General features: G+C 41.0%; 5 protein-coding genes across 12 annotated transcripts; 4 read left to right on the top strand and 1 right to left on the bottom strand.

Annotated features, from left to right (window-relative positions):
* Window positions 1-1,529: 1,529 nt before the first annotated feature.
* LOC102720661 lies at window positions 1,530-7,473 on the bottom strand. Its single transcript, XM_006645600.3, has 15 exons — window positions 7,182-7,473; window positions 6,309-6,430; window positions 6,125-6,213; window positions 6,002-6,040; window positions 5,622-5,715; window positions 4,975-5,017; window positions 4,789-4,889; window positions 3,956-4,514; window positions 3,793-3,880; window positions 3,351-3,518; window positions 2,585-3,153; window positions 2,338-2,476; window positions 2,194-2,262; window positions 1,989-2,108; window positions 1,530-1,872 (listed from the first exon to the last, which is right to left on the bottom strand). The coding sequence occupies exons 1-15, from the start codon at window positions 7,400-7,402 to the stop codon at window positions 1,759-1,761; spliced, it is 2,535 nt and encodes an 844-aa protein (XP_006645663.3). The 5' UTR covers window positions 7,403-7,473; the 3' UTR covers window positions 1,530-1,758.
* Window positions 7,474-9,847: 2,374 nt separating this feature from the next.
* On the top strand, window positions 9,848-21,290 carry LOC102722708 (U11/U12 small nuclear ribonucleoprotein 59 kDa protein). 6 transcript variants are annotated; one of them, XR_422977.3, is made up of 11 exons: window positions 9,848-10,262; window positions 10,346-10,555; window positions 10,662-11,037; window positions 11,130-11,213; window positions 11,319-11,384; window positions 11,855-11,927; window positions 12,377-12,762; window positions 13,137-13,177; window positions 13,702-13,858; window positions 16,945-17,084; window positions 21,222-21,290. XR_422977.3 is itself a non-coding variant. In XM_006643871.3 (9 exons), exons 2-9 carry the CDS (start codon window positions 10,383-10,385, stop codon window positions 13,778-13,780), a joined length of 1,278 nt encoding a protein of 425 aa, XP_006643934.2. In that variant the 5' UTR covers window positions 9,849-10,262; window positions 10,346-10,382; the 3' UTR covers window positions 13,781-13,985. The 6 variants fall into 6 exon arrangements, 1 of the variants encoding a protein (XP_006643934.2); XR_001551788.2 differs by lacking the exon at window positions 21,222-21,290 and adding an exon at window positions 17,501-17,633; XR_422975.3 differs by lacking the exon at window positions 21,222-21,290 and having other exon boundaries at window positions 16,945-17,390.
* A 1,394-nt stretch (window positions 21,291-22,684) lies between these two features.
* Window positions 22,685-25,927, top strand: LOC102720935 (S-type anion channel SLAH3-like). Of its 3 annotated transcripts, none has more exons than XM_015838981.2 (5): window positions 22,685-22,971; window positions 23,321-23,430; window positions 23,503-24,161; window positions 24,291-25,061; window positions 25,170-25,927. In XM_015838981.2, exons 3-5 carry the CDS (start codon window positions 23,538-23,540, stop codon window positions 25,530-25,532), a joined length of 1,758 nt encoding a protein of 585 aa, XP_015694467.2. In that variant the 5' UTR covers window positions 22,685-22,971; window positions 23,321-23,430; window positions 23,503-23,537; the 3' UTR covers window positions 25,533-25,927. The 3 variants fall into 3 exon arrangements, with proteins under 3 accessions (XP_015694467.2, XP_015694473.2, XP_040384532.1); XM_015838987.2 differs by having other exon boundaries at window positions 23,508-24,161; XM_040528598.1 differs by lacking the exon at window positions 22,685-22,971 and adding an exon at window positions 23,067-23,223 and having other exon boundaries at window positions 23,508-24,161.
* A 14,432-nt stretch (window positions 25,928-40,359) lies between these two features.
* LOC102721222 lies at window positions 40,360-41,685 on the top strand. Its single transcript, XM_040528635.1, has one exon. It carries the CDS (start codon window positions 40,372-40,374, stop codon window positions 41,500-41,502), a length of 1,131 nt encoding a protein of 376 aa, XP_040384569.1. The 5' UTR covers window positions 40,360-40,371; the 3' UTR covers window positions 41,503-41,685.
* Window positions 41,686-53,155: 11,470 nt separating this feature from the next.
* Window positions 53,156-59,743, top strand: LOC102721502 (probable chlorophyll(ide) b reductase NYC1, chloroplastic). Its single transcript, XM_006645603.3, has 10 exons — window positions 53,156-53,599; window positions 54,671-54,749; window positions 54,857-54,992; window positions 55,216-55,290; window positions 55,405-55,600; window positions 55,788-55,856; window positions 56,011-56,150; window positions 56,293-56,415; window positions 57,293-57,485; window positions 59,078-59,743. The coding sequence occupies exons 1-10, from the start codon at window positions 53,276-53,278 to the stop codon at window positions 59,261-59,263; spliced, it is 1,521 nt and encodes a 506-aa protein (XP_006645666.2). The 5' UTR covers window positions 53,156-53,275; the 3' UTR covers window positions 59,264-59,743.
* Window positions 59,744-66,420: the final 6,677 nt, after the last annotated feature.

Genomic DNA, 66,420 nt, shown 5'->3' on the forward strand with positions numbered 1-66,420 from the left:
TTTTAGAGTAACCATGCCCTCATCATGGGCAGCACTAGACCTTTGCTTCTATGCTTCCTCATAAGCCATCTAATCTATCTGTTTAGTCTGCAAAAGCCATTAGTTTAGGGTGCAATCAAGCTCACAGCCTGTCTTACGCTACACTTTGGCTCCCAAAGATGATTCTCCCGCGTCATGGTCATTCGTGGGGGTGCACGTTTCGGTTCTTTCTGCAGCTGCCACATCGCTGGAAGTACTGGCATAAAGATATTTCGAACAGGATATCACAAGTATACCTTCCTAAATTGCAGTGATAAATTTTACTTCTGGAGGAACAAGCATTCCTTTGCCTTTGACAGGAGGTGCAGCAAACAATTACTGAAATTTTGGTAATCTGTACTCATTTCGAACACAAAAGTAGTATGCTATTTATTACTTAGTTGAAAATGAGATTATTTGTAGATTAAGCTCATCCACCTGATGGTTAATTAGGTGGATAGCGCTAGCCTAGTACAATCTTTTCGCCGGAGAGAGATCATCAACCAATGCTAGACACACCACCGGTAACTTAAGGCCACTTAAAAATCGAGTACCAAATCGATCGTCTTGTTGCATTGAGATCGTCCATTGTTGCCACCACTTCGACAAAAGTCTCGGACCCCTAAAATTTAAATTTTTAATCTTAAATTTAGAGTTGATTTTAGTGTTTTTTTATCAAAGTTTATTTTCTAACGTAGACTTTTAGATCGCTTAGAATAATTATATAAATGTTTTATTTATTGATTATTTTTAAATATATCGTTTGACTTTTTCATGAAAAACCCAAACAAACACCCTCAGACTTTCATTGTTTTGTTTATTTAACAAACAAAAATAATTTACCGCAAAACCTTTATGTGACCAAAGCGATTTAAAAAATTGCAAAACAAACTACAATAAATGTTTCTATATTAGCTAGAAAGCCCACCTCTGCCTGTGTTCTTGTTCTTGCGGTCTTGCCCTGCCTTAATTAGCTTATCACTTTAACAACTACTCAGGCCGTGTGTTCGGTGGTAGGTTAGTTATCCGGCGTAGCAAACATACTGATCTATATGATTAATTAATTATTGGTTATAGATTAGTATAATTTTTAATTAATTTTCTATTACTGTTTAGCAGGAAGCATGCACGGAAAAAAAGAGCAAATCTAGATTAGTAAGAAAGGAATAAGAACTCGACCTGTCCCCAAAACTTTTCTACATTAGCTATAAAGTCCTGTTATAGATGCTTCAGGAAATATCAAATTAGGGGAAAAAAAGGTTACGGGGATAATTACAGAGAAGTTATGTTTTTTCCCCAAATGGATATAAATAGGGTCTAAGATTTTTTGAGCAGAAAAGACTACTATAAAAATAAAAATCTAGATAATAAACTTCTACATCGTTTAGCTATTCCAGAAACGTGCATACGAAAGCTGAAAATAAAGCTAAAAATAAACTGTCTTAAAAAATGTCATAGAATCATTTTGGGAACGGGGAGTAGTTATACGAGGATAATTCACAGAAAAGAGATGAGAAAACAAACGTCCGCCCTGGATTCATTATTCTGAAGCACAACAACCAAAGGCAGGCAATGCACAGTTCTGGAGTTGTTCTCTATCATGTTTTACACGAGAAAATCGATTTCCTCCCAAACATTGTCAACTGATGAAACTTAAAACACCAGACTATTTTCACATGGTTGTTTTTCGTCTATGCTAGTTTTCAAATTATGTTCACATACTCTGGACATTCAGAAAGTTCAGAGGAAGTATGTCAACTGTTGTTTCTTTCTGGAGCCTCCTTCACCGTACAATTCATTCCATTGCTTCAGTTCACCCATTATTGTTCCTTCAGCAGCAAAGCTTGCCGCCACCTGCATTTCGAAGTTCCACAGGATATTGACAAATTCAGTGGCAAGATACTGTTAACATTTTTAACAGTTTTTCAGTCTTGTATGAATTCCAAATTGAACTGCTAAAAAGACTTCACCTGGTTCTTTGCTTCTTTCAAATCTTTCATGTTTAGTGGCCTTAGTATGATCGTCTCGTCCTTCTCTTTCATCTTTGAAGCATCTGAAGCATTGCCTCCTGATTCTCGCTTCTTCTTTTCCTGAAGATATTACGCATAGATATTCTGCTTTTAATATAAAAAATGTTTTCAATCGAATGCTCAAGTGTGGCAGTGACAAGATTACCAGTTCCTTCTTTCTTTCCTTTTGGATAAGTTCCCTCACTGGGCGATATGCTGCTGTTGTGCACAAGTTCTGTCGCAAAGCGGACTACTGAGTCAACGAAAGAGTTCTTTGGGATGAAACAGATTTATATATCATGATACTGACCTTGAGATCACTGCCACTATATCCTTCAGTCATGGTGGCTAGTTCCTTATAGTCTAATACCGCATCAACTTTCTCCTTCGACAGAAGACTCCTCAGAATCAATTCACGACTTTCCAATGATGGCAGGCCGACCATGATCCTACAGAAGCAAGGGAACACAACTCAGGCATGGAATAATGGAAAGGTGCTAAAACAAGTTTAGAGGCTGATGCAGATAACTAACGTCTACCAAGGAAGATATACAAACCTGCGCTCAAACCTTCTAATGATAGCCTCGTCAAGATCAAAAGGTCGGTTGGTCGCAGCAAGGACCAGAATTTTTTGATCTGGTCTTGACAAAAGGCCATCCCAGTGTGTCATGAACTCATTTTTTATCTTCCTCATTGCCTCATGCTCTCCAGCTCTGTTCCGCTGGCCAAGCATGCTATCAACCTCATCGACAAAAATGATAGTGGGTGATACTTTTGCAGCTAGTGTGAACAATGCTCTGACGTTCTTTTCATCTTCACCAAACCATTTCGACGTGATAGTTGACATTGAGACATTTATGAAACTAGCTTGAGCTTCATTTGCAATAGCCTTGGCTAGCATTGTCTTGCCAGTTCCAGGAGGACCAAAAAGTAATATACCTCTGCAAGGCTTAAGAAGACCCCCTTTGAAGAGATCAGGTCGTTTGAGAGGGAGCATGACAAGTTCTTGAAGAGATTCTTTGATATCACTTAATGCACCAATATCGTCAAATGTAACACCGATTTCATTAGCGGGTATCACTTCAGGTCTGATGCGCTTTTCGAACTCATTGTCTGGTGGCACTTCCTGTACACGCAAAGGATGAAAGTACACATTATAAAAAATAGTTCCTTGGGGCTTGCACATAGAAACATAAAACAACACAGGATATTTTTTGTAGAACCACACGTGATCTATCAAAACCATAAAAAAACAAGAATTTATTTCAAGGAAGTACAATTTTTTCTGAGGAGCATTTCAAAACTTTTAGATAATGCTCTTACTGGTGCTTTTGCAGCTGGAGGTGGATTATCCTTCTTCTCAAATTTCTCTGCTGTTTTGCTCTCAACAGGAGGAGCGGCAGCAGCAGCTGGAGGAGCTACTGGTGGCAGCAAAGTTGCAGGTTTTGTCTCTGATTTAGCAGCAACTGGAGCAATTCCCTTTCCACTCACCTATATATGAGGCATAATACATGAATACCACAACTTTAAATCAACAGAGTATTCTGAATTGCCTGAAATGTATATCAATGCAACGAGATGTTTTGGCAAGCTTCGCAATAGCAGTAGATAGCCACGGTACATGCCTAGTTACCATGTTGGACTAACAAAAAATAAGCATAAGAGAGCAAAGGATATAATCTAAGAATTCATATTGTAACATCAAGAGAAATTGTCCATCGGCTAACTATAAATTTAGTACAAAAGCAATAGAAATGAAACAAACCTTTGAAGCATCGCACTTTGCTTCCAACTTCATGCTGTCCTTGTCACACATCTTGTTCTCTTGAAAAATTTCCAATGCATGGGACAAGCTGTGTCATGAGAGAGTCATAAAGCGAAGAAGGGATGAGGAAACCAACAGACAACTATATGAAAATGCTAAGTACCTCTTTGCAGAAAGAATTAATTTTCCATTTCGGTACTCCGGATCTTTGTTATTCATCAGGTGATAAGAAACCGCAGATACCACAATCTCCTCAATGTACCTACCTAGGAACATTGTGTCAGATAGGCATATTGAGCCCAAATCATCACATTCGAGGTCGTTTTCTGCAAGGACTTCCGTAATATGGTTCCGGTTATCCTGGAACTGGATCATCTTCATATCTTCTTCTAATTGGGAGTTCCAGCTCACAAGGTGGCTCTCATTTTCTGGTGGCTTGATTTCGATGTTGTAGGGAAATAAATCAGTTAGTCTTTCATCCAACTCTTCATCAAAGTCCATTTCCACGATTCTTGAGCCAAGGACAAGCACTGGCCCTTCAAGCTTATTCAGTAGCTTTTCAAACATGACATACATTTTTGTGGACTTGTGAAGGAACTTCTCAACATCTCTTATATAGAGGACGATTGGGTTCTTCTTAGATACTGAATGCAGAACCTTGTATAAAGCTTGCACCAAAATCTTCTCATCAAAAGTCCAGCTGCTAGCACGTCTGAGAGAACCTGCAGGGTTAGCCAAATGAATTTTTTTGCCATCCTTAAAAGAAGGTTCCTGAAGATACTACATTTTCTACTACCAAGTACTAGGTATCCGGAGGTAACAAAATTTTATATTAAAAATTTGGTAACTCTAGATACTTTCTCAAGTATTATAAAATTTCTTTAGCCAAATATGACATGACAAACAGAAAAAAATGCACTGTTGAATGCTGCAAGAAATTTATAAAGGCAACAAATGCAAAATATTCAGATGCCGTGGGAGAAATTTTGTTATGACCTGGATTATTTGGAGGACCTTGTGATGCCAAGCTACTCATATCAGATGAAGAAGAAGCATTCCTTTTAAGCTTCGGTAAGCTGCCCATGCTTTCAGAGCTCCTGCAAATTGCATAAGAATGCATATCAACAGCAGCCAATGATTTGCCCTTTTTTAACAGGCTCACAGAAGCTTTATTTCTCATACCTTAATTTCATGTCTGTCATGCTGCTTTGTCTACGAATAGTTCCTGAAATAAAAAATCAAATTAATGCAACAAATACAGCTGAAAATTTTCTGAGGTAGAGTAGAAAACATAGTTCTGTTATGTTTACAGTCTGCACATACAAGTGGATTCAGTTAGTATCATTAAAGGCGAAGCATTATTACATTCCTTTACAGCATTCATAATTCAGACTAAATAAAAGTTAAATTATGTGAAGTCAAGAATATATAGTTTTGTGCTTTGTTGGCAGTAAGTGTACTTCCTAGAAACGAAGTCATTCTCTCAGTTCATTAGAAATTGTCTACTAGTTTTCTGTAACTCTGTTTGAAACTTCAGATACACTATCATTCATCCAAAAAAATTACTGAATCAGTAGAAGACAGTAGACACTTATTTTTTTTCAGATAATTGAGAATATTATCAACATTAAAGATCTCAGTGATGTTCATATGTAATTTTACAAAAATAATGGAACCAGGAAGTTCACATGAGCTGCCATCTCTGAGCAGAGTTCCGAGGATTCAGTGCAAGAACTGAAGCAACTGCTAAGAAGCAAATAAAACAACTGTGCACTACTTCAGAACAAGGAATAGTTGAACAATTCTTATTGATAAGTTCCCCATATCACCTTTGGGTTTCTCCTTTTGTGGTAGAATTGAAAGAGATCCAAGTAATCCAGACACCCTTTCAAGGGTTGTCTCAGAGATGGATCTTTTGAAAGACTGAATAGAAGAAATAGCTCATCAGTTAACAATTGGTTAAAATTTGCCTCTAAATGGACAGTTGAAAGACTCGAAACTTGCAGCAATGTAAGGAGAAAATGCAGTACAATGTCAATAATAAGCAAGCAATACAATGTCAATAATAAGCAAAACAGGACAGACGAATTTATATTTTCCAAGGTTCGGAAATCAGAAGAATAGTGACAGTACGGCAAATACAACCGATTTAAGGATATGTCAATTGTCTAGATGGGTAGTATGATCATGAGTGTGTTAAGGTTCTTACCGTCTCTGTGCTGCTACCAGTACCATATTTGTTATGGATCTGCAAGGAAGAAAGAACTGCATTACAACATACTTAGAAATGTACATGAAAGGAAATCTGTGCCAGCCTGACAGCAAAACTCACCTTTATGAGGAAATCTGTAGGATCTAGCAAGAGCAGTCTTGCTTCAAAATAGTGGGCAAGGGCCTTGGCGAGCATTTGCTGATAAAGTTCTTCAAGACAGGAACTTAATTAGTCTTAACTTAGTCCGGATCAGGAGAAGAGTGATTCAGCATCTCCTGGATCTGTACGATGAAATATGATTTACCTGCAGGGCCTGACAACAGAATTGCACGGCTAGCTGGTGCAAGATTCCTGGTATATTTTGATATGTCTGCTTGCTTCAAGTGAACATATGCTGCGCTGGTCAACACAACTCGTGTTTGCTCGCTGCAAATCATAGTTAGGAAAAAAAAAGAAGATACACACAGCATAAGGTTATGATGAGATGGAGAGAAAAAGGAAATGAATATAAACAGTAAGATCTCCGCGTGAAATCTATCGTTCATCTAACATCCTCATCGTCCTGCTGTGTGATCAATAAAGTGGAATTCCAGCAAACATATTGACCTCGAAAGTGATCAATCAGACCTTCCGACATCTTATATATGATTTTTCGTACATGTTCTATGATCTATCACCCCCTTGCTACAATTTTTTGTTAAATTCTATCACCACTACCTTTCATGGCCCATTCTTCAATCACACAGATGAACATTTCAGAAAGCAGAGAGAGTCGTCTCTCTGTCCCACATGCCCAAAAAAAACTTCATACAAAATTCAGTATCCATAGAAATGGAACAGTATAACTGTTTTCAGTGACAGCATCATTCAATTTGTTATCCATGGGCCGAAGATCGTAGAAGCCTTTCGAATCATCGTTCCTTTTCCACTACGCAGTTCATCTGCAAATCTGCCGCTTACACATCACAGAAGGAGCTAGGCAATAAAAGAACAGAGGACACAACATCCCTCCAGCAACAAGAGTCGAGAGGAAAAAGGAAAAAAAAAACTAAAATCAAACGACCATCCCAAAATCCGGTGATACAAGCTGAAATAGCTAGATGAACGAGAGAAAAAAATGCCATGATTCTTAACGTCGCAACAGATCGAGCAAACATATATACTCAGAGCTAACCACCTGAGGTAGTAGGGGAACTCGTCGAAGGTGACCTTGCTCTCCGCGCCGTCGGCGACGAGGCGGCGGAGCTCCTGCTCCACCCTCTCCACCGTGATCCCGGCCCTCGCCTGGCCCCCCTGCCCGCCGCCACCGCCCGCCCACGGCGCCGACGCCAGCCCCAGCCCCACCCCGACGCCTATCCCGATCCCCACCGCCGACATCACCACGTGCTTCCCCTCCATCCTTCCCTCCCTCCCTCCCTCCTCCTCCGTTCACCGCCTTCCCTTCCCTTCCCTTCCTCCCCCTGCAACGAACGAACGATCGATCCCACGGACGGACGGACGGCAAGAGTGATCGGGAGGCCGGCGAGCGGAGGAGGAGGAGCAGGGTTAATGCGGGGGAGCGGGGAGGTGGCGGGAATGGGTGGCTCGGCGAGATGGATGGATGGGTGGGGAGGGAGGAGGAGGGAGACGGTGGCTCGATCGCCGCGGGTTTCTCGGAGCTTCTGCTGCGTGCGCGCGTCGGGGCAATCCGGGGCGGGCACGCGGGCGCGGACGTGTGCTTTCATGGGGAGAGGTGGCGCTGTCCAAAGATGGGGGCACTTTTCTGCTTGGGCCCCCCAGGTTATTTGGAATTGTGTGTTTGGTTTGGAATTGACATTAGTTAAATTAAGGTCCTATTTGACTTAGTTTATAATTACTGTAAACGTGATATGAAACGAACGATTAGATTATTACGATAACATATTATAATTAAGAGCATATATTACAATATATTGATAAGCTTCTGTGAAGCTCTGTTTTTTTATATTATTGGGTAGCTGAAGACTAACTATCCTCGAGAATTTAAACTAATTACACACCTTGTCATCTATTAGCCACTCTAGCTAATAATCTAGATTATAATAAGTTGGCTGTCTTTATTGAGAGGTGGGAAAGGATATTTTCCTTGATTCATTGTATTTATTGCGTGATTAATAGCTTCAATGGATCGAAAAATGAATAAAATGGATCAATTCACCTTGTCGTCCTTCCTTCCCCCCCTCGTGTTGACGGTTGACCCGATCTGGTGCAATGACCACGGAGCAAAAATGACGTGAAACCAAGGGTTTGATTGGGAGTTTGGGACAAGTTTACCGCGGGCATACACAGCGGCAGCAGAAGTGCACGGAAGCCGCGGCATGTATACGTTGCAGCCGGCCCATGGATTTGATTGGCTGCGGCTTGCACATGAACCTGACCAGTGACGACGGGAGCATGCATGCACCAGCACCATGCTGCAGGCGCACCGATCCACTGCACCTCTCCTCCTCTCGATCGTTCTGCTGCCTCATGATGATAACGATATCATCATCCAAGCCGCGTATATAAAATAAATCAATTGTTTGCACGCACGCTGCCACTGTTACGTGATCCATCAGCCATGGGCCCCAATTGATTTGTGTTGTTCTCATCTTCATTTTTGGCATTCCTTTAGCTTATACTTCAAAATTTAAACTTTTAAAAATTACCCTGATTTAATTTTCAGCCCATGGCTTTACACAGTAAAAATTTTATTTATAAATTAGGTTTTTTAATATACTCTCTCCGTTTCATAATGTAAAACTTTATAGTATTGATTAGATTTATATAAATGCTAATAAATCTATACATATATATAAATTATATATATTTATCAATAAATAAATTTAGTTAAACTAGAAAGTCCTGTATTATAAGACTGTCCAATAGTTTCATCTATCTATTTTTTAATAAAGCCAAAGCTCTACTTGCTGTTCCAGCCTCCCAGGGTAACGCTCGTCAGCACACCGCTCGCGGCGATCGAAACAAAGGCCTTGTTTCTTTCAGCTTGGGATTATTATAATCCAGATTATTAGGAGTAAGCTGAAAGAAACATACAACTTATTGAAGTAGCTTATTATAATCTGGAGCCATGTTTATTATAATTTGATAAGCTCATTTATGTGAGCTTTTTCTAGCTTATTGGATGAAAAATTATCCATCATGTCACCTCAATTCATCTTTATACTTGCAAACCCAATAATCTAGACTCTAATAATCTAAGAAAGAAACAACTCACAACTTATTCTATTACAGATTATAACAATCTAGCTTATAATAATCTGACTTAACAATCTATATTATAATAATTTTAAACAGAAAAAAACAGGGCCAAACACCGAGGTCGTAGCGTGCGTCGGCCGGTCGTCGCATCGGGATCGTATGTCCGTCCAACCCTCGCCGGAGCGCGAGGCGATCGGGATCGGTCGTCGCTGCGACTGCGAGTGATGAGAGAGCAAGAGAACGTTCTAGTAAAATGCAGCGCTGTGCTTGTAAAAAAATCTCGTAACGGTTGACGACGACGACGACAGTTTGTTGGTGCGACGTGGCAGCGCGCCACCACTTGCCACTACGTACTGAGGCCACGTGGCGCGCATGCACGATGCATAGAGAGGCGAGAGAGAAGGCCGAAAGAAAAAAAACTGTTAATCTCACGTTGCAGCGGGCCCCACCCCCACGCGACGGAACCGAGATATTTATGTCCACGAGTCCCGTAAGCACGGGCTTTCTAACGGCCCATGAAACCGCGGCCCACAAAGGGAGGAGGAGGAGAGACCTAGGCCCGGCCCGATTGGATCTACCGAAACGTGGGCCGCGTTTTCCGTTTGCGAGCCCGTTCAACCTCCACCTCCTCCTCCGGCGAGCGCCCCCACCCGCCGCCGCGCTCCACCGCAAGCACGAGCTCGGCCGCCGCGGCACAGCCGGGGAGGGCGCCGCACCTCACGAGACAGGCGCACGGGGCTGGGAGAGGCGGCGGTCGGCAAGTGTCCCATCGACCTCGAGGCGCAGCTCCACCGGATGCTCCGCGAGTGGCGCTGACCCGACCTCAGTGTTCCCTCCCCCGGCTGTTCTGAAGGCGGCGCGGCGGAAGTAGTCTCCGTCTGGAGAGGAAGGAGGGGGACGGGCAGAGCGGCGGCGGCGGCGTCCCCTCACGGGCTGATCTAACGGGAGAGACGAGGGTGAGCTGCGGCGGAAGGGAGAGGCGCCGCCTCCCGTCGTAGGACTCGCCGTCTTCGTCCTCATCCCCTGTTTCTGCGTCTCGGTAAGAGCCGTTTACCCCCTCTGGTAAAACCCTACCGAGTATCGACGAGAAGGCAGGGTTTCTGATTCGGCTTGTTCAATTAGGGCTCGTTTGTGGGAATTTCGAGGCAATCTGCACGGTATGTTTCGACCACCTGGTGCTTTCGGAGCTGCGCCGCCGCCGCTGCAGCAGCCTCAGCCGTGGCAGTGGCAGCAGCCTTTCCAACCGCCGGCCGCTACATCCTTTTGGCAGCAGGACAATGTACAGGAGCATATGGGGAGGCTACAGGAAACTATCGATTTAGCCAGTGCAGTGTGAGTTCCTGAACTGCCAAAGGCCAACTGTGTGTTAAAGTCGAAGCCGTTTCCTTTAAATTTATCAGACCTATCTTATGGGATAAAAAATGTATTGAACTGGCAGGATAAATGAGCTCGAGGAAATTGCGCTGGCTAGAAACTCAAGCGATGCTACCGCACAAGAACATGACTTGTCTTCAGCAAAATCATCGTCAGAACATGATGGTTTTTCTGCAGAGAAGCCCCGGTGTTTTGTTGAGCTTGCTAGAGCTATGGAGATTAGTCAAGACACTCATGAGTCTCTGGCCACAGATGCTGCTAATTATCTTTGTTCTCAACTTCAAAACCTTCTTGCACCTATTTATCCTGCTGTTAACCAAGGGGGTCCTTGGGAAGAAATGTCTGCAATGATCAGGTTATCTCAGAAGCTGCAGAAATCCAAGAGAAATAAGCGATGGAGAAGGAAAAAAAGAAAGCATGTAGCGGAGCTTTACCAGAAGGTGTGATCGTTCATATGTTTTTCTGCTTATACTATGATCACATCAAAGTGGACATAGATCATAATGCCACCAGTTGCCTTGATGTTTCACAGGAGCATGCAGATTATGACAGAATTGATCAGGAAGCTGATGAATGGAGGGCTAGGCAAATAGCCAAGGATATTGCGCAACGCAAGGTTCTTTTCTCATTTTTGAATTAGTCATTCGTTAGCGGGGTTCTTTTGGGTAAGACCACACTATTTCTCCACAGACAATCAAATTCATAGATACTGTGAAATCAGGTGGAAAACATGAAGCAAATTGCCAAGAAAAAAGCAAATGAGGAAAGAAAGCGACTAGAATCTGAGGTAAAATTAATGCTTACATTTTGATGTGTACATTCTGCTTGTTTGTAAACTATGTTTCATTCATTCATCTGTGTACACTGCTGAATAATACAGTGTGATACTTTGACCTATGAATTTTGTTAAGTTCTAGGTATTAAGTTACACCATTTTTATCTTTGACCTTGTCTCTATTTTCTATTAATTTAGGAAACTCTATAAGCTTGCTTCTAAATTTTGTGAAATGTATTGTATATTTGTCTTTGATATACTGCAATCCAACATCTACAATTACACCACCTAACTACCTGTTATCTTTCATTCAGAATTATTTTGCAATCAGTTCATGAATTCTTCAGTGGTTATTTCAGTATGTTATTTTTAGATTCCAAGCTATTAACATTTTCTGTAGAAGTTGTAAATTTAACAGTGGCGATAAAATCGTCTTATTTTCTAGAAAACTAATTTTGTCAATACAAATATGCTATTTTCAGCTTGAGCTTGCCCTAATGGTCGAGAAACTACAGGAGCTTCGTTCTATAAGAGTTCAAAAACTGAAGAAACAAGGCAGGATATATTCATCTACCCATTATTTATAAGAATTCCCTTGTTTTCAGTTGTTGCAATATATCTCCATCAAACTTTTGGTCATAATCTAAAGAGGTGCAGAATACATGAAATGATTAATCATGGGGGTCAATCTTACTGTGATGGGTGGGTCAATCATTTTGTAATGCTTCAAGAATATACCCTTTGTTTGGATTACTTTTGGCATTCCCATTCCTCTCTGTCATATCTAATGCAGTTCTTGCCAATCTGTTGGCCAAACGGGTGGTGTATAAAAACTTCACCAAAATATTAGCTATAAAACTTTGATTGGCTTGGTGGGGAACAAACTAAAATCACCTGCAAACCTTGCCTTTTACTTGTTAGCTGTTCTTTTGTTCTGTTTTGGTACAGTTGATAAATCTAAACAGCTGGACCCTGATGCATGAGTTGTGTGCAATTTATTTCAGGTCATTTTCTGCCAGATGAAGATGATAAATATCTTGAGCGTGTTAAGGCTGCAGTTGAGGAAGAGGAGCGCCAAGCTGCAAGTGCTGCTCGGACTGATGCTGCCAAGGATGCTATTCTGACCGCTGAAGAGTCGAGGAAGGCTGTGCAATGTACAGATTCAAGAGAAGATGGTTCTGAACAAGCCAAAAGTGCATCAACACTGGAGCAGAACCAGATAGAGGCAGGAATTAGCGATAGAAGTCATCATGCAAGTCAAAAAACAGAGCATGAGAATCATAAAGATGAGGGAAAAGGGCATGGGCATTATGACTCTGTTTCTAGCCTGCCTTTTGAGTTCTACCATTATTATCATGGAAGCAGCTATGACATGGGAACACTCATTGAGGTAACTTATGCCAGCTTCTCAAAACTTCATGCTATAATTAAGGTTTTGTGAGATGTAATGTAAGACGGTGTAAATCTTAACTAGGCATTGCCCTATTAGTCTATCACCGCCAAAAATCTGTACTAGACTTTACATATCAGTCTAGTGTGGTCATAGATATGGCATGGCAGGTTTCACAATTTCACTGCATACCATCACTGGCTCATCTGGAAGCTTTACTAATTCTTTATTGTTAATGTTATCTCTACCAAAGTGGGTGTCTTAGGTTGATCCTATCAATGATCACATATTCAATTACTCAATATATTTTTTGATTGGGAATCACTGAATACATTCACTCAGAAATCACATCTATGTTGCTTGTTTGATTGCAGGTCCGCAGGATGTGGGATTCCTTTATCAGAACTGGGGGAAGGTATGACTTTTACTCAGCTAAATATAATATTGAGACTATGTTCACTCATCAAGCATCTTTGCCATACAATAATAAACCATGGAAATATATTTTGCTGGTTCTCTGAAGAACTAATACCAAGACGAGCGAAAAAACTCATGAGAAAATATAATGTTCTATTGCACTATATTTGGCTTATATAAGAGGTTTCCACCATAGGAAAGTGCAATCTCTTTTACTGAACCAAATGATGGTTCTTGGATATATTCACAGTTTGTTTAGTATTTGGCTAATACATTAATATGTAGTGCTTTCTTTTAATTGCAGTACTGGTTTAGTTTGGTACTGCTGAATGTCCTGTGGTTTTTTCAAGCTACCTTATACTCTTATCATCTTATGGCAGCATTCATCTTATTGAACTGCTATGATGAACTGATGATAGGATTTAAGTGTGTTGTGCTCTTGATTGCAGCGCTTTACCATGTGAAATGAATTCTATGTAGCATTTTCTTATCTCACAGTGCATTTGTCTCACCTGCCTGCAGCCGCATACCTGGGCACTGGGTTCAGCCACCCCCTCCATCTGATGAAGTATGGGCATCATATTTGGTGCAGCCCAAGTAAATCCAGTTATCTGTAAGGAATTTAATCTTCTTCTGCCTAACCACTGGAATCTTTCAAGGCTACCACAAGTCAAGCTAGGTACTCGAGTTATTTTTTTCCCCTTCATGTCAACCATTAATACAGAAAATTCATTTGTTATGTAACCAATTGCATTGATCAGAGTTAAATTAACTAAGCAGTAAGCAAAGTTCAATTGCTTGCACTACCAAGTAGCAACCCTCAGTTAACACTTAATTATCTTATGGTTTCACATGAGTTGCATCCAATATAAGATGTCGTGAATTTCTTCAACGCCATAAACTTTGTTACAAGGAAACTGTATTCCGGTCTATGTTTTTTTCCATGGTGCCCTTTTGCACATAGATGATATGCTCCATCTATTGTCTGAAAAATTGTGCCAATTTTGTTGGCCGAGGCAAGATTGACAGTCAGTTTTGAACTTCTGATAAGTGATAACCACTTCTGCAGAGTCACCATTGCACTTCTGATGTGTTGCTTTGCTGGTTCTATGTGATAAATCATTTGGAAACACCATTAAATTTCTTTGCCTTCTCTGAAGAAAACTTATTTTGGTTCTTGTCATAGACGAAATCCAATGCATACAGTTCAGAATCGGAAGTTGTTTCTATATTTGGAGTTAACAAAAAAAGAAGAAAAATGTTAGAATGGGCACCCACCCGGGTGGCGGCGGCGGCCCCCCGGGGACGGGGCTGGGGTGGCCGTGGGCCAACCGGCTGGGTTCGGGGAAGTAAGCCTAGTTCGGCTCCCTCGGGGCTTCTATGTTTTTATGTTTTTATTAGTGCATGATTTTGCACCCTTTTATTGAAGTCCCCGTCACTCTTACCTTACCTCACTGGATCCTCATCTATATCTGATAGTGCAAGTGCTATCTCAATCTTCTCTCGCCATGAGCCATAATTATTCCCGTTCAGGGACTCAAGTGCTGAGATGAATACTAGTGAGTTAGAAGTTCCTGAAAGCAAATTAGGGAAATTGAGAAACATTTAAAACTTTTGTATGTCTTAATTTAACGTTGGTCAAAATTAAAACATACAATGTACTAGCACATTAATTCTACATCACCGTTGGGCAGAAATAGAACCAATTCATTGAAAAACTATCAAACATAATTTCAATACTACTATTAACAATGTTGGTCTTAATAACAACATTACTGTCATTTTATTTAACACATTATTGCAGCGGAACTAAATTTACATGCATATTCAGAAGCATTTCTTACGTTTATCTACTGTAAACAATTTTCACATTGGTTAAAATTGCTTGGAAATAGATACATTCAATAACTATAATTGTAAATGCTTGTGAAAAATTGAGGACTAAAAACAGACTTGTATAATTTTCCTTCCGCCCCGTGGGACTTCAAATGGACTTTTTTTGAGCCCACGGCCTTCCTGGTTCGGCCTCAAGGGAGCTGAACCAGGCTTACTTCCCTGGACCCAGTTGGTCAGCCGACGGCCGAGCGCCCCACCCCCCAGGGCGGAGAAGGCTTGGGCGGTGATACTCAGTCCCGGGCGGCGACCCCGTCCTCGGGTGGAGGCCCTGACCCCGGATGGCGGCCCTGGCCCTAGGCGGCAGCCCTTACCCCGAGTGGCCCTGGGCGACGGACTTGGGCCCTGGCGCGCGCCTCTCTCCTTCTCTCTCCCGCACGCAGGCAGACCTAGGTGGTGATGGGGTTTCTTCCTGCGGCGTCGACGACGACTGGTGGAGGCGGTGGCCGAGGTTATGGTTCCACCTGACCTTGGTTTCCCTTATTTGTTTCTTCTTTTTAACTTTTCTTCGGGGATCCGAGATCCTCTTGCCTTCTTCCTTCCTCTAACCCTCATAGATCTACTCCTAGGCCTTGCTCTCATACCATTCTTAGAGATTTTCTAGGATCACTAGGGCTGATCTAGGGGTCGTGTTCACACTCATAGAACTACAATGGTGTTGTATACGTGAGTGAACGGGGTGAGACACATACCTTTGCTCTTGGAAGTTGACGTGGCCATGGCGATGGTGAGACTGACGTGCGGCGGTGATGGCATGGACGACGACGGCGGCGCCCGACGGTGGGCTTCCCTTCACTTCAGCTCGAGTCTGGGGTCGGTGGGTTTGCTTGGGTTTGTGGGGAGCGCGTGTGCACGGTGAAAACATTTTTCTCACGTGCCCGACGGCTCTCCTTTTATATGTGCGCTGTGTGAGAGAGGCCCACAGCCATGTACGGCTGGCGCCCCCGATCAGGGTGCGTAGAGGCGGAGTAGGGAGAGATCGTAACTAACATGGGCACCCCTTTACAGATAGTTATATGCAATCACTGTGGATGCTTTATATATGAAGATTAGTATCCACATGTCCCTTTCTGACCTGTTGAGTATTTCATGACAACCACCAGATTTTGCCTCAAATTCAATGGGATTCTACATTTTTTAGACCGATCAATGTAACTCACTAATGCATGGATCCATTATCTCATACTTATGCAGCATGCACCCATCCATTCTTGTGGTATTGAACTGAAGCACAAAAAAAAAGGACGGGAAACTATATATTCCATAGGATGGTGATGTACTTGGAAAGTTGGAATGTACATGTTAGGAACCGTTCCCCCCCTTCCTAATGATATGCTTGCATCTGTGAATTGCCACCTGAGTAATGAATAAGCTTAGCATGTAAACTGAGTGTTTCAGCATTTTGATCAATACCTCCAGTGCAACTAAAGATTCTCTTGAAATCTAAAACACCATTGTATGAAAATTCATATTTCATAATGTAACATTTGTTACTGATTAATCAAAAAAAGTGTTTATTCAGTTTGTACTTGGTACCATGCTACCAGTTAAATTTTACTTTGCACAGATCTCTGATACGAGGTTTTATTTGAGATTATCCACATGCAATTGGTCCTAAAAACACATAAATAATATATTTCTATTAAAGTTTCTGAGAAGTTTTCTGTTGTTAATTCAGTTACCCTAGTGAAGATTTAAACTGAGGGGTGTTTAGAATTAAAATTTGACTGGCATATATAGACTAATAGAGAATTGTACCAAGCAATATAGTAGCTTCAGAACATGATAACTTAGGTGAATAGCAAACGTGTTCTTTAGCTTGTCATTTCAGTTCATTTTTAGTCGTACTGAGTGCATGGCCATTTCATGCAGCAGCATTTTGGGTGTATGCCCCCACAGCTCAACTACCAGTTAGGAGTTCAGCTTTTCTCTGTGCTGAGCCATATAGATGAGGCCTCGAGAAAAAGATGACCAACGAAAAAATCGTGGACACCATTATGAGAAAACAAGAGGTTAGTGAATTGGATGGCATTAGCACCCAGTACTAGATTATCTTTTTTTTATATTTTTATATTTAGAGTAATAAGGAAACGGCATAATGCCTACTGCCTTTCTACTTGTGCTTGCTTGCTCCTCCATTTTCTTATCTCTTTGAGGTGATCAGTGATTAAACAGACCAACAACTCAATACTAATCTCCGCAGTGACAAATTTGATGATCCTTGCAATTAGGGAAAGATATCCTATTGCTTTCATGAAAAATAGTGCTGCTTTAGTCATTGAGGAATTATTGGTTGCACTTGATTTATAGGCCTAATAGAAACGAAGCATTCTGTCATGATGAAAGAATGCTATTTCTTCTTGGAGTTTGAGAAAACTGTGCTTATCAAGTGATCCTCTTTGTTGGGACGGTTTCTTTTCTGTATTAGGGAAGGGCGGGTTAAAACGTAGAGGCAGGCCAATGAACCAAAGTTTGGGAACATGCAAACGAATTGTTGCTCGCTCAGCTCCTCTGGTGACAAGAACATGTTTTGTACATCGACAGGTTCTTTAAAGTGCAACTGATTACTAATTTATTGAAGATTTATTTTTGAAAACAATAAAATTATAATTTTATGAAATGTGTTTTCAGGGCGGTTCTACAATACGATTTTTTACACCTATGGATGATTGTTTGGCTTTTCCATGAAAAAAAGTTAAACAACATATTTGTAAATAAAATATAATTTATGAATACAATTTTTATATACATATTCTAACGATCTAAAAGCCAAGACTGAAAAATAAATTACGATGAAAAATTCCAAAATCAACTCCAAATAAGGTTTATAAAATTAAATTTTGGCTTATATAAATATAAGCATAAGAAAAAAAAGATGTGGTGCCAATCTCCTAAGTATTTGTAAATATATTAATGTTCCATGATTTTAAAGTTTGACTTGGAACCTAACCAAAAGCGGCATGTTTTCCCTTGATTTGGAACCTAAAGTTTCTAGTTTATTGGCATAAACGTAAAGCACACAAAAATGTTTCCTCGCAAAATGAGAAAAGCGACATTGCTGGAAATGATGCCCACAGTCAAAATTATAAAGAAAAATGGTATACCAAGTTTTCTCTACCTGAATTCTATTCTCAGTTTAAATATATTTCAGTTCAATTCATATCTGAAAATTTGAACGGTATTTCCCTTTCTTCACCAACCCACACGATGTACCGATGTTGTGAACTGAGGGCCTGTTTGGATTCAATTCAGGGACTTTTAGTAGTCACTAGGACTTTTTCTTTTAAGTCCTTTCTGTTTTGGAAGAAATAAAAGTGTCTTACCATAGGGTACAAGTACTATAGTACACTTGAGATGCTACCTCCTCCAACTTCCACTGATCGGATCCGCTACCACCGGTGGAGTGAGGAGAAGAGGGGACAGGCGGACGGGCGGGGACGGCGCCCATTGGGCGGCGGCGACGGCTAGCGGGCAGGCGAATGACGCCGGCGGGCAAGGACGGGCAGGCGGGCGGGGATGACGCTCATCGGGCGGGGGCGGCGTAGGCAGGCGGGCGGGAGCATCGGGTGGGCGTCAGCAGAGGGGAGAAGAAGGGCAACACATGGAAAGAAGGAGAAAAAGTCTCTCTCAAGGGACTACTTATTTTTTAGGGATTATAAAAAAAGTCCCTCCTGTTTTGAAGAAAAGAGATTTTTTTTTAGAAGTCCCAGGGACTTTTTTTTAATCCAAACAGGGTCTAAAGGTGCACAACGACTTAGGCCATGTTTGGGAGTACTACTATTAACCTATTAACCTAAATTTTTCTTTTTTTCCGCGCGCATGTTTTCCGAATTGCTAAATTGTGTGTTTTTTGCGAAGATTTTCTACGGGAAAGTTGTTTTAAAAAAACCATATTAATCTATTTTATATTTTATTTATAATTAATAATTAATTAGTTATGTACTAATCTATTGCTACGTTTTTCGCGTGGATAAGAAAGCCTCGTGCCAAACGTGGCCTTAATTGTGCTCTGTTTCAAAAAGAATGACCAAGCTCAGATTGACTAGTTTCATTTTGTTTCACCTTTTAGGCTTCCTTCGAAACGAAAGATCGACATAAACGGAGGAATATAAAACGTACAGTTTAGATAAAAAAAAATACATGATCGAAACGAAGGGAAAACACATGGATTTGAGTAGAGAGAAAACTAAAAAGGAACTTTATGAGATTGGACTTTTATGTTAAATCTTCTCCAAAACTACGTTCATTCCATAGGAATTTCATAGAATTTAACAATGACAATTCCCTTGTTTTAAAGGGTCATCTAGGAAAAAACATAGGAATGAAGTCCTCCAAAATTCAAATGATTTTGCTTGCAATCAAAGGGGGGCCTTTAATTGTTATAATTTAGAAAAGATATGTCCTTTGGTTTAAAATTAAAGGGTGGTGCTTTTTGCTCTTTTGCACTTTTGAATATTTTTCTCTAGCCTTTTTTTTGGGCAAAAATGACACTGATTTTGACATACCCCTTTTCCACACAATCTGGTGTGACACTGACCTAGGACATGCACTGATGCTAAGTGCTGATGATGCGTTTGGTTCGTGGATGAGATAAGTTGGGCTAGCTTCACACCTTGTTTTTTGTTTAGTGGAAGGGATGGGTTGTGATGGGTTGGACCTGTTTATTTATTTGGTTGAAGGGATGAGATGGGATAAATGTTACCTCTCGTATCCAAAATAAAATATTAAATACTAGGATTAATATATGAATAATCTAAAGTAATTGAATGTATATTTATACAAGTAATATATTTTAAATAAATTTAATAAATAAAATAAACACCCCTCTATGCGTCGTGGTCGTCCTGGGACGGATTCGTCCCACCGTTTTGGTGGGATGGATTGAACCTAGATCTAGGAGGGATATTCCTCTCCTGAGTCTAACCCATCCCACCCATCCACCAATCAAACAGGGTCAATGATGGATTGACTCTGTTCCAACCTATTCCATCTCTGGAACCAAACACATCTAAGGATTGGTTTGGTTTATGACTGAAACTATCAATTCTTACGCCACATGAATAGTAGAAAGGAAAGTCAATGGCGGGAGAAAAAAAACGCAAATTTTGGCGTCTAACCAAAGAAAACAACTTGATATTCCTACATATTAGGCATGCCGCAATATGTCTACGGCCAAAATTCGGCAATGCTTTTGTTTTGACTTCAAACCATACTAGCCTAAATTCCAAGGATAACATTTTCAAGAGGTGGCTAAAATTGATCCCTAAAAATGAATTTTGGTAATTAGACTAATAAACATATCTCCATGAGATTTCTAAGTATATTCTCAATATTTGCTCATGCTTCAAATCATCTCTTTCGTATCCGGCAGAAATATATGTACTCAATACAATTTATTTACTTTTGGGCTTTATTTTTCTTTGGAGAAGTATCATTTTTATGTCCAATTTTTTGTGACCTATTAGAATGTTTTAGGAAGAAAAGTATTAGCATCTGTCGGAGATGCTCAGAAATATCCCATGGTGTAGTGTTTAATTGATGACAGGAATTACCGAAAGCAGTTGTTTTAAACTTTGTTTTACTCGTGACAAATTCGCTAAGAATTTGTTGGTTACATTGTGCAGTATGTCACACTTATTAACATTGTGGTAATATAATAATATTAGACACCGATCAAGTAACCGAGGCTGACCTAGGAGTGGTTCCGGCTGGGACCGAAACATCAGGGGAGTGAGTGTTTGAAAAAAAAAAGATATATTTATAAATAGAAAATAATTTATAAATAAAACTTTTATATATGCTACAAAATAAACTCCGGTAAAAATACTTTATATTATGGTATAGCATTTAAATCCTAGAAGGAAATTGCTATGCGTACGACTTAACCATCTGGCTACGTACGATTCAACTATCCAACAGCTACGGTGTCACTCACTTGACTCATTTGCCTAATCAATGGTTGTAATGTTTCAGTCATCGTACAATTGGGTCATACATATAGTGGGTTTGATCCTAGAAATAGTTATATTTTCATCCGTATATTTTCTGAGTTGTCACTGTCCGGTTTGATACGTATGCCAAAATGGTTTAACTTTGGATTTATTTGCCTCACCTCTCAAATCTAACCTTACTTTGTTTTGTTTGCACAGTCAATAGTGTTCCTACTTAGCAGCACGAATAACGAGGCATCGGTGGGTCCCACACCGCTGGACCCCACGTGTCATAGCAAGGAGCCCCACCGGGACAGGCTCATCCAGGCCGTTGATCTGGGCCGCCGGATCCCAGATCGAACGGTCGGGAGTCGGGAACGATCCAACCGGCCCCACGCACCTCGAGCCCGACCACTCTGGCCCCACCGGCAGCGACACAGACCACCGCAACACCCGCCACCTTCGCCGACCCGATCGCCGCCGCCACCTCGCCGGACTCCGGCGTCCCCTTCGCCCTGGTAATAGCTCCTCGTCCTCTTTCTTCCATCCACGTAGGGGGGAAAATTTCCCTTTCCCGCCTTTCCGGTGTGCTTTTCGCTGAACCTGACGCCGACGGCGACCAAGAAGAAGCCCTCGAAATCTCCGGCTCAGCGCGCCCTCGCACGCCTTCGTCTTCCTCTCGACACGGCACGACACGCTCCTTCGCCTTCAGCAGCACGACGCCCTCTCAGTCAGGGACGCGTCCGGTGTCCGGAGCCTCTGGTTCCTCTCAAAAACTCTCCTCCGAAAGTGACACGGCCGTGCCTGACGTGGTTCAGTTTCAGTCGGTAGCATGCGGGGTTTCTTTGGGTGGCGGGGAAAACCTTAAACCGGCCGTGTTGCCGGACTGCGCAGGCAGTTCGTTTTCAGCTCAGAAAGATCGATTGCTAGATCGTGAGCTATGGAGGAAGATCATGGTAGGATATGCGTCTACATGCAAAAGATGGCAATGCTAGAAGACTCTCGGTTTCTTCTCCATTTGGGGTTGATGGTGATTGCTGAAAGGTTGCACAAGAACAGGCGCCTCTGCCTGCATCCGTTCTTGATTTTTTCTGGTATCAACACGATGATTTCTCGTACACGGATTGAGCATGTGCTAAGATTACAAAATTAGGTGCGCATGTAAAGGAGATTAGTTGGAAGAAAACCTGCAGGAGCTGCTTCCTTTTGTCCTGCTGATTGCTGTATGATTGGGTATGCAGTACTGTAACTATTAGGCTATTAGTTAGAGAAGCAGAAGGATAACTGGGTGGCCAAGTTTTCACAGATGGAACACTGATCACAACCCTTTTGCCCAAATTGAGCATCTTCTGCCATGTGCCATCATCGATGACTGTCGATGGCAGTATGATTTTGTGGTCAATCTCATGCTGTTGAGATTTGGACAGAGACTGGCAGAAGATTAGCAATCAGACAGAACTAGTACAAGATTAAGAGATTACCTGCATTCCATGGCTGCCCTGCCTGATGGGGCAGCATTCCTTGCAACTTGCGATAAAACCTTATTTCATTTTTCTTTTGCGGGGGAAAACCTTAGATCAATTGACAACTCGCAACTAATATTTTTTTATCCTGCTGATCAATATATCAAATCTCCTTTTCTTTTTGTAGTTGTAGTAGTTGCAGTATCCATGTTATCTGACTTACTGTTATCTTACCCAGATTTTATTACACTCTTCACCGCCATGAGCTGATGAGACCAGAGCCTAATGCTGTTTGCCGATTGCCAAGGTTACCAGCCATCGAGGACATATTCTGGCAATTATGTCTCTGGAATTCCCTGCCTAACATTGCTAAACCTAAAGCCAAAATTTGAGCGCCACAAATGCTAAGATTTGCCTTCATGAATTGCAAGAACGCCACACATCTGTGCGGCGCAGAACGCGTCTGCATTGAGCTGCAACCTCTGCATAATCAGGCCGTCTCTCAGGTACACGTTGCAGGCTTTGCAGTTGCATAGTGTAATGGTGCATTATAAATGCACTCACTGATCAAGCTAGCAGAAGCACAGGTCATTGTTGTGTGTGAGTGTTGAGTGTGAGTGTGAGTCCATGAGATAAGCAGATAGCACCTTGCTGGCTTGCTCTGATTTTGATAAGATAAGCAGAAAGTTTAAAGCTTTGGTTTGGTCTAACAGTGAACCCGATGTCGTTGCCTAAACCACATTGCAAAGTGTGCTCTCGTAAGACAATTCTCATGGCTGAAATGTTTATGGGATCCAAGCTCCCAAGCCTCCATTTCTTGATTCTTCTTCAGATGATGGTTTACATTTCTTGCAGGTTTCCTGAGGTTGATGATGGAAGCTGATGAATCTGGTGTACCGCCGCGACGGGTCGCCGGAGATGTTCACACCCCGGCGAGCTGCTCCTCCGAGGAGCTAATGTTCAGGGTAAGTCTCGGCGCCTCGTGGTTAATGCAGAAGACCTGATCGGAGCACGAGAATGAACAGTCAGCGTGCCAGTGTAGGAGCGGCATGGCGGCGACCTGCTCATCGCCATGGCGTCCTCACCGCACACGTCGGCGTTCCGCGCGGCGCGGCCGGTATCCATCAGCATGCCGGCGTCGCCGACCGGGTTCGGTGGCGCTAGGCCGGAGGTGGAGCTCCAGCGGCACGCCATGACGGACGTGCCGTGCATGCTGCCGCTCCCGGCGCCGCGGCCGCCGATGATGCCCGTCGCCCCACAGCCCGACAGGGTGGTGTTCCGCTCCCAGCCAATCGCGGTCCCCGACGGCGGGGCCGGGCTGCCCCAGCAGGGCAGGAACTCGCAGGTGCACGGCGACTCCTCGATCCGCGGTGGCGCGCGGCGCGCAGCGGCGACGGCGACGACCACGGGCAGGGTGCGCACGCGCCGGGACACGAGCTACGACTCGTTCAAGACACTGTCCGGGAAGCTGGAGCGGCAGATCACCACCCACCTGCGAGGCGTCCGGCAGCAGCCAGAGCAGCGGGATGAGGAGGAGGAGGAGCCCGAGGAAAACGACGCGGCGACGGGGGCGGCGGCGGCGGCGAAGGAGACGACGGCGGCGTCGGCGGCGACCAGCAGACGGCCGTACTCGTCGATGCCGAGAGTGCAGCGCTTCTTCGCGGCGCTGGAAGGCCCCGAGCTGGACAAACTAAGGGTACACCACGAGCAACTCTCTCCCCGTTCTCTCGCTCTCGCTCTCGCTCTCGCATTGGTCGAACACTTGCCGTACCGCGTAGCGCTAGCGCCTGGCTCACGCGCCGTCGTGGTGTTGTGTCGTCGGCAGTCGTCGGAGGAGCTGGTCCTGCCGTCCGACAAGACGTGGCCGTTCCTGCTCCGGTTCCCGGTGTCGGCGTTCGGCATGTGCATGGGCATGAGCAGCCAGGCGATCCTGTGGAAGAGGATCGCCATCTCGGCGTCGACGAGGTTCCTGCACATCACCGTCAAGATCAACCTGGTGCTCTGGTGCGTCTCCGTGGCGCTCATGTGCGTCGTGTCGGCGCTGTACGCGTGCAAGGTCGTCTTCTACTTCGAGGCCGTCCGGCGAGAGTACTACCACCCGGTCCGCGTCAACTTCTTCTTCGCGCCGTGGATCGCCTGCCTGTTCCTCGCCATCGGCGTGCCGCCGGTGGTGGCGGCGAACCTCCCGCACTGGCTCTGGTACCTGCTCATGGCGCCGCTCGTGTGCCTGGAGCTCAAGATCTACGGGCAGTGGATCTCCGGCGGGCAGCGGCGGTTGTCGAGGGTGGCGAACCCGTCGAACCACCTGTCCATCGTCGGCAACTTCGTCGGCGCGCTGCTCGGCGCCATCATGGGGCTCCGGGAGGGCCCCATCTTCTTCTTCGCCGTCGGCCTCGCCCACTACACCGTGCTGTTCGTCACGCTGTACCAGCGCCTCCCCACCAGCGAGACGCTCCCGCGCGACCTCCACCCCGTCTTCTTCCTCTTCGTCGCCGCCCCCAGCGTCGCCTGCCTCGCCTGGGCCAGGATCACCGGCGAGTTCGGCTACGGCTCCCGCATCGCCTACTTCATCGCCATGTTCCTCTACGCCTCGCTGGTAACTAAAGCACTATCCACTCCTCCTCCTCCGCCGCCGCCGCCGCCATTGCTGCAGCCGACGCATCTCTCGATGGATGTGCGAAGCTAAGATGGTCGCATGGTGCAGGCGGTGCGGATCAACCTGTTCAGGGGGTTCAGGTTCTCGCTGGCGTGGTGGGCGTACACGTTCCCGATGACGAGCGCGGCGATCGCGTCGATCCGGTACTCGTCGGAGGTGAAGAACGCGTTCACGCAGTCGCTGTGCATCGCGCTGTCCGTGCTGGCGACGCTCACCGTGGCCGCGCTCTTCCTCACCACGCTGCTGCACGCCGCCGTGCACCGCGACCTCTTCCCCAACGACATCTCCATCGCCATCACGGAGCGCAAGCTCAAGCCCATCGCCGAGATCCATCCCGACGCCGCCTGCAAGGACCTCGAGGCCGGCGTGCCGCCGGCGTCATCGTACGCCGGCGACCGATCGACTTGGTGAAAGGAAGAGACATGTCCGTGTAATTTAATTGTACGTGTACGTGGCGATGTAGATAGGACACTTGAGCTGTTGGCGACGTTGGGATACGTCTACAGTCGTGCTTACAAGCTTCTTCTCAAGTAATCTTTGGAAGTCAGAAGCTCTTCTGAATAACATTTTGTTTAAGTATAGTCTCATGTAATCTTTAGAAATCAGAAGCTCTTCTAAATAACATTTTGTTTAAGTATAGAATCTAGAAAATAAATTAGAAGTCGGAGTTCAAAGAAGCCAGCTTCTCACCAAGAGCTTGTTAGATCTTAAGCTTCTTATAGCACGTACAAGGGTGCTTATTAGCTAACTCTTTTAATCATCACGCCACGTAAGCAAATTTGGTGACGCTGAGGAAACAGAGGGAAGAAGAGAGAAAAGTCGTTGTCATGCATGACAAATTGATAACAGCTTAGAGTCAACTCTTAGCATTTATTAAAGGAAATTTGCTTGCATGAAGATGAATAAAAAGAAACTAGCGTAATAAAAATATTTTATTGCATTAATGAAGAAACCAACCCTGACTCTACATTTGTACGTATCATTATAAAATAGGTTTTTATTGCTGACGTGGATCAAATAAGAGTCGATAACGGGCTCAACCTTTAAACATGCCCTTTTTTTCTCAAGCAAGGTGTGTCTGGCTAGGGCCATCAATAAGTAGATCTAGCTCTCTAAAGGATGCGATGCACGGTGTGAGAGATAGATAAAAAATAAAGTTATTTTGAGACGGAATAAGTAGGGTACAGCGGATGTTTACCCCTGGTGGTGCATCATATTCCACTTAAAAACATAAATTAAACGTAGCACATGTTCATGTCTATAGCTTAAAACCAACTATGATGTCGTAAAAAAGTCTATCCAAATGACAGACAGGCCTAATAATCTAGCTCGGCCCAATGTCAAAAGACGGTTGGGTTGGCCTGGACTCGAGTCACTCCGGCCAGCCTGCATGAGCATATCACAATAAATACCTTTCTAAATTGCAACGAAAATTGAAATTAGATACTACATCCGTCCCATAATAACATTATTTTTCGTTTTTCCATGTCCAACATTTGACCATTCGTCTTATTTGAAAAATTTATAATTTTTTTAAAAAATAGTCACGCATAAAGTACTATTCATGTTTTATCATCTAGTAAGAACAAAAATATTTTAATCGCAAAAAAATTTCAAATAAAACGAAAAGTCAAAACATTGTATCAAAAAACTTAAAAATAATCTTATTTCGAAACGGAGGTAGTACTTAAGTAGCTCCAAATCTCCAATGCCACGAGCCTACGAGAAACCTTTGTAACTTTTGGACGAAGGAATCTATCATTTTTCGTTGCAGGAGGTGCACCAAACATTTGCAGCAAAAAAACAAATCACAACGTTTGCATCTGAGCATAGATCGTATTTATTTCACAAAAAAGATTATATTTGCAATAAGCCCATCCAAACTGACTAAGTAGTTATACTAAGTCCACTAGAACTTGTTGCTACATATAAGCATTAACTAATTAATGCTGGGCCACCGTCACTACTATGGTTGTTGATTGAGTTAGGGCACTCACAGTACAGATTATATCTGTATTTATTGCTATGTCACATAAACAATTTGCTGATGATTGAGTCAGGGAACTCACGTCGCCTACCACTGAGCTTGGGCATAGGACTCCAACCAGGGTTTTTTTTTTCTACGCTTTTTTCTAGCCTCGGCCTAAAGCCGGATCCGGCCCAGTGTTTAAACATGTCTAACTTCTCTCCGTTTCACATTATAAGACTTTCTGATCTTGTCTAAATTCACATGTGTAATAATAAATCTAGACACATATTCAAAACATATACATTGATATATTGATGAATCTGGATAACCTCAGAAAGACTTATAATATGTAACGGAGGCAGCACGTGAGTACTTCTGCCGAGATACATAGTCCGGCCCAATACTGAAGGCGGGGTTGGGTTGGCCTGGACTAGAGCCACTCCGGTCCATTCGCACACGGGCCAGGCCATCTTGGGTGAAAGGGCCCAATCGTTTCACTGTTCAAGAGAGGTAAAAGCTGAATTGTGGAATTCTTTAAAGGCTCTTCTGTTGTTGTTGTTGTTTTTAGCATTCACTTTGAAAGATGCCAAAAATACGTACTGGCATATATTATTTCTGTTACAAAATGACTTTATTTTACTCCACTCTAACGAAGCAATATATAAACAAAAGACTAAAATATCCTTCATTTTCTCAATTTTTAATAAAGTGTTCCAACTTTTCCAAACACCAATGAACTTAACCCTACTTCCTCAAACTCTAATGATCTTGTCGTCTCCTTTATCAAACTCTAATACAACGATTACTCTAGAAGTAAAATCTTTACCAGTAAAGATGAACATATTTTAAGATGACATAGTATAAAATTTTACCGCAAACTATTTGTTGTCGCTAATATGTAACTTTATCGGTAATTGTCTGGCCAGTCATCAATGATAGGGTAGAAAAAACCGACCGTTTCTCCGCCAAAGTGTTGCCATAACCTCGGATTATCCCAATGAGAAACCATCGAAACCGTAAAAAGAAAAACCATAATAATTGTGCCCTGCAGGGCCACGGTTTCGAAACTCTCCGCGGTAACGTAAAGGTAGGATATGATGCGTGTGCATGTACGATGTATGTGCATGCACGTACGGTTCATCCAGCGCAGCGAATCGATCGATCGCCGGCACCGTGGCCGGCCGTGCAGGCGATCGAGCTCCATGCACGTACGAGATCATGGATCAAATCACAGTTGAGAGATCGATCGAGTGGCCGGCATGGCATGGTCCAGAGAGAGAGAGAGAGCCGAACCGTCCGATCGCGCTGCTCATGCATCGATCTGGTGCTGCTCGTACAATCCTCTCTCTTTTCCCATGCATTGCATGCACGACTTTACTCTTTCATGTAGAGCTAGGCCCCCTCTCACCCACACCACACGCACCCATGCATGTTGCAACAGTGAGTCACTGCTACAGATAGCTTGCCCGTCCTTTTTTTTTAAAGTTTTCCTTATACCCCGCACAAATAAAAGTCTCATTTGTACAGGACATTTAACTTTTTGCCACTCTTACAAATAGCACATTACAGATTTGTCACCTGCTCTCTATGACATGTGGGCACAGTGACAAATATGTTAGCACCATTTGTAAGAGTGATAAAAAGTTAATTATTCCCATTTGTGCGGGCAGGTTTCACTGTTTACCCGGCACAAATAGACATGTTCATAGATTTTTTTTTTATACCTGGCACAAACGAGGAGTAATTTGTGCCAGGTGTTTGTTGTGGGTACATGTGAGACTTGTTTTCGATCTATTGGTGCCGGGTACTACCGACCCGACATGGATGTCCTGGCATTTTTAGGTTGTTCTGTGGTAGTGAGTGGATCGACCATATAAATGAAATAGAACGCATGTAACACAGTAACACTATTGGACATGGATTAAAAAAAACATACCTTAAAATCCCATGTCACGCGCAAGCAATCATTATGCACTATATGAGTTTTATTTTACTTTTTTTTACTATAATGGATGAAAATCCGATCTTTAGTTACCTCACGAAGAAGTTACGGCACCTTATTACATGAAAAAAAACACACCTCACGAGCTGGCAAACGTTTATTCATGACAACAAACGTTTAGTCATGACAACGAGGTATAAACTAAAAGCATATTGAGATACACCATCACCAAGATAGTCTATTATTAAATCGCCGTTCAAACTTAAGCTGCTTATACTTTTAAGTTGCATGTACGTGAAATGATATAGCTCATAATAAACCATATTAGCATCTTTTATAAAACTTTTAGTAATTATTTGGAAATTATAAAAAAAAGGAGAGGCAAATATCCAGGATAAAAATCCATCTCCGGGTTAATCAATCATATCCATCCTATGCTACCGCTGCTGCAACATCAAAAGGACTATATGCGTGCGCACGTCACCACCTCCATCCATCGATCACATGCATCCACCTGGTTCCGTGCACTTGCCCCTCCCTGCCCCTTCTCCACGCCACGCGGGACCCACGCGAGGCGACACGGCCACGAGGGCGCTCGCCGCGACACGTAAGGACAAAGAGCCGCGACACGTCACTCGCACGTACACCTGCCTCCTTGCCTTGGACTCTGCCGCTGCCGCTGCCGCCGTTCCCTCGTGTCTTGCCTCTTTTAATCTGCATGAATTCTCGGGGGTATTTAGGTATAGCACGCAATGCGCGTGCTGCGTATACGCGATTTGAGTCTAGGTACAGGCAATGTGGGGACATTTAACTTTTTATCACTGGTAGAAATGACACTTAACATATTTATCACTTGCTGTTTATGACACGTGGGTTCTTATGTGTCTATAACATGTGGGTTCAGTGATAAATATGTTAGTGCCATTTTAAAAGTGATAAAAAGTTAATTATTTCGGTAATGTGTGTTATACGAGAGTGTGTAGAGGGTCCAGATTCATGGTATCAAAACCAGTCACTGTATTTTGGAACAGAAGCATGTACCGACGAAGGTGGTAGGCCAACCAATTAGCTGCCGTAGAGAAAGGAAAGTGATGAATGACGTTTTCACGGTTTAATTATGAGAAAACACGCGTGTTTTTATTATAATTTATACTAGAATAACTTGTTACAGTATCAATAATTAGTTAGAGCAAGTTTAATAGTATAGCCAACTACTAGCTCTAATTGATCTATAGTCAATCTAATAGCCAATTCATATAATAGTTACGTATAAAACATTAATACATGGTCTTATATGTCATACATACATGGCGTTTTGGAGGTCGTGCTATAGCTAGCTATAAATTAGTAGCCCACTCTCTTCTCGCTACTCTCTTTTATCTCTTTAAAATATATTTACAGCTGATTATAGTAAGTTACTGTACTGCTCTTGAAACATTCTGGGTAAATGGGTTGTGCGTCTAACCGCAAGAGTCCACGTCGTTTTGAGGAATCTGATGCGGATGCTCCCGGGCTCCCGGCGCCAATGGCGGCTTCCAGACTCCAGCAACCCAACACAACCAAATCCAAGCGATCACCAGGCCTACCAAATTTTAATCTCCTTCTCCTCCGACGCGATTTCCGAGGTGTCATCGTCTCAGTTCGATCAAAACATGAACAGATGTTCCATGAATTTTACACGAAAAAAAAATGATTCCATTCGGTACGAACACACACAAGGGAAACAATAAATTTTTTCTCCCGTGTGTTTCAGACGAGCAACAGTACTGCATCCCGGAAGATCCCCCATGACGCATGCAAGCATGTTTATCGAGCCATATATATAATACTTTCATCATCTACTGTTCCAACAAAAAAAATGATGATCAATCGTATATTTATATATATACACTTACTGTGTATACGTTCACTCCAAACTGCTGCTGTAGTAGCTAGGAATCATTCACTGTTTTATTTTGCATTTGTTATCTTGTACACACTGTTGTTATGGTGCACTGAACATACGCACGCATGGGAGCAAGCGACCCCTGTCGGCCGATCGACGAACACAAACTGTTGCTGGCTACAAGTGCAGCCAATGTACAGTTGCATGCAGCCATGGCGTTGACACGATGATGGTGATGATGACATCACAAAAATACTTTCTTTATATATACCTAGTATGCATGTCACTGTATATATGTTGCACAAAGACGTCGTCAAATTTTGATAAGATACTCCCTCAACTCTTTAATATTTGTCGTCATGACAAAGGTTTTTAGTTAAAAGATGGTTCATCTTATTGTTCAAAACGTCGTGTATTACTCAATGGACGTAGTTATATTTTTGCTGATACGACCATTATACAAACATGTAAATCTAAATTAATCTGTTCAACAATTAAACAAATTCTATTTATGTCTTGCGGGTATACCTACACTACTTGTTTTTTTATCTTTTTGTTTCTACTAGACATAACCATATTTTTAAAGCTGAACATGGTGATTAAGAAAGATTGCTATTGGTTGAGAAGAGAATGTAGGTGGGAAAATTAAATAGAGAATGATTATGATCGGTTGAAATGATGAGGGAGGTGGAAAATTAACTTTATTTTAATTAGGGCGAGAGTTAGCTGTTGAAATTGATTCATTTTCGGACCGTGGAAGTATAATACTATATAGCCATCCTAATCGGTGCTAATAACAATTTAAATCCAGCTCTTTAAATTGCTCGTAAATAATTGGATTCAGGGGTTACAAAAACTACTCCGATGATGACATGTTATTACATTGAAGTTATGTAAATAATTGGAAGATAATTGTAGATTTATCTTTAAATGTAAGGTATTTTAGGTTGGTTTGGACAAATTAATGATATAGTAAAAGGTCTATAATGTCCCTCCTTAATATACAGTGAAGATGGTAGTTGGGGAGTAAAACAAAATGGTAATTTGAATTAGTATGATTAATGTGATAAGTAGGCCACGTTCTTTAAATGGGTTTACCACCTAGTTTATCTCGTTTTTCACGCGTATGTTTACTCAACTACTAATCGGTGTGTTTTTTTAAAAAAAAACTCTACAGGAAAAATTCTTAAAATCATACCAATCAATTTTTAAGATGTTTATAGTTGGTAATTAATTAATCATATGCTAATCTACTGCTATATTTTCTATGTCGGTTACTAACCTAACTTAAAAACACGGCCGTAGTAATATAAGATATCTTATATAATAATTTTTAGGAATAAAATTTTAATACTTTAAATCCTTTATATTAGGGTACGTTTGGTTGGTGGACAATGTGGGATATGGGATATGACCATCTATATTTTTAGGGATATTGTGATCCAGATTTATGTTTGATTGAATGGATAAGGATAATCCAATGTTTTGTTTGGTTGGATGGATGAGATGAACATATTTAATTACTAATAAATAATAATATTAATTAATCAACATAAATATTATCCTAATTAGTATAAATTAACAATAAAATATACCTATTATCATTAATTAACACTAATTTAAACTTGTTCATTACTAGTTAATAACAAAACATGCTAATTATCACTAAACAATCACTAATGAATATCATTAGTAAAGGTGGATGAGCTCATCCAACTAATTTGGCCGGATACACCCATTCAACATCTTTATGGAATATTTCTCTTCTAGGCCACCCTATCCAGCTTCACCCGTGAACTAAATAAAAAACTGGACGATCATCTCCTATCTAGGATAATCCAGCCAACTAAACACACCTTGAAACAGTATATGGGAGCGGTACGTACTACGCGCGCTTGGATTTTTTGGATATACATGCAAACACTCCAATGGCGACGGACGTACGTACGTAGAGAAGAATGCATGCATGCATTGCTGTTGCACGTACGTAGTGTCGGCTCAATCTTGCGTCAAGTCGATCGATCGATCATCTGCTCGATCAAACATACTACAGGTGCACGCTGCTGGGCTGCTCTGGCTACCTTGTCACGTCAACCACAAATCTTGACCTGCTAGCGTTCGTGCAGGCAAACTACTAGTGCTAGCTAGTACTAGATGCGTTCATGGACACATATATACATCGACACAAAACTTCAGGTGCATTCATGCACGCATGACTGTCCTGTCATGCGTTCAGGTCATGCATTTCGTAAATATTACCGTCTCGATCCGTTCCAAGACATACGCAATATCATTTAACAATGAGAAATAAATAAGCACATAACGAAAAGGTGAGGGATAAAATAAAATAAAATCTTAAATATGAACCGATCGATGAGACAATGCTATACATGCTTCTATTTTAAAACAAAATTAAACGATATAAATACTTGTATTTTAATTTAAGACAGGTGAAGTATTACTCGTGGATATACACAGCTTTTTGGACGATACACACGACGGAAGAAACATACGCAGGGGTCGTTCATTTCGATTTTGAGTAAACACGTTAAAATCTGTCCCATTCGCTTCGCTCCCCCATCAGATTGTGAGCTAATTATAGACTATATAAAAGCATGAACACCAAATTACGTTAAAAGCATGACCATCAGATTGTGCGTTAAAATTATGTTTTGAGTAAACTCGTTAAAATCGTAACTTATTGAATGCCATGCACTAGCACACATGCATAAATCACTATTTACATGTACACTAACGGAATGTCTCTGTAACACGTGGTCAACACATTAATTACGTCACTACCCAATCAAGAGAACGGAGATCGAGCATCATTACTCTTTCTAGGTCAAGAGACAAAGAAGACGTGCATATATCACATGCCACTGGATTTCGATCCAATGGCCCAGATCAGTTGACTGGAAAGATTATCGATCGGGAACTTGATCCCAAACTAAGCTGTGCATATATACATGCATTTACGTATATATGCTCCAGTAAATAACCTTACGTACGATGAATTAGAGTAGGGTAACAGCCGTAAAATGAGCATGTAACATACTCGTATATACTACCTACATTCTAAAATTAAATTATTTTTTCCTATCCTAACTTGTAACAAAATAAATTCATTTTCTAGTAATTATTCCATTGAAGTTCGTAAGGAACAAAAGAAATACTTAGAAACAAATAAAGCAGACAATATTTATTATTATTATAAATACGATGAGTGCAACGTAAAGTTATTTTAGTACGAACTATGTATATACATTTATGGTGCACCTGCAATGCAATACAGTTTTTATTTCTTTTGCTAGGGGTACATAGAATAAGGCCTCGTACGTAGTACTGCTATAGTTGCAGGCTATTCAGGATAAGAAGGTGAAGAGACTATAGAGGCAAAAGGGGCCAACAGGTTGCAGGTGATTTGATGTTGGGTACAAATGCGTTTTCAAATCGAGGCTGTACGCTTGCCCCTGCAACAGTACCAACCTAGTCTCTCTTTTTTGAAAATCCAATGTTCATCAACAGAAACAAACATTTTTCACAGAAATTCTACGAGCATGACTCCAAACAAGCCGGTCTCAAACACACAGCCGCTACTGTTTCGGAGAAACCCTGTTTGGAATTAAGTGGAGTGCGTGCGTGCTGATCTCTTAACTTCGTTTTGTTTTTTCAACTGTTACAAAACTGTCACAAAGTACAGATTTTGTATATGATGTCAAGCTACAAGAAAAACCTACCACATTCTGTCCTAGAAAAAACATGTACATTGTTCAACGATGTTGAGCGTCAGACATTCAGGCTGAGTATGCGCATTACTGAATTTCTTTCCCTGAGGAATTGCAGTGTATTTTTTTTCTTTAAGTGTTTGCTTTGATTTCTCTGTTTTTTTTTGGCTAGGATAACTAGTTGGTCACTTGTGGAGCTATCTTGCTTATGATTATAAGTCAAAATTTTAATTTTTAATCTTAAATTTGGAGTTGATTTTTAGGTTTTATTCACCGAGTTTATTTTCCAGCCTTCACTTTTAGATCATAAGAATATGTATATAAGAGTTTGTCCGCAAATTATTTTTTATTTACAAATATACAGTTTAGATTTTTTTTTCATGGAGAAAACAAACAATGGCCCCCTAATTCAGTCAGTAGGGGCATGGTACCTCTGCCTCAACCTTAGACAGGAAAGCATAGGAATGAATGGAGTAGTAATTGCCATTGGAATGTTGCATATGGACGAGAAAAGGCAGGGGCTAGTTAATGGAGGATAAGGAGATGTAGCTGCTCAAAGTAATGCTAGGTCAAGGACTCCTGCCACACCTAGAGAGGGGGAGTTTGTTGAATGCAGCTTCTATGATTGCTCGATGCATGCCCAACCGTATGCACCATACTGTACTGTACACTCCAATAAGTGCTATGACACTTTTGTAAGGCCGAAATTTTGACAAATTGATCCTTTACAGAAAACTTGTTTCAGGAAACTAATCGATGAAATAAACAGTTAGCACCGAGATCCTTGCTAGCTGCTTTGGTGCTGATCCCCTTGTCAACGTGGAACTCGTGCCAGCTCAGCTTGAATCTTAATGTCAATTTTGTTTTCGGTAAGTCGCTATCATTCAGCTAGTGTTACCTAGCGGTTCATTTTTGTTATTAGTTGTTGTTACAGTGTATCCTTAAAACAAGTTTTCTAAGTGTTAATTTGTCAAAATTCCTGCTTGTAAGGACATAAGGATTAGTGGTTTATCTGGTCATTGGCCTTGTTGGTAGTACATTTTTTTGGCAGTAAGCAAAACATTCCAAACATATTCTTTTGTTAAGTTTCGCCAAGGTAGGGAAAAGAAACATCTGTAAGAGCAAATTTAACAGTAAAGCCAACTTACTAGATATAAGCTTATGTTATAGTCAACACATATAATAGATTGACTATAAGATTGATTATAATTTTTATCTATTTTTCTTACCTTGGCATTTAATGTATTTTTTTAGAGTTGGTGTATAGATGACTCTTGCATGAGAGCCAACCTAACTCATTTTTCATTACCTCTTTCCTACACATCATTTTATAGCCAACTTATAGTATACTATTATACTTGCAATAGTATAGCCAACTACTAGCTGCAATTCATCTATAGTCAATCTAATAGGCAATTCATACAATAGTTACCTACAAAACATCAATGCATGGTCCCACATGTCATACACATATTTTGTCTTGAAGTCCGTGTGCAGCTGGCTACAAATTAGTAACCCACATTCTTTCTCTCTTCCTTCTTATCTCTTTAAAATATGCTTATAGCTGGCTCCTGCTATTGCACTTGCTCTAAGAGTACATAGAGGTCTAGTCCTACACTAGTATATTCTTCATGGAGATAGTACTATGTAGTAGTAGTATACTAGTATTATGTGTTCTCAGAAATACAGAGTATAGGTCTACATGATATTCTTTATGGATGGATACATTTGTGGGTTGCGAGATGTGTTCCTTGGCAGCAAGCATCAGATTCCAGTGGTTGCAGTGGGCAATGTGGAGTGAAGGGAGGTGGTGGATGCCTGGAGAGTCGTCTGAGGATCGGAGGGGGGCGTTGGATGGAAACATCCTCTTTGCCAGGCGAAATAATGAGGCCATCCATTTCAAATGTTGCAGCAGAAGATGCTGCCATTGCCATCACCCTTGGCTAGCTACCCCCTACGCTGCAGAGAGACGTAGGGAAGGTTGCCGACTACTTTCATATTATAAAATTTTCTCATCTTTAATTAAATTTATTTACATGCAAATAAATCTAGACATATATATAAAATATATAAATTTTTCTGATCTTTAATTAAATTTATTTACATGTAAATAAATCTAGATATATATATATAATATATGGATAAATCTAAATAAATTGTAAAAAAAATCTTATAATATTAGAAAGATAGAGTATCAAAATAAAATATAATTTATTCAGAACTATGGTCGGGCTGCGGATTACCTGCGGATTGAGCCGTGCCATTCCCAGCAAGACAGCAATATAATACTGTCCCCGGTTCCTTCGGATCTGAGCGCGCGCAGCATTCATGGCGATCGATCGATCGTTCGTTCCTTCCATCGACCCATGCATGCATCCACGCACCCGGTGTGGATCATGGAATGTGTATCTCAGAGCACGCATCCATGCGTGTCTGCACGCGCTTCGTTTTGTGTGCTTCGATCGTACTGTACCACTGCTCTTTGCTACTCCCTCCTCTGCCTGAAAATTTTTACTACTGTACCACAACTTCTCTTGTGTGTGTGTATATATATATACACGTAGTACAAATTAATCCTGAACTGTCATTGTAAATGTTACTGTAGTTACTAGTACTAACACACCATCACTTCATCAGTAACAGCAACAATCATTAGCAAGATGCTTTTGCTAACTACTCCTAAGGGCTTGTTTAGATCCTCAACATTTTTTGGCATAAACATCACATCAAATCTTTAGATACCTAAATAGAGCATTAAACATTGATAAAACGAAAAACTAATTACATAATTATGAAATAAATCACGAAACGAATCTTTTGAGCCTAATTAAGCCATCATTATCCATAAGTGCTACAGTAACCTATATGTGCAAATGATGGCTTAATTAGGCTTAAAAGATTCGTCTCGCGATTTATTCCATAACTATGCAATTAGTTTTTCGTTCCAGCTATGTTTAATGCTCTATTTAGGTATCTAAATATTCGATATGATGTTTATGCCAAAAAATTTTTGAGATCTAAACAAGGCCTAACTGAATCTCATCAGGCTGCTGGCGTTCTTGCCTGCCTGCCTGTCCGAAAGATGAGCGGAGCCATCCAGCAAGCAGGCTCTCTCCCATGTGACTGAGGCAATGCAGTACAGCACGGCCTCTCCCTACGTGGCTCAGCTTCCATTAGCTCGCATTGCAAGTGTACAAAAGCAGCTCTAGCTAGCTGGGCTCGAGTACGTAGTAGCTCCTTGTACGCCATTTACGCTCGACGCAGCTGCAGGAAGCTACTACGAATGTAAAACTATCCCTGACGCAAACGGTGTATTGAATGGTGGTACTCTCTCTGTCCCAGAAAAAACCAATTCTCCGGTCATTGTGTCTAACGTTTGATCATCCGTCTTATTTAAAAAATTTTCAAAAAATTAAAAAAAATTAGTCACACGTAAAGTATTATTCATGATTTATCATCTAACAAAAGCAAAAATATCAATCACAAAAAAAATTGAATAAAATAAAGAGTTAAAAATTATAGGTAAAAGTAAAAAATTGGTTTATTTTGGAACGGAGGGATCGAGTAAGTATTATGGTCTACAACTAGCAGCTAGTAGTAGCAATTGTGTAAAGCTGTTGCCCTAAAACCTCACTGTTTGCCTGGCTCATGGCCTACATATGCTCCTATGTGGCAACCTACTCCTAAAGTCGCGGCAGCCATGGCCGCCCCACCCCCCAGTGGTCAGGGCAGATGAGATGAGGAAGAAGAAGGAGAAGCTAGCCGGCCGGGGACCATATAGATGCAGCCATATATATCACCAATATATTCATAAGTTGTTTTCATGTTTCCATTGCTGACGTGCTCACTTTCTAGATGGTTAAACATTGTATTTTTTTAAAAAGTTTCTATATACAAGTTCATTAACTTATATTTCTAAATATAGATTTTTAACTTTATACTAACTAATTCTAGTGCCTATACCATTAAATAGATATCACGAAAATTAGAAAATCTTTCGTGTTCGTCTCCGTGAGTATAAAATGAACGCATATGTGCTAGCTGACGAGGCGAGTGCGGAGGCAACGGGGGCCCTCTCGGTTTGCGACGCATGTACATATGCACATATATATCGCCGTTGCAGTTGCAGATTTGCAGTGGCCATGATCCTTAAGAGCGGTACAATAGCATGCTATAAGCCAGTTATAAATATATTTTAAATAGATAAGAGGGAAGAGAGAAGAGAAGTGGATTACTAATTTATAGCTAGCTGTAGCACGAGCTCTAAGACACCATGTATATATAATAGGTTGGGATGGATATTAATTGTGTAATCTATAACTATTGTATGTATTGACTATTAAGTTAGCTATAAATTATTTGTAGCTAGCAACTGGCTATACTATTGCACTTGCTTATCCTCCGTCAGCTTGGTCTGACTACCGTCGAGCTGCGCTGCGATGCATGCAGCTAGCCGAGCCTGTGGAGCCATGGCCAAGCCCAAGCCCAGCGATCTATACGGTCTGTCGTGTGTATGGTACTATATATATTTGTACGTAGATGGATGCAGCAATTGTAGGGCTCCCTCTCTAAATATTTGACGTCGTTGACTTTTAGACATATGTTTGACCGTTTTTTAAAAATATTTAAAGCTATATATATGCATAAAAGTATATTTAACAATAAATAAAATGATATAAAAATAATTAATAATTATATAAATATTTTAAATAAGACAAATAATCCAACGCGTATAAAAAAATCAACTGCGTCGTCAGACATTTACGGCGAGCAATGCTGCTGCGCTGCGTTTTTGTCCCCGGCCTTCACGTGGGTGCAGCTAATCTCTGTGGTTATTAACGGCCCGGTTTTGTCGGTGGCGAAAATCTCTGTCAGGACGACGACGACGACGAGAGAATCCACAAGCTCAAATGCAACCAAACCATCGATCAGAGATCAGTGTCGTCACAGGCTGAAATGACTCTCTCTGGGTCACTGCTCCGTAGTAAAGTACGCAGTACATTGGTCTCAAGATAAGTAAAACTGCTAGCAATATGCATGATATACTCCTCCTAAAATGAAATTATTTCTATTAATTATTATTTATCTTAAAATAAAGCTATTACTGCACATATCTTACTATTTCAACTAATAACAATTATTCTTCCTGTAATTTTCTTACTGACATTTTCTTGTCGGTCAATCCCTATTTTATTAATACTCATATACAACTCTAAAAATATGAACAGATCCCGGATTTAAAGTTAGCGGGCTGGTTACCCTTTTCTTCATCGAAGCCCCTCTTCATGTTCTCCCCTTCCCTCTCCATTATTTTTGATCTAGCAAGCGTGTAGAGGGGCTCCAGCTCCCACGCTAGATACACCCTGTCTAAAAATAGTTATGTTTTAGGACATGACTCCGATCTAGACATATATTGTTAGTTATATGATATATATTGACATCTAAAATTAGATTTATTTATTTATATCTGTATTTATTTATTTATTTTGGAACGGGGCGCGTAATCAGTGTATGCATGGCGTCTTACGGTTCAAAGCCCCAGCACGTGACCCCGGCCACGTACTTTTGCGCACGTCCCTTTGCCTGTTGCTTCCATCCAGCCAGCCACTACGCCTCCCCGTTTCAAAATCGCGACGTCGCCACGCCTCTCGACGCGCGCGCACGCGCTATATATAACGCGCCACTGCCTCTCGCCGCCGCCGCCGCTAGCTGAGGAGTAGGTAGCAATGGATCATCGTCGAGGTGGTGGCAGGAGCAGCAGCCGGCTGCGGGACAGGCTGGCGAGGATGTTCCGGCCGGGGAGCCTGCTCCGCTCCACGTGCAACAACGCCGCCGCGTCGACCTCCTCCTCGTCGGCGAGTGGCGGGGCGGCGGCGGCGGCGGCGGGGGCTAAGAAGACGACGACGACGGCTGGTGGATCGGCGGCCACGGCGTGCTCGTCCAGCCGGGCGCTGCTCGCCGCCGACGCCGCGGCGGTCGACAGGGAGTCGTTCTTGGGCAGCTCGTCCCGCCGCGACTACGCGGCGCTGGTGGGTCGCACCGAGTCGTTCTCCACGGCGCTCGACCGTCTCCACCGCCGCGGCGCTCCGCTGCCCACCTCGCGGTTCTCCGTCGACGCGTCGCCGCCTCTGGTGGCGGGCAGGAAGGAGAAGGAGGAGGCGGCGGCCGCGGCAGCCAAGGAGAAGGAGACGAGCGCCGCTCGCGACGTTCAGAGCTTCCACTACCACCACCGCCGCCATGGCAGCCTCGGTGGCGGCGCGAAGAGTGATAAAACCAGGAGGCTGCTCTCCAACCCCTACGGCTTCAGCACGTCAGACGACGCCGACACCGACGGCGACGACGTCTTCAGCAGCGACGCCGACGACCGCGTCCCCGGCGCAGGCGGCGGCAAGAAGGGGGAAGCCGAGGCGTTCTTCTCCTCCTCCCGAAGCTTCTCCTCCGACTCCTCCGAGTTCTACACCAAGAAGAAGACCAAGCCCAAGAAGAAGTCCCCCTCCTCCATCCATTCGGCCAAGCCGCCTCCTCCTCCTCCGCCGCCTCCCAGGACGACGAGGCAGAGGCGCAAGCGCCGCGCGGCGAGCAGCTGCGACACGTGCGGCGTGAGGGACGGGTTCCGCCCCGTGGTGTCGGCGGCGGAGGAGCAGGTCCGGAGAGGGTTCGCCGTGGTGAAGCGCTCGCGCGACCCGTACGCCGACTTCCGGTCATCCATGGTGGAGATGGTCTTCGGGCGTCAGCTGTTCGGCGCGGCGGAGCTGGAGCGGCTGCTCCGGTCGTACCTCTCCCTCAACGCGCCGCGCCACCACCCCGTCATCCTCCAGGCCTTCTCCGACATCTGGGTCGTCCTCCATGGCGGCTAGCTGCTAGCTACCCTTCCTTAATAAAAGGAAAAAAGAAAATGATCACCGTGTTTAGTGATTAATTAGCTCAGTCCCAGGATGATTAATCACTGAGATTAGCCAGAGCTATCTTAATTAATTATGTGTGTTAATTAATCAATCAATCATTTTCTCAGAGTTTAATTTGATTTAATTTCTTCTTGTTAATCAACTGCCTCTCATGTATAATGATGAGTTGCTTAATTTGATCTTGGTTATTTACAATTGGCCATGCATGCACTGGACAGTGGATCATGTACTTGGACTGTTCTTGGCTCTGACCAATGAACTTGACTTGTCACACGCCAGCATCAGTTTTTTCTTTTCTTTTGAAGACTGCAAGAATTTGATTTGCAAGTGGATTTTGATTGATCAGGGAGTGAGGTGTGGTTTGTTTGGTAGTTAGAGAGAGAGAGAAGCTGTTCTGCGTTTGAAACTTTGGGATCAATCATTTGGAAATCATGATTTGTATTGCACACCAGCTATTGTACGTTGTAGTAGTATGTGTCGGCAATTATTGGCTGGAATTTTGGCCAGTTTAAATTTGAAAATTGATCAAAGAATGTACCAGTCTCACATGGTTGGTTATATAAGTATTACCTCCATTTTAGTTTACAAAATGTTTTGATTTTTTTTCATTGAATTTGGACATATATGTTTTAAAGCATATACATTAGTTTATAGATGAATTTAGGAAAAACAAAAACATCTCGTAACTCAAAACGAAGAGAGTAACATTTTAATCATAAGCTAAGCTGTTGCCTTCGGATGATACTACAAAACTCAAGTGACCTAAAGGTAAGTTCAAATGGATATTGACAAGAGGCTACATGTCAAAAGGGCGCTTAAATTGTAAAAGCGGATTATACTCTTGCTCTGCTGAAAAAGAGAGAGACATATATACTGCCAAAGAAACAGCACCAGCATATCATCTCAAAGCTCATTTCATCCATGTAGCTAGAGCCAACCACGTCCGGTTAAATTTCAAACGGGAAACTACAAATACATGTATTGGAGACCGTATACAGTGGTAGTACTGGTACATGTAATTTTACTACTACTGCTGCACCAATCTCCTCAAAAGAGCTGATGCCTTTGCTGGCACAAAAGGTCAAAGGGAAAAGGGAATGGAAGATGGCAATAGAGTATGCCTTTTTCTATGCTCACATCACTAGCTTGGGATTTGAGCCTTTGCATTGCTGCTGCTGTTCCCTCCATTTCTCTCTCCTGCGTAACCTTTCTCACGTTGATTAGATGGGGCTAAACTTTTTAGCCCCATGTCATATCGGATGTTTAGATATTAATTTAAAGTATTAAACATAGATTATTAATAAAACATATCTATAATCTTGAACTAATTCACGAGACGAATCTAATGAGCCTAATTAATCTATGATTAGCATATGTGATGCTACAGTAAACATTTGCTAATTATGGATTAATTAGGCTTAAAAAATTCGTCTTACGGATTAGCTCCCATTTATAAAATTAATTTTTTTATTAGTCTATATTTAATACTTTAAATTATCAAACATCCGATATGACTAGGGACTAAAAATAAATCCTAAAAACAAACATCCCTTGGGTTCCCAAATCAAATCAGCAGCGTTCGCTGAAAGACCCATCTCGATGCATACTTTTACAGTGGTTTTGATATATAGTTTTATGATATAGTTATCAAGACTGTAAAGTAATTAACTGAGCAGATGAGTTTTAGAGGATACAACTCATCTCTTATATTTCATAAAACTTGCTTATTTAATGACCCTATCAAATTAGCAATTTTACTGATGTGACGCTCTATTTAATGTGCATGACACCACATAAAACATGTATTGAGATTGGCTTAACACAAGCAAAGGTACTAGTGCTAATAGCAGGGCCTGATCGGTGCAGATGGATTTTTAGTACTGTCATCTATCGGTTACTAGATAATTAGTAGCATGTGAGATACTACTATATCGCTTCACAAGTATACGATTTCAAATTCCGAGTTTAGAAGTTACAACAAAAAATAAATTAAAATAAAATGTTTAATTATTATAAATGTTTGAACACAAACAATGGGATCCATAGTGCTGTACTCCGCGGGATTTAGTTTAACTACTATAGCTAATTAGCTACTATTAGCAAGACGTTGGAATATCCTTGGAGCAGTTCTGCACCTTTCTCCAAGGACATTCAGTATAGTGTTAGGGGAAAAAACAAAGGTTCAGGGCTAACTATAGTATATTCTAGGTCTATTTGCATTTGAACTTGGGAAAAGGTGGTGAGCTTGGCTCATTGTCCAAATCATGCTCTTGGATTGGATGCGCTCTGTTTGCCCAAGGAAATCTAATTAAATTAATTTGGAACTGGGATTAGGTTTGTGGGGCAGTGTTTCAACTAAATTAAGATATACTACTACTCCAAAGTCTTTGTTCCTTTCTGCTTAGGACTTTAGTGGTACTATTACAAGGGACATCAGCCAAGCGACCTGAATGCCATGCCATGACATACCTTTGTTCTGTTGTGTAATGGTACAAGCTTTGCATGTGGGGTAGTACTAATCCATACTATTTATTCACATTGACATTTGGGATGCAAACCACTCCTACTTTGGTACCTTGTCTCTTGGCAGCATTGAGTTGTACTTGTGTGCAAGTATGGTTAAATTACTCCTAATAGCTTAGTACTAATACTAACACTGATATTTGCCTAGTGATCAGCATGTGCTCCAAACGAATTAACTTGGTGACATGACACTGCATTTTGTCTTTGATACTAGAAGCAATGCTTGCACGCTTGAAGGGCTAGCTATATGCTACTGGTATGACATATATTTGACACATTCCGGCCCAATTCAGATGATAAATAATTGACATTTCAAAATGTCCCTATTTTCAGCATTGCAAATCAAATCAAATCAGGCTCGAGGTACACAATTCAAGAAGTGACACAACGGTGTGCTATGCATGGCTAGCTAAGCTTTTCACTGTTTCTCGAGCAGGATTCAGGCACGCATGCATGTACAGCTGCATGCTGTTCTAGTTTGAGGAGCGTTTGACAATGCTATCGAGGTTAATATAAGAAACTTTGTTTAATGATATTTCAAAAAGAAACTTTATGGTATATAGTACATATAAAGTGTTCTCTCACTTGTAAGTCAAGAGAAAATGGAGCAGCTACCTTTTGACTTGGAGCTAATCTCCACGTTTTCTGCTTTGGAAAGGCCACCGAATTAGGAGATCGCTTTTAGCCAGTCTAAAAGGTGATCAGTGCCTCGGTAGTGGCCTCAACTGTTTGCTGCAGAATTTGCAGATCGAGATCAAAACATGGTGCAAAATGTTGGTGCTGCAACGTGGTAGTGCGAATTTAAAAGCCACCAATGAGTACCAGCTAGATCCTCTAGAGAAAATAATTGGAAGCCATCCTCTGTCAAAAATAAATAGTAATATGGCTGGATCCGTTTTGCAACGTAACACTTTGTTATCTTATTAAATATATAAATATATATATACTAATAAATTTAGACATGTATACAAATAATATCAATCAATTTATGAATTTAGACATAGCCGAAAAGTTTAACGATATGAACTTAGGGAGCAATAACTTAGTACTAAAAAATTGTTTAGAACATATAGCAATTTCCCCCAACATACTCTTTCAACCAATTACTTACGACCATAATCTTATTTAATTTATTCATCTCGATCAATTATAACCCTTCATTTAGTTTTATCCATATTGATCTCTAATTCATTAAAAACCTTAAGAGATGCTTATATTTTGGGAGGGCCATCCTCCCCTTCCCTCACCATTGTTGGAGCGGCTCGTCGGCAAGCCGTATGGCAGCAAGGATGATGGTCGTAGGGATTCCCCTGGTGAGGGCGCGACCTTAAAGGGCTAAGATGCACTGGGCTAGGCGGTGGTGGAGGGCGCAGGCGGACGCGACTGTGTGGTTGGGTCTACGCGAAGAAGTGGCAGCAGCAGCAGCAGCAGCAGCAACAACAACAACAACAAAGGGAGGCTGGTACGGGGTGACGTTGCGAGCACTGGCATGAAGGAGCAGTGGTAAGTGGCCGAATGTGGGGTTGGTGCTCACCCCTTGTCATGCGACTAGGAGCAACAACATGCATGTCAGTGATGGCTTACTGACACAAACCGTGGGGTCGACAGCATGAGGCTCGTCCACTACTAGGGTTGGTTCAAAGGAGGACAACGACTCGATGAGGGCACACTACGGATAAGTATCGACAGAGTTCTATCCGACCTCGTTGGCTGGTTGATCAAGTGGCATCGCATGGATCTGGAGCCTTAGCTTGGCTGACGATGGCATAGGCAATCAAGGTGGCTAGGTCGGTGATGCTGCAATGGCATATGCATGGTGGAGAGCTTTCGCACGAGGTCTTGTCGTTCATCTTGGTGATGGGGCAGGCAAATCCAATGCTAGGATGAGGGCAAGACAATAGTGGCGCAACGAGATGGAGTCCCACATGGCGCTCAAGGAGTCATTCGCGACGATAGACCTTGAGGGTTGATGAAGATGTTGCGTTCATCTTTTGCTTTGTTAGAATGCCTACTCTCTATGAGCTTCTCTCCTCTATGTGTTAAGATCATCCAGTTTTGGTCACATGATGCTCAAAAGGGGATGCGATGTACAATAGGGGATGATGGTGGCATCACGACGATCAAGAGCAGCCTAGAGAGACTGCCTGATCTTTGGGTGGTGGCCTAGACTGGGTTGTTGGAGAGACGATGTGAAGGCTTGCTAATAGCCTTTGTATGGGTTGGTTGGGTGAATTAGAGGGGAATTCACTGGTGAAAATCTTATCAATCCATTGACCAGCTCAACGAAGAAGACACAACTTAGTGTGGTTATCCTCCTTGGAGGCGTGGTTAGAGCGTTTTCTCCTTCTACCCATTGATCTCTAGGTGAAAACTATGCTCTGTCTTCTAGACGAGCGGTGACTGCATTTCATGTCATGTCTATCATGGCGCCATTGCTTTGGAGAATCTTCCATGTGCAACGGTGGCTAGCAGTGGATTATTGTATCGGATCTGAAGCTCTCTAAATCTAGACGATTGGACGAGACCTTGTCATCTTGGTTCCATTCTTGTGCGGTGATAGTCAAACTTTCTTTGGTTGGTCTATTAGGTGTAATGGGACGGTTACAACCCCTTCTAGGGATGCTAGTGCTAGCCGTGTGTAAGTTGGGGCACTTTAATAGTATGGGCTAAGGTTGTCCGAGGGGAGTCGATGTTGTTTATTCGCTTTGGCAGTACCTTTGGCAATGTTGATGTGATTGTAGTGGAGTCGAAGCCGTTGTGTCGTTGGACAACAAGCTTTGACAACAATAACATGTGGTTTGTAAAGTCTTATATCGAGGTTTTTAGACCTAATTAGGCAGTCCTCCTGCCGGGGGTTCGATCGGTTTCAAAAGGATACACGTGCTTACGTACGGTGCATGCACGGTGAGCGTCAACATACTGTACAGCACACACACACACAGTTGAATTGTGGTGCTGGGTGCATGCACTGTGTACAGTGCCCGCCACGTTCTTTGAGGGTGTGAAACATTGTTTGTAGTGGCGGGCAGGCAGTCATGTCATGCATGTGTACGCGTACGTCCCTGCCCAGCCTCCACAGTGCCCGACTCTGTAACCTTGTCACACCAGCCTTCTGCATCTCAATGCTTTTCTTCTTCTTCTTCTTCTTCTTCTTCTTCTTCTCTTGAATTAATTATTTTGTTGGGCTCGCAGTAGATTTTCTTCTCTTAACGCATGTATAATAGTATAAACAGATATTGTCTCTTTATATAAACAAACATCGGAATGATTTAAAACGGAGGGAGCATGGCTGTATGAGTAGGGCCGCGTTTGGTTGATCGACTGATGTCCGACACGAAAAACGTAGTAATAGATTAGTATAGGATTAATTAATCATTAATTATTAAAAAATAAAATATATTAATATTATTTTTTAAAATAAATTTTCTATACATTTTTTAAAAAATATAATGTTTAGTGGTTCGGGAAGCGCGCACGAAAAAAAGAGGAGGTTAAGTTAAATGGTGGATGCTGCTGACGCAGCCTAGGAATGCTAGCTAGCAGGGGCAATCTAACATGAGGGTGGCGGGGCTCGAGCCAACCCCGCTATCCTCATTAAAACTATTGAAGCCTTTATGAAGATTTTTTTAAAAAATTTTATAACGAAAATCAATAAAAAGAGGCTAAAACTACCTCGTTGGCTAGATCCTGCTAGCTGGCTCTAGCAGCTGATAGCTACGCATGGGTGCAGCGATCGAGCGGGCCGGTGACCTTGTAAATGTGGATGGAGGACGAAACCGGACATACTCCCGGTGTAATACTCTATTTTTTTTATGTACTAAGACTTTCTAACTTTATCTAAATTTATAAATTAATAAATATATAATATATATATATATCTAGATTCATCAGTATTTATATAAATCTAAGCAAAACTTAAAAAAAAATAACACACGAGTAAAAGAAGGGAGTATCGATCATTTATGGATCAAAAGAAACGTACGTAGCTGAGACGTACGCTGATGAGTGGCTAGGTTAGCTAGGGGACGTTACTAGAGCTGTAGTATCGGCCACTAGCCAGCTTAGGGAGCTGGAGTGGAGAGTACATGCAGTACGTACGTACTATATACGTGGTCGCTCTTGCTGATCGATGAGGCCTAAAATTAAGGCCTTGTTTAGTCCCTAAATTTTTTTTCAAAAATATCCCATCGAATTTTTAAATACTTAAATAAAGTATTAAACATAGATTATGCAAGAAATCTTGAGACGAATCTTTTGAGCCTAATTAGTCTATAATTAGCCATAATTAGCTATATCTGGATGTCATGTGAGCCCATGCGTGGCTCCAACCACTCATTCTGGGCGAGGCAGCTGGGACATGTGGAATTTGAGGCCCGTCGAACCTACCTATTTAACTACTTTACCGTTGTTGATCAACTGACTAAAATGGTAGCCGTCTTTTCTGTTTCTATTTTCTAATTAGTTATGCTTATATTACACAATTATCTAAATAGCATTATACTAAAACCCATTACAAATCTTATAAAATTGTGACTTTCCTATCTGCTCTATAATTCATACTCCTTAAGCTCCTTCTCCAATTACTCCGATAAACTTCGAACGAGTTAAGCATTCATGATAGTGACAATAGCATGGGGAAGGAGAAAGAAGAAATAGGAAAATAAGTATAGGTACTACATAATCAATCTTGTTAGGATCCGGTGGGACTACATATTTGAGTCCTTATTCGTTGGGGACTTTATTCATATGTATGCGCTTTATTTTTATGTCCTACTTGGTATGTTGTATTCCTGACAAATTAACTAACTATACATCTATAAGGTATCCCATATCGAGTATATATATTGACATATAATAATTTAACTGAAAGTCCTAACTTAACCGTTTGGGACAGTTTCTTGGAGAAGCTCTTCCAATCAGCCTCAAGTTGCCGATCGTACAGTGTGGGGAGTGGAGTGGAATGAGAAACAACAGAACAGATGGTATCATTCTGTGCCGCCTGGCAGAGAGAGCTTTGTCATCTCCCTGCGGGCAATTCGGGCAGAAACGGCAACCGAGGCGGCCGGCAGTGCCGATGCCCGCCCGGCCCGGCCAGCCAAACCTCGTCGGGCTCCGCGCCGCGCCGTGTCACGCGACGACGCTCTGCCGACGCCGCATGGGCCCGTAGGCCGTAGCTAGCCGCATCGCGTCGATGACGCTCGACACTGCCAACATCCCTGCTCCTCCTGGCTTGTACCGCAGGATAAGAATGTTTAGGTAGATTAACATAAAGTTTTTCGTCGTGAGTTTAAGAATCTACGATTTAATAGGGTTAATCTATACTGAACTTTTGATTGGTTATCTATGGATAATCAAATAGATAACCCAATTAGCAAGAGAATAAAATTTGTATAAGGCTACTCTTCCATTTAATAAACCATCATATCAAATTTCAGTTTAATTTAATAAGTCTTTATCGTGTGAATGTGAGTTTAAAAATTTTAAACCCAAATTTATATTCACTAAATAGGTATGAAAAGAAAAGAGTATGCAAAATAGGAGAACGTCCTACATTCTTAACACACACTATTTGCTCCATTTAAGTCTCTAGGGACACCATTTTAAACCTACAGGAGCATACTTTAGAATCATACGTTTGCGTGGATAAACAGGCGGACCTGAACATTTCCACCGCCGGTTTCGCGGTGGACGCCGGGGCAGCAGCAGGACGCCGACCGGGCCGCGTCCCGCGCCGGCGCGCGTCTCTGCGCCTCCGCCTGCTGTGCCATGCATGCCGCCCCGTCGTCCGGCTCGTCCGCGCCCGTGTCCTGCTGCACCTGCACCGGTTTTACTCCTACTTTACCTGTCGTCGCTGCAATTTTGCGCGAGTTTTATTCCTTTCCTGTGGGCCAACCGGCCGAGTGACAAACGCCACGGACGGACCCGTGCCAACTGCCAAAGTGCCAAGAGCTGTGGGAGTTTGAATCAACTTGCTGCCGGCTCGCGCGGCCAGATTGCAGTTTGCAGGCATTCGTGTTTTTTTCTTTTTGGGGTCTCTTTCTTTTCTTGAGAGACGGACTGCAGCCTGCAGCCTACATGGGCCTCTGTGGGCCTCGGAATAAGTCCAATAAGGGATGTTGCCAGTGGGGCTGACTTTAGTTGGGCCCGTCAGTATCTTATTGTTTGCTAACTACTCATTGTGTCAGTCAAGACGGCACTAATGAGCAGCAGCAAGTTAGTGATAGTGTGATACTACTACTAGTTATTATAAGATATTTTGTTAGGGATAGCGTGATACTACTACTAGTTAGTTATTATAAGATACTTTTCTCCTCGGTATAAATCTAGAAAACATCCGTACACCTTATAATATGAAATAAATATAATACTACTAGTTATGCTTTTAAAAAAAACTGTACTACTTGCACATGCGCGAACTAAATCCATTATACAGTCCTGTAAAGATGTGTTCATTTCTTCCATTTGCCAGCTTCTGCGTATACTCGCTCGTTTTCTATGTGAATACTCAATGCAAGACTAAACGTTATTGTGTTTTTTTTTAAAAAATCTATATTAAAGTTGATTTAAATATAAATAATTGATGTAACAAGTAATATAATACTCCATACATTATAGGAAAAATTTAAATCATAAAAGTTCTGGCTAAGTTCCGGAAAACTTTTCCAAAAACATCCCATCGAATCTATGGACACCAAAATAAAACATTAAATATACATAAATATTAAAAGTAATTAGAAATTGTGAGACGAATTTTTTGAGACTAATTAGGACATGATTAGCCATAAGTGCTACAGTAACCAATATGTGCTAATGACGGATTAATTAGACTCAAAAGATTCGTCTCGCGGTTTTGCTGCGGAATCTAAAATTTGTTTTTCATTCGTGTCCAAAAACTCCTTCCAGTATCCGATTAAACGTTCGACGCGACCTTTTTGCTAAAAAAATTTTTTGGCACCTACACAAGACCTAAGTAAAGGCCTTATTTAGTTCCCAAACTTTTTTTCAACAAAAACATCACATCAAATCTTTGGACACCTAAATAAAGCATTAAACATAGATAAAAAAAACTAATTGCACAGTTACGAAAGAAATCTTGAGACGAATCTTTTGAGCCTAATTAGAAAGTGATTAGCCATAAGTGCTATAGTAACCAGCATGTGCTAATGACGGATTAATTAGGCTAAAAAATTCGTCTCGCCGAATCTGAAATTTGTTTTATAAGTAGACTACGTTTAATACTAATATGTATCCGAAAACTTGATTTGATGTTTTTGAAAAAAAATTTACAAACTAAACACGCACCAAAGCTGTACCGGTAACTTGTACCAGCAGTAGTATTACGAGAAAAAAAACTGCCGAGTTAGTACAACTCGCACGCACGCCACGGTGGGACACGAATGACACACGGCTGAAACTGGGGAGGCTAATTTCTTCCTGCCTCCTCGTGTGCAAGAGTGTTAGCTAGCGGTTGAGTGCACGCAGAAGCATCGCCACAGGGTTGCATAACGCCAAACTAATCACTGCTGTTTCGCTTATACTTAATTTTCAGCGGCTGAACTGCAGCGCACAGTCCGTTGAATTGTATAGTAGTACGCACATCCGAGTCAGCTGGCTTGCGTGCCGAACGAACGGCAGGAGGAGAGGGACGCTAGCTGGTACGTACTAGTTCCGTGCACGCTCTCCTCCTCCACCTCCAATCCTACTACCTGCAGAGACGACCAGATTCTGATCTCCCCTACTGGGCTCGCATCGCATGCGTGGTTGCATGGCCGGAACCGGGAGGCATTCGCACGGCTGACTGGTCTGCCTGAAACACACGTACGCGCGCACTGGCACTGCCCTTGCGAGCTTGAGATTTCTGAAGCGGTTGGCGTACGTACTGCTCAACCAAAAAAGTAGTAGCAGAGATATTTTCCCCGGACGTCCGTCGGCTGCATCCTCGGCTCGGCGGAGGGCGACACCCCACCCCCGATCGGAAAAGCAAACTATTACCCCGTTTTAGTCTTGTCTAAATTCATCAATTTATCTAGATTCATTAGTATTTATATAAATCTAGACAAGGCTATAAAGTTTTATATTGTGAAACGGAGGGAGCAGTTTCTAACAGAAGCGACGACAAAGACGGCGGAGATGAGGTTGCTTTAACGTGTGGGCGTGCTTCTGCTGCGCCTTCCCCGCAACCAAGATCTTTTTTTTGTCCTCTACTACCAGTTCCCTTCTCTTGCCATACTAAAACGTGCCCTCGTCATAGCCAGCCTCGTATAAGATTATCCACCGGTTATATATTTGTGAAATAAGCTTGAGATTATTAAATTCTGTCCGGACTCATATTACTATGTTGTAATATTTTGAGACTGGATATAGTAAATAATTTGGAACAAGGGATTTAGCTAATGCAACATAAGAATTTCACTTAAGTGATCATGTTTTCTTAGAGGTGTAAAGAAAATAGTTTATGGCAATAATTCGATGGATAAGCTAATATAGTCTGTCAATATCGATGATAAGTACTCCAACCTGGCCCGCATGACCACATTATTTTCATGTCATAGTACAATGATTTTCTCACAGAAAAAGATATTTGACTAGCCATAAATAAACTTGAGATATAAAGTTAGAAACAATTATGCCAAATCATTATACGGAGTATTACAGGATGTTACGATCTTACGTAGATTTATTCATGAGTCAACAAATATGTTTTTTATATATATTCAGGTTATCTATGAAAATTTAAGGACGACAGTAACAACTCCCATCATTTTGCAATTGCAGCTGCTTATAAGACAAAATTAAATTAATACTTAATTTTGGGCTTGATTTTGTGGGTTTTATCGTAGTTTGTTTTACAACTTTTGCTTTTGAGTCTTCATATACATGTGTATAAAAAAATTTTCTTCAAATTATTTTTCATTTGTAAAAATACGTTTTTATTTTTTTTCAACAAAAAAACGAGACGACGGGAGCCAACATTATTAACCCATTGGATTTGGACCTGAACATTATTTCCAAATTACCCAAGGGTATTTACACGAAGCCGTACGTACGCATTATTTAATGGACGGCGAAGTGGTGTGCACACGCCCTCTCCTAATAACTAGGGAGGCGAACCCCACAGAAAATCGTAGGACGTCAGAGACTGCGAAAAGAGGAGAAAAAAAAATCCTTATCTCCTCGCGCGCGCTCCCGGCGACGCGACGCCATGGCCGCCGCCGCCGCGGTCGTCCACCTCTCCGTGCACGGCCGCCTCCGCCGCGGCTGGCCGGAGGTGGCCCACGCGCGGGCGTGCCGCCGCCCGTCCCTGCTCCGGTGCCGCGCGTTCAAGCAGGAGGCCGACGGGGAGGGGGAGGAGGCGGCGTCGTCGTCGCCGACGACGACGCCCGAGGCGCGAAGGCGCAGGAAGGGCCCGCTCTACAGGCTGAAGGCTGCGATTCAGGGGCTCGCCGGGTCGCGGGCGGCGGCCGCGGAGGCGTACGGGGGAGAGTACCAGCGCGCCGTCGAGAAGGCCGAGGAGATCTTCTTCTCGGTGAGCTCCATTTCTGCCACGTGATGCGGCTAATTTTGTCGTTTGAGCGTCTCTGATCTGATGCGGCCTGTTTTAGCTGCTTCTGCTGCGTAAACTCTGTGCAAGTACAGGCTCACTACACCGTAATTGAAGCTGCTAATTAGCTGCGTGTGGAAATTGCAGCTGCTTACTCGATTGCTGATGCTACAAGTGATCCTAGGTGGTCTCGTCTGATTGCCTGTTTCTGTGGGAGTTAGGATTGAATACACTAGCTGTGGCGCAAATAGATTTTCTTATGGTTGCACTAGGCTCGGGTAATTGGGCTGGTGTACAATTCTGCGACGCCAGTTCTCATTGTTTTTATGTGCTGAAGAGCTCGATTCGGCCTGTGTTGAACTTATCGTGGGCCTGTGACTCGATTGCCTGGGCAGATGTGGCTTGCAGCCAAAGGTGTCATTTTCTGGAGCCTTTGTTGCTTTTGAAATTATTTTAAAACTCGGAAAGACTGAAACTCATTCTAGATTATATTTACTTTGTCCATCACCTCTATGGGCCTTGATTCTCTGTTTTCTGCATCTACTATTGTATGGGGGGCCATGGGTTGCAAGGTACACTGGCTTTACATGACCAACTGGGCAGATCTGCTTTACAGTTCAAGTAAATTGCTTCCTAGGTGTGCTGTTTCTTTGTATATAAATCAAATGTTCACTATCTTCTGACTCTAACGTAAGCATATCAGCAATTTTCTATTTGTTCTAAGCTTGAGCAGGGTTGTTTAAATGTTGCTATTAGTGTGGCTGCATTTTGCTTACTCATATACTAACCAAGTAAAGTTATGTACTATTTCCCTCCGTTCCACATTATAAGACTTCCTGGCCTTGCCTAGATTCATACGTGTGCTAATAAATCTAGACATATATACAAAATATATACATTGATATATGGATGAATCTTGGCAAACCCAAGAAGTCTTACGATATGAAACGGAGGGATTAGTAGTTCTTATTCTGAATTTATCAGTACTGAGTAACAGAATCAACTCCTTTTCTGAAATAGGTTTTTCATACTGACTGATTTCCTTCTCCTTTTCAGGTTGCTACTCAGGTAGGCAGATATGTTATCACTATGATGAGCAGCGGTGTTATAGTTGCAGTTGGATTTCAGTTATCAGGTTAGTTATATATGTTTAATACATTGCACTGCTTTGGATAATCCTCTTTGTTTCCTAAGGATCATTTTTCAGAGTTTCAGTTATGATCTAGCTACCTCTCTATGTAGGTGGAGACAGCCAAATGAATACACTAATTTGGTATAGTTGGCTCGGGGGAGTAATCATTGGCACAATGATAGGTGCAAACAGTGTCCTAGAGGAACACTGCAAAGCCGGACCTCGCAATGTTGTCATAACTGGAAGGTAACCTATTATATATTATTCCTTTGACATTCCATCTGAATATTTTGCTAGGTAGTGGCATATAATCCAACCATTAAAGGATTCGTAACCACATTGGTATAAAAATCGATGGTTGTTAATTCTTGTATCTGACTTCTCATTAGTTGCATCCATTTAGAACTGGCTTCTAATTGTTATCCTTGTTTTGCAATCAACCCTGACGTTGTACTTTCGATTTTGGCAGCACAAGAGGGTTAGGGAAAGCACTTGCACGGGAGTTTCTTCTTTCTGGAGATCGTGTTGTGATTGCTTCACGCAGGTTGTACTGATAGACATGAAGCTCAACGTGTGTTCTTGTTGAAAATCCATCGGTTCTTTATCATGGAATGCAATATATTTTCCTAGTTTTAAATCTCCTCTTTATTGAAAGCAGTCCTGAATCAGTCCTCCAGACCATCAATGAACTTGAAGAGAACATACAAGAGGGCTTGTCAGTTGCCAAAAAGAAACAGAGAGAAACTTTGTTACATGCTAAGGTTGTTGGTACATCATGTGATGTTTGTAAACCAGAAGATGTGAAAAAGTTGGTGAATTTTGCTCGAGACGAGCTTGGTTCAATTGATATTTGGGTAAATAATTTTCTACTACATTACATCTTTATTATTTACTCTGCACATTTCACATTAAGAATTACTCAGATTAAGTGGACAAGTTTTTTGTACTAATTACTTCTTTTTTTGGTTTTGTTTTGTATTTTGGTATTATACTATGAGTATGTACTTAATATGTGCTATTTCGTCTTATTCTTTTGTGTAGATAAATAATGCTGGCACGAACAAAGGTTTTAGGCCATTGGTAAATTTTTCTGATGAAGATATTTCTCAGGTAAGCTAGTTGCTATCTTCTAAAAATCTGTGTCATTTCGTTTATAACAGGGTTCATAAAACTACATTGCTCATGCAGTCTGGCCTATATGTTTCATCTTATTTTTCTTTCTGCGTGTGTTAAACTATATTATTGTCTCCTTTTTCGTTTGCAGATTGTCTCAACAAACTTAGTTGGCTCTTTACTATGCACCAGAGAAGCCATGAATGTCATGCAATACCAAGAAAAGGGAGGCCACGTATTTAACATGGATGGAGCTGGTTCTGGAGGTTCAAGCACACCATTGACAGCTGTGTAAGCACCTACTGTTTTCAATTATATGACTGGATATGAACATTTCTTGAGCTTTCCTCATTGGCTTAAAATGAGGATAATTGTATTGATGCTATTACTTGTTCAGTAAAGCTAAATTTGACACTATTTTATAAACTTGTAGTTATGGTTCAACTAAGTGTGGGCTTAGGCAGTTTCAAGCATCACTTCTGAAGGAAAGCAGAAGATCAAAAGTTGGTGTACACACCGCCTCTCCTGGAATGGTCCTTACAGACCTCCTTCTAAGGTAACCTCTGAAACTACTTAGTCAGATGCCATGATTTGATCTTTTTAGTTCATTCTGAACTTCAGATATATTGATTGCTTGGTGCAACATGCATTGATTAGATTTCATGTTGTCCAAACCACATTTTTGTTTATAACTAGTAAATGCTAAAACCTTTTAACTGCGTCCAGAATTTTCAATACAATCTTCATGGAACTATACAGGTTTTATCAGAATTTATGGCATCTTCCTTTAGAAGTTATTTCAGTAATCAGAAATCAGAATATATATATTTTTTGAATGAGGAGCAATCAAAATTTTGAAATACCTTAATATTTATCTATTTCAATCTCTTCTTTCTATAGGATATGATATGTGCCAACTATTCTCAAGGATCAACTGCACATTGATTATTAAATTGTTTTTGTTACTACTCTTTAGTTCATGTTTTCCCTATCATATATCATCCCTACAATTGATTAATGACACGGTAAAGTGGGTTTGTGGCAGTTCTGCAGTTGATCAAAACCTGAAATAATCAATGTCTTATACTCGTGCAAGTGTTTCAAACCTTGTGAATCCAGTTCAAAGTTGTGATATGGCAGTTATTTTATATTAGAAAGATGCAGAATCAGCTACTTCATAGTTTTTGTTAATATAAGTATACAAGTAACCTGTGGGATATTGTCCAAATACATATTACAGAAGACTAATGTAATGGAAATTTCAATTACACTTTTATAAGTTTCTTACTGTCAATCCTATATGTGAAGAACAAGATGTTCTTTAATTTCAATTGATGGTGAATGCCATCTTCGATCTGATCAGCTCGTCTGTTGCCACATGCCCAACTGTGCAGGCTGCCTTAGTTACCCTTTAATCCTTCTATATTTTGCAGTGGTTCATCTCTCAGAAATAAGCAGATGTTCAATTTAATATGTGAGCTTCCAGAAACAGTAGCAAGGACATTGGTTCCAAGGATGCGAGTTGTGAAAGGAAGTGGAAAGGCAGTAAACTACTTGACACCACCAAGAATCTTGCTTGCCTTGGTTACTGCATGGGTTCGCCGAGGCCGTTGGTTCGATGAAGAGGTATGTCTCTTCTCTGCAACTAATATCTTTTTAACTTTACCTTCTATTTCAGCAATAACGGTATATGAAATACGCTGAATTCCTACAGGAGTCATGCCTGCAAACATGACTGTTGCTTTCATTATCATGCGTCTTGCATGTACTTTCCATGATATTGAACCTCAGAGTTTTGATCTGTTATGCTTCTTAACTAATGAAATATAAATTTCTAGAGAATGAGCACCAAGCTCTTCTACTATTGTACCAAATGTACATAGTACACTTTGTCGCATATAAAGAACACTGAACATCATCACTTCACCAGAATAGACTATCCAAATCATTCTTGTGGGGTTTCATTGTACGATGTGGTAAATAAGCAGTATTTATTCTAAAGACTGGACCAGCTAGGCATGTCAGATGATCATAATGAAGCCTGAGACCAGTGTCCAGTTCTTTTAGGCCTCTACATGAGAGCCATGGGGCTTGTGTTGATGGTTCGGTTCCAGATTCATTATGACCAGCTCAGTCCATTACTCTTACTGCTATTTTAGTGTTCGATTTCACCAGATCTCTTCAGGAAGGCCTTAGGATGGTCCTTCCCTGCATGGCTTCATTCACCTGGTTCCACAATGGCTTAGCTCGGTCCATCAGTATCGGTGATAATGTGTGTACTGCATGTTAAATATGACAGTTAATTCTCACATGTATTGCTGGATCTCATCTAGTTAGGTTCCATGTGAAATATAGCAACAGATTTAAATGCAAAGGACAGGACCATGGTTTTAAAAAGCAACCATACACCTCAAATGATTGCCATATACTCCTTCCGTTTCATATTATAAGTTACATTTGGTTTGTAATAAGTCAAACTTCTTTAAGTTTGACGAACTTTACAGAAAAATATAACAACATTTCCAACACAAAATAAATAACTACAAAAATATATTCAATGGTGTATTTAATTAGACTAATTTGGTGTTATATATGTTAGTACATTTTTCTATAAACTTGGTCAAACTTAAATAAATTCGACTTAGGACAAACTCAATGTGGCTATATGAAATGGAGGGAGTACTATTTTGGGGACTGAAATGGGCAGAAACTAGGTATATTGATGCTTTTTTTTGTACCGCATTGTTTATTGGTTGTGATTTTGGGGAAAAACTGCCTGAAATGTGGTCATTATCATTAGATTGACATGCATGAATGGAAACACTCAACACATGTATTATTTCATCAAGATATTTGGAAACATGATATATTATAGTCATAGACTCATAGTAAATAAACATTGGAGAAAAATGATAGCAAGTGGGTAGTCATTTAATTATAAGTCGATCTGTCTTCCTTCCGAATCTTTCACAAGATAACGCAAGAAAAGTGCTGTACCTTACTACATAGATTGATGTCTTCTGTGATGGGCAATGCTTCAATCATCCTATGCGCAAGGTTTTAAAATAAGAGATGAAGTAAAAAAGAATACTATATTCTTATAAATGAGAGATCAATAAAGTAATTGATGGTAAAGCGACTTTTATGCGTACTTCTTAATTGCTCTAATTAGGCGATTTAATTCAAATGGACACTAATTGATGGTAAACACTTTGCAGGGAAGAGCAGTATATGCAGCTGAGGCTGATAGAATTCGCAATTGGGCTGAAAGTCGGGCACGCTTCTCTTTCACAGATGCAATGGAGATGTACACGGAAAACACATGGGTTTCCGTGTTCTCGCTCTCTGTCGTCTGTGCATTCATAATTCTTTCCAGCTCTGGTGGACCTCTTCCTGGCACATGATCCCCGGAGCTTTCAAACTAGATGGATACACACACCATTTTTATTATCTACTGATATATGAATATGACACATGAAACTTATGAAGGGGGAAAAAAATGAACCCACAAGGGTACATACGATCAACGGTGAGAACCATCAGCTGCCTCACCATTTAAGGTCAAGCTAACCATGTGCTCAGGGAAACAAAAGGTAAATAGCACTTGTTATGTGGGCATTCCACTGTTTGTAAGCCGTGACTTGTAAAAAAACTTATGTCTCAACTGAACTGAGCACGGATAGATTCGACAGACGTTACCTGCTGTTGTACATGCATGTAGTAATGTAGTTTTGATAACTGTATGTTTGCTCCCACCTAGAACTCAGACTCAAAGTAAGTGAAAGTAATCAAGCCGCATGTGCTATGTATATATATGATTTATCATCCATCTATTTTGTATCACATGAAGCCATATGGGATGTTAAAAGCAAAGGTATCAGCAATTCTGTGGATTTGCCGTTTGATCACGACAGGGGAGAAGCAGACGTTGCATTAAGATAGTATGCAGTTTGATATATGCAGTCCTGTGGAGAGGAATACATGTGTTCTTTGTCGCTGAAATATGAAAGATGAAATATTTTCTTATTTTTTCGATAGCTATTTAATAGTATAAATGATGGAAGTAGCTATCACAAAGTTAAAAAATACTTTAGAAAGATGAAATTAATGAACTTCTATATAGATTTATTTTTTAAAAAATATGTTATTTAATAGTTCGGAAAGCACTCAAAAATTAAGAAAAAAAACTATGGAAAAGAATGCAACAATCCGTTCTTCGATGGGGAAGCAGAACTTTCACTTCACCTGGTACAAACAATGTACGGATTCTGTGAGCCATTATGAGCAAGGGCTCCTTTTCTTTTCTTCCGATAGGGGAAAAAAATACAGACGAGAGCTTTTTCATGAAAAATATCTGGTGTTGGTGAGTGGACAGTGCACACACTGATGAGCGAGGAGCCGGCGCATGCGTTGGCAACTTTTCTGAACTTAGAAGCTGGAGACGTGAGGCTTCTCTCCAATAGTTGATAGCAGCATGCACTTCTGGAGTTGGGTGTCAATTTCTCAACCCTTTCTGCTGAGCTATGACACCTTCCATTAGTTGCAGGGTGGAAGCTTCCTACTTGCTTCCAGGCCCTACTGTCACCAATCCCGACTCTTATATGCTGTTGTTAGAGTGTAAGTTAATTGCCCGTCTTTCTTTATCGGTCTGAGTTTTGGGTTGAACTGTTCGGTGCATATTTGTCTTTTTTTCATCAGCTTAAACTCTAGGGTTAAACTAAAATATGTATGGAAATACACAGTCTGACTAAGAGAATTATTCTAACATACACCACTCAACCTATACACCAAAGAAAATTACAAAAAAAGGAAATGAAAATCGCACTAAATTTGCTGCTACTTTGCTTGGAATAATCAACTAGAGTACACACAAGTTGACTCTGGCAGTGGCCGGGCAGTGATCGTTGCTAGTACAGTAGCGACTCTTGGGCCTTTGATTGCAGCTTGCTACCAGCATCCACAGCCGCTTTTTGTTTAGCCATCTCTCTGATTCAGCTAGAAAAAAAAGCCACTTCTTGGCTTCAACATTGCCATCATGTACTACATGCCACTGCCAGTACATTATTATTATTCCAATCTGGTGTTCATCTTGAACAGTGGCTGATGTGCCTTAAGGTCAATGATTTTTTTTTCTTAAGGCGACCAGACAGTGTGAGTGCTCTCCAAGATTGATCTCAACCTTATGATCCACTTGTGATGGGAGGGTTTCTCTTTTTTGTGGATGGCTTTGCAGCAGGATGGAGCCATGGAGGAATTCATGTAGTCATGTATTGTTGTATGTAAGTGGTCTGTGGAGCCCAAGACAGAGAATTATTGGAGAATAATGTGCCTGTCCTCATTGAAAAATGGTTTGTCGCGCATGGACGCGATTATGCTTCTCATCCCGTATTCTTTAACTAGCCATTCGTTTTTTTTCCTTCAAAAGGTTATAAAAGCTAACAATTGTAAAGGAACGGAGGGAGTATAAACATACAATAATCAGTTCAATTTCTATCGGAATTGGAGGTTTCATAAGGCTAAAGCCAAGAACTTACCACCATATATGCATGGACAAAGACAAACCCATTTAAAAATCTTAAAGCAACATATATAAATAAAATGGATAGGGGGGGAGGAGAGTAGTTGCACAATCTTATTCCACGACAAGACGAATCCCACACTAATTAAGCCACCCATATCATATCGAAGAAAAAAAACAAAACAAAAACTAGTATCACGATGAGATTAATTAGGCTAAGCCATCATAAGTACCAGCCGGTCTCGTGTGTCGCCACCGCATCATATCTCTATTTTAAAATGGAGGCTTATCATGAGGTTTAACCTAGCTTTGGGAATGTTTATCCGAATTCCAAAACGATCAAAAGAAAAGAGGCTGAATTGAAGGCGATGTGCATGCATCAGAATATACGCAAAAACACGAACGCATGCGTGGAGGATCGATGATTTCATCTGCATGGGAAGAAAAAAAATGGCATATTTGATATTGCGCGATGTGTAGTGCATGGCCAATGCAAAGTCTCTCACACACACATGTGAGCATGTTGGGGAGAATGATCGAAAGCAGCATCCACTGTCGAATCTGCAGCCTTTTTATGTTCTTTGGGTGTAGTGTTGGAGTAGAGTTGTACCGAGCTAATGATTTGCGAAGATTTGGTGTCATGTTTTAGGTATAATATTTTTTGTTACAAAATAATATAAATTATACACATACTAGCATTATTTGGAATATTGTGTTATAATATTAAATATAGAATCAATACATATGACTATTATAAAATATTTTACATATAAATGAGTAGTTGGTAAAGCAATATAGAATACAATCCACAATTACCTTTTTTTTGGAATAATATACAAAAGGTCGATGCAACCCGTCTTTTTCCAAGGGAAATTTGAACATGCATGGAACATAGCCCATTGGGTTGGATGATTTTCTTTTCGAATTTTCAAGGTATAGACAATTAGAATTGGTCATATAGTTCGCGGTCTGTAAAAAAAAATTAAACTCATAGAAAACTACAGAAAGTCCATATTATAACTAATATGTATTTAATATTTGATGACAACCAATCTCGGGGACATAAACAACTCACGGATTGACACACAAACTATTGGAGCAACTAATTAAAAAAAATCCAATCTCTTATCATCTATAGATATGCATCATCTGCTTTTCAGCTCAAGTGGCAGGTACCTTCTGTCCCTCTTTAAAGGAGGAGAAGAAGCATGTGCTATCTTAAGACTATATGTTACTGAAAAAGCCAATGGCCTGGAGCAGAGGCCATGAGAGAAATATACCCTACAAATCAGAATTGGTATAATGCTGCAATGGGGCCTAGGGTGGTTGAAACAAATTAAATTAATTTTACAGTTTTTACTGATCAGCTAGCTGTATTTTCTCAGAGAAATTCATGCATAAACAATTCGACAATATAATGTAAATTCATGATAGCATGTTACTATGATCGATTTGATTGTCGTAGGAGACTTGGTCAATTAGAACTATCTCAATGGACACTGTACCATCAGAATTCACGTGCTATAATGCTGAGGTACCTGCATGGTACTGTGTCCTACATGCATGCTAAAATGATCATACCAAAAAAAATATAGTTGATGATTGCCAAACATTTCCAATCATTACAAGGAACAAAAAATTTGGAAGGGCTATGATGCCAGCAATGGGGTTAATTCAATAGAGATTTTGGTTATCATGATGAAATTTCGTTGAGTTAGACATATGTTTGGTTTGCAGCCACACCCGCGACAAATATATTACATTTTACTAGGTAGGTCCCATTTGTCATCAATGTAATGGTACTGCGAGATGCCTGCTAGCAACAGTGTCACACTGATTTTGATAACCTAACTTACACCTCCGTCCAAAAAAGTCTTGACGTATCTTTGATTCAATTGTCTAAGGCCAATCTTGGTGGAGGTTTTATAAGGGTTTCAGACTCGTTAAATGGCATGCCATATAGCTAAACATGATTATGCATTATAGAATTTATGGTGAGAGAGATTTGAGTTTTACGGAAATAAAATTTGATGTACACAGTTACCTAGAACATGAAACTGGATTGAAACCTCCACCGAGAGTAATTTTTTCTATTACCACATATTTAATCAACTCCTATTGATCAATTAGATGTAGAATTTAAGTGATATGTCAGTCTTTATATAAGTAAAATTTTGCATTGAGAGCATTCGCTTTATGCATCCACTTAAACTTGTTTTTGATGATTTGGCGCTATGAAAGCCGCACGACGAAATCTTGCACTGAGAATGACCTAAGAAACTTCAGTTTAGAGCATTTTTCTTTGGAGTTTTCTAAAGGATATAAATGTGACGGAGTTAGCTAAAGTGAGGGATAAATATAATGAGTCTGTTAAAGTGAAAGACAAATGTATTAAATTTGTTAAAGTGAAAGATATTATGCCCCCTTTATTTTTTTATTTGACGTGGTTGACTTTTAAGTATACATTTAACTATTTGTCTTATTTAAAAATATATAATTATTAATTTTTTATTATAATATAATTTATTACTAGAGAAACTTTAAGCATAAATACTAATTTTGCATATTTGTATAAAAAGTTGAATAAGACAAAACAGTCAAACGGAGATAAAAAAATCAGCATCGTTATATAAAGAGAACTTGAGGGAGTAGCTTGTTAGCTTTTATATAAATAAGTGTGAGATGAAAGAGATATGATTTTTTTTTTGAACGGGAGGAGTACTTGCGTTTAGCCTATAAAAATGTGGACAAAAATTTTGGGGAACGTATGTATAAACCAAAGATAGCGACGGTGTTCACGAGTTTTACATGCTAAACTGTTTGGCCAACACGTAGATCTGTATTCACTACAGCTTAAACTAATCATGCCATCCTTTTTAGTTTCCCTTTTGCAGCAGCTTTCTAATAATTCGATTAGCATTTCTGGCTCACTATGTACCTCAACATTTGGAACAACAATTAATACACATGACCCTATTTTTGTTTCAAGAGTAAGCCATAAATTTATTTAGCTTTCAAGTTAAGCCTTTCCAGTATTTTGGTCTTTATATATATAGATAGGGCATGCGCGCCTGCATTAATAGGGTGGGTATGTGTTTGTGTTATAAATGCATGTGTACTTTGTTTAAAAAATTGAAGAACTAAAGCCTTACAACAAACTCTAGACAGTAGCTAGTGCACGTAAAAAGGGCATTGATTATTTTATTAATATTGTATACTTTGAGATTTTAAAATGATACACAACACATTGATTATTTTATTAATATTATATAGTCACTTTTAAAAATATCAAATAAATACTTACAAATCTCCAAAATTGAAAAAAAATTGTGTGCTATAAGATTTTGATATAAAGAATGTATTGAGCCATATAAATTAGAATTTAGAGGTGATTTGATATGTTTTTAAACCTGACTCGTGGAGCAGCCCGTGAATCGCGACTCATTTTAGCGAAACTCTCTCTCTATATATAACCCATAAATGGGCTATATATTATTATTTTATATATAAATTTATAGATCTTTTATTACACACACAGAACAAACATATATACACATCAAGCTTATACTCACATGTATATTTTCCAACACATAACACATGGTGAAAAAGACAGACCAACCACAAATCTGCCTGAAGCTACCTGAAGTTGAGTAAGTTATTTTTGTAGTGAACAAGTCATTATTTTGGTGCCTCCTGTTCCACATACATCTAGCTAGATGTTAATCTTACAAGACATGCAAGTAAACTCAGCCACACACATGACCACTGCAGGGGACAAATGCAATTAATGAATAGCTTTTGCTTGCATACGCACTGGTTTCAGCTTGAGTAAGACACTGTTAGCTAGTACAATTAATTAAAGATCAAGAGATCAAAGTAAATATCAACCAATCATGCTCCAAGCTCGCAGCCACATATTAAGTTTCAATCATAGCTTCATTAGCTATGTCTACGTCATATTAAACAACACTCCAAGCTAGCCAGCTAGTTTGTGTGGAATTTCTTAATTAATTTCTTGCTAATACTTTGTACTTTGTGTAATAGATTTGCTGGTGGACGCAAAAATCTACACAGGGAGCATATATTAGATCGTGTGGCCACGTGTAAGGTGTTTGTGCATGTGCATCTTTCGTAGTATGTATTAATTACAAATCGCGTTCTATAAGATCAATATTACAAGGTTAATTAACTCTAGTAACATTTGCACTTTGTCCATGTGTTGCTCGTGGACACAAAATCTGCCCCGTGCATGTACACTACATCGTGTGGCGTACCATATGATGAGTTGCTCCACATGCATCTTCCATCGTTATATATACTCTATTCGTTCCGTTCTATATCTGTCGTTCCATATCTATCTAGATTTATTAGTACACAGAATGTATATAATATATAATTATACCGTGTTTAATGCTACATCACTAGTTAACCTTGATAATTTAGGGTTACGATGCGTATTTTTCCCTTTCTCTTTCTTTTTCTTTTTTCTAAAATCACATCCACCCTCTATCCAAAAAGAATTAATTCCTCCTGACTCATAAATCACGGATTGATTTTTTTACGGAGAGAGTACGCTTCAAAGAAAACACTTTCCACCGCTTGATAAGTGATTTCTCAATATCTATAAACTTTAATTGATATAAAACCCTAGCTAAGCAATTTATATGGATCAAATAGTCAACCCCTCTGAAAAAAATGTCATCTTTTCACGCCGTACATTGACGTGGCAACCGTCCCAAAGCAATAAAAACTATAAATAAAATTAAAAATGAGAGAGATATACTATCTCCGTCTCTAAATATTTGATGTCGTTGACTTTTTAATGCACGTTTGATCATTCGTCTTATTTAAAAATTTAATAACTACTAATTATTTTTATATCATTTTATTTATTATTAAGTACATTTTTATGCATATATATAAGTTTACATATTTTTTTAAAAAATTAAATAAGATGAATATTTAGTAACCGAGGAGTATAGATACGCAGAGATAGAGCCATCCTATTCTGCAATGCATGCAGCTGTAGACTCTCATGACACG

This window comes from Oryza brachyantha, chromosome 1 (assembly GCF_000231095.2).
Source record: "Oryza brachyantha chromosome 1, ObraRS2, whole genome shotgun sequence".
Classification (NCBI taxonomy): Eukaryota; Viridiplantae; Streptophyta; class Magnoliopsida; order Poales; family Poaceae; genus Oryza; species Oryza brachyantha.

Excerpts from the sequence above, each read along its gene's own strand:
- LOC102720661 (XM_006645600.3), bottom strand. The coding sequence starts at position 7,402 with ATGGAGGGGAAGCACGTGGTGATGTCGGCGGTGGGGATCGGGATAGGC. Across the intron at positions 6,431-7,181 it reads GAGTTCCCCTACTACCTCAG|CGAGCAAACACGAGTTGTGT; the intron begins GTGGTTAGCTCT and ends TATGATTTGCAG. Across the intron at positions 3,881-3,955 it reads TTAATTCTTTCTGCAAAGAG|CTTGTCCCATGCATTGGAAA; the intron begins GTACTTAGCATT and ends CTCATGACACAG.
- LOC102722708 (XM_006643871.3), top strand. The coding sequence starts at position 10,383 with ATGTTTCGACCACCTGGTGCTTTCGGAGCTGCGCCGCCGCCGCTGCAG. Across the intron at positions 11,038-11,129 it reads TAGCGGAGCTTTACCAGAAG|GAGCATGCAGATTATGACAG; the intron begins GTGTGATCGTTC and ends GATGTTTCACAG. Across the intron at positions 11,214-11,318 it reads AGGATATTGCGCAACGCAAG|GTGGAAAACATGAAGCAAAT; the intron begins GTTCTTTTCTCA and ends CTGTGAAATCAG.
- LOC102720935 (XM_040528598.1), top strand. The coding sequence starts at position 23,187 with ATGTCGTTGCCTAAACCACATTGCAAAGTGTGCTCTC. Across the intron at positions 23,431-23,507 it reads CCGAGGAGCTAATGTTCAGG|GAGCGGCATGGCGGCGACCT; the intron begins GTAAGTCTCGGC and ends GTGCCAGTGTAG. Across the intron at positions 24,162-24,290 it reads CCGAGCTGGACAAACTAAGG|TCGTCGGAGGAGCTGGTCCT; the intron begins GTACACCACGAG and ends TGTCGTCGGCAG.
- LOC102721222 (XM_040528635.1), top strand. The coding sequence starts at position 40,372 with ATGGATCATCGTCGAGGTGGTGGCAGGAGCAGCAGCCGGCTGCGGGAC.
- LOC102721502 (XM_006645603.3), top strand. The coding sequence starts at position 53,276 with ATGGCCGCCGCCGCCGCGGTCGTCCACCTCTCCGTGCACGGCCGCCTC. Across the intron at positions 53,600-54,670 it reads CCGAGGAGATCTTCTTCTCG|GTTGCTACTCAGGTAGGCAG; the intron begins GTGAGCTCCATT and ends TCTCCTTTTCAG. Across the intron at positions 56,151-56,292 it reads AGCACACCATTGACAGCTGT|TTATGGTTCAACTAAGTGTG; the intron begins GTAAGCACCTAC and ends ATAAACTTGTAG.